A 72089-nucleotide genomic window follows, 5' to 3' on the forward strand; every position below is an offset into this window, starting at 1 on the left:
GTCCAAAGATCAGGGCTTGATCCATCACAGTTTTTAGCTCACTGCACCATCCCAGCTCAGAACCTGGCTACATGCAAACTAGTCTGTTCCTGTCCCAGTGCATGATGGGAACAGGGCAAACCAAACTACCAAGCCAATTCTTATACTGGGAAGGAAACAAGCTTCCGGGGACCGGTTTCTGGCATTTCAGCCGTTGTCGGCCCGGCTTGCTTGAATCCTGATGGTGCAGTGAGCAAGGGACTCATGTCTGAGTATACACTGCCACACCTATAGTGGCCAAAAACGATTCAGAAAAGGGGGTGGTGATGAACAGAGTGTCTGAATTAAGCAGACCACTCTTACCCAGTCCAAAGATCAGGGCTTGATCCATCACCGTTTTTTAGCTCACTGCACCATCCCAGCTCAGAACCTGGCTACATGCAAACTAGTCTGTTCCTGTCCAAGTGCATGATGGGAACAGGGCAAACCAAACTACCAAGCCAATTCTTATACTGGGAAGGAAACAAGCTTCCGGGGACCGGTTTCTGGCATTTCAGCCGTCGTCGGCCCGGCTTGCTTGAATCCTGATGGTGCAGTGAGCAAGGGACTCATGTCTGAGTATACCCTGCCACACCTATAGTGGCCAAAAACGATTCAGAAAAGGGGGTGGTGATGAATCATCAGGATTCAAGCAAGCCGGGCCGAAGACGGCTGTAATGCCAGAAACCGGTCCCCGGAAGCTTGTTTCCTTTCCAGTTAAAGAATTGGCTTGGTAGTTTGGTCTGCCCTGTTCCCATGATGCACTGGGCCAGGGACAGACTAATTTGCATTTAGCCAGGTTCTGAGCTGGGATGGTGCAGTGAGCTTAAAAACGGTGATGGATCAAGCCCTGATCTGTTGACTGGGTAGGAGTGTTCTGTTTAATTCAGATACTCTGTCCATCACCACCCCCCCCTTTTCTGAAGCACTAGTAAGAGCGGTGAGTGATCCAATAAAGTGCGGGGCAGTATCTTGCAGTCTCCAATGACACTCATCATGGTAGAGGTCGCTAACCAATAATCAATCCTGGTGTGGATATCATAGTAGGCTGAGTAGTGGGAGAAGCCACCCTGTGCCGGGTTTCTGTACCTCCACACATCTTCCGGGTCCAAGCTAACGAGCAGTGAGTTCAGCAGTTGGGCTGCTGCAGACGGCCTGCGTTGTGGACCCGCGGATCTGTCCAGCTCTGGATTCAGTACTAATTTGAAATCTCCTGCCCACAGGATTTGCGCAGCGCTACAATTAATAATAATATCTGCTAAGGACTGGAAGAATTCCGGGGAGTCAAGGTTCGGACCGTATAAATCAACTACCACAAACTCCATGCTTAGACCTTTGCAAAGTGCTATCGCAAAGCGGCCCTCCAAGTCCACCCGTAGGGAGGTTAGAGTAAGTTTTGATTTTGGGTTCACCCAGATTAGCACCCCTCTGGCGTGCGACGTGAATCCTGCAGTTACAGTGTTACCCTCCAATCCCCTACTGTGTAGGATTTTACTCGTAAGCGGCAGATGCGTCTCCTGGAGGAGGGCCACATCCACCCGATGACGCTGTAGGTAACCCAACACTTTTCTCAACTTGCCATAATCGTTGAGTCCTCTCACATTCCACGTGAGTGCGCGTAACGTAACGGGAGAATCACGATTCCCCAGATTAGGTGTACTCATTGTCACAGAAACGATAGTGCGTAAAAGTGCAGTGTCCGAATAAGCCTAGCATGGCTAGCGTGTGCAAACTTAGCAGGAGCCCTCCCCCCTCCCCAACAGACAACTCCAAGTAGCAAACATTCCCCCCCCCACAGAAGACCCTCCCCAACTTGGCCTTGCAGGATACACTCCCTCCTCTCCTTCCCCCCTCCCCCAACTCAAACATGGCAGTCTCCGTAGAGACTGAAACAGGTGATCTGCACGCGGGAGCCGAGGTTGTCAGGCCGCCAGCCAGTAGTGCGAACGTGCACTACACTGGGAGCATCCCCTGCCACCACCCGCAGAAGTCCATAGTAAGCATCAGTGAGGTTGTATCATTACATAATCAGCCATTATAAATCCTCAACACGGCAAAATAACCTGTGCGTTCACTGTGTCCTATTTCTACAGCTCAATTCTTAAAGACTCTCCCCCTAGACTTTCGACAGACTCCTGCTGCATTGTACTGCTCCAGCCACCAGGCATCTCTGTGTGGGTAACATGGCGGGCCCCAGTCCGGGTGGGCAACCCTGCACTGAATCTGACCCACCCCTGTGGTCCCGCTCCTATATCAAAAGTCCCACTTACAAACTCAACAGTCCTCGCTGCAGTCTGCAGGCGCGCCATCTCACCACCTCGTGTCTTCATCAGGAAGCAGTCAGTCACTCCAGTTCCTCCTGTTGTTCGCCGCCTTCTGCCCTCTCCCCCGGGAGATTCGCCTCCCTGCGATGTTCCTTGGACCAGTTCTTTAAGGTTTGTTGCAGCGCTCTGGGGTCGGTGAACAGATGTGAATGGCCTTGCCGGTTGACGCGTAGCTTCGCCGGATACAGCATGGCGTAGTCCAATCCAAGATCCCTCAGTTGTCGTTTGAGTGGTGCTAAGTGCTTGCGGGCCTCCTGAACTTTGGCGGTGAAGTCTGGATAGAGAGAGATCTGCGAGCCCTCATATTGCAGTGTTTTCCTTTCCCTAGCTTGTCTCAAAGCCGGGTCTCTGTCCCTGTAATTTAGCAGCTTGGCTATGATAGGGCGCGGATGGGCGCCCGGGCGCGGACGCGGGCCCAACGATCGGTGGGCACGCTCCACTACGAACATCGGGGAAAAAGTTTCGGAGGGTGGTCAACAATTTTTCAATGAAGAGCTCCATATTTCCCGTCGGAGTCGTTTCCGGAAGGCCCGTTATTCGGAGGTTGAAGCAACGGGAGCGAGCACCTAAATCTTCTGTTTTGTCCTGCAAGGTCTGCATTATCTTGTCCAACCTTTTATGGTTTGTGTCCAACTCCGTCTGCGCCTCTTCTGCTTCCGTTAGCCTCCTCTCTGACATGTCAAGGCGTTCTGCGTGCTTATCTATGCGCTCCGCCATTCTGTCCATTCTATAAGTGAGGGCATCCAGCTTCGATCCCAGCGACGCCATGCTATTTTGCAGGCCCTTCCCCATTGCTAAGAGCATGTTCTTGATATCAGTCACCCCGGGCATATCTTCATCTTCCTGTTCAGCGCTATTTTCACCCCCTGCATGAGTTGCCCCCTGAGACTTTGCACGCCTGTGCTCGAAGGTGAGCTTGCTTTGCGTCTTGTCGCCCTTGCCCATCGTGCGGCTCTGCGAGACGTGCTCAAGATGTTTCAGCCCAGCTGATGAGGCAAGCTTCCGTCCACTTCTAGTGGCCAGGTCTGCGTAGAACACGGCGCGCAACACCAGTAGGCCTTTCAAGCTGTCCCCAGTCGTGTTCGGTCAGGCTCACTATTCCATACTAGCAGAGGTCGCCATCTTCTATATCAATGGAATGGGCCATGTTACTCCACCAGATTCGACAAACACACACACGTACAACCCCAGACACCCCTCACAACGCTCTTACAACCCCGACTACGCAAACCTCACAATGGAGCGTACTGTCATGATTGCACTCGGAGTGTCCAAGATGGCAGCTGGCTAACGCGCCTGCGCGAGGAGGTCAGGCAGGCTTAAGAGCCTGACTTCCCTGCATCAACGCGCTTTGCGTTCTAGCCTTTGCCGAGGCTTGTTACTTCCATGTAGTGGCATTTCCTGTTCCTGTTTCCTGAACTCCTCCATTCTCCTTGATCCCCGTGTTTTCCGTGGTTCCTGTTTTCAGGGGGCTTTGTTCTCCGTGGCGCCCTTATCCCACAGGGCTTCCCGCATACGCAGCCACTGTAGCTTTAAGTCAGTGAGCTCTCTGCTTTATGGTATTCTTGTGCCCCTTGGGCCGGACTCCTCCCGTTTGATTCCGAGGGCCGGCCAGACCGTTTTAGCCAGGTTCCGCTCGTCGGCCGGACTTGTTCCGTCGACCGGCCGGACCTGGGCTTTGCGGTTCCGTTGGTCTCTGGAGTTCTCTCGGCCTTGGAGTTTCGCCCGTCCCCTCTTGATTCTTCACCCCTTATTTCCCTTACGTTTGGCCTGATTCCTGAGGAGCCTTGATGATCCTGTTTGCTGGGTGCACTTCTACCAAGCTGGGAGGTCTTTAAAGGACTGGTAAACAGCGCGTAGCACTGCTTTTTTTCATTATAATCCATGCCAATGTTAGTACATACTATAATCAGCTTTTTGTTTCTATATGACTCTTAGACAGTCTATGCTGAAGAAATACTGCATGGTTCCATGGTTCCATAAGGTCTTTTATGCACAATTCCTTCAGTCAGTCCTACATGGTGAGCCAAGGGTCTGGTGGGGGTAATGGAGCAATAGCGAGACAGAGTACACCAGAAGTTTTCATAGGATGTCTTTTCTTTTTCCTTATTGATTTTTAGGAAGCATTAATAATCTTCACGCATACCACTGATTGGGCATAGAAAGCATTAGTCATCTTCCCGCACACTACTGATTGGGAATTAGAAGATACTCTTAGGTAACTATACATCCAGCATATAGTTCTTGTGCACCCACCTCTCTACTGCCGTGTAACCTGTTCCTTCCCTTACAGTTCCTGCCAATCTGTACGCCAGCCAGTAGAGGGTATTTGCACACCAGCCAGTAGAGGGTATCGCTCCAAGGTTTTCTTCCCCAATCTTTTCCTTGTTTTGTTTCCCTTCTTCCCCCTCAAGCACCCCGTGATCTAGAGTTTGATAGTCACGGTGGTGTTGGTGGGAAGTAGTGGACCTATCTTCAGCTCCTGGACGCTCCTGCTGAAACAACGGTGAGATCCTTACACGTACATACTCCAGCCTCCCCTGGGTCCCCCAAGTCATCAAGTGCAATGTGAATACGCTAAGGTGTGCTATTGCCCCCCGCTGTGACCCGTGACACCCCTAATCAGATAGCCCATATATACATATATACATATCTGCAATACAGCACCACACTGACAGATAGTTGCTGACACGATCCACATATCCTCCACGAGATCCACTCCTAAGCCCCCCCCCCCCCCCCCCTCCACATTACATCCCCGGTGTATCACCCGAGTCCCCCCCCTCACAAACTCGCATTACAGCAAGGACAAGCGGACTAGTGATTCGAGTCACGTTTGGGGCCTGGGACGTCTACGTCACAGTCTCCGAGAGTGCAAGTTTTAGTGAACAGAGATGTGAGGATTGTCAGTTGGAACATAGCAGGTATATCCAGAAAATTAGATCTTCCCGACTGGAATACCTTCATAGAGGCCTTTGTGATATGTATTTTCCAAGAGACCTGGTGTTTGGAGCCCTGCCATAAGGTTGGTTACACCACGTATTTTGTCCCAGCAATCGCTCCCTTTACAGGGAGAGGGCGCCCTTCAGGTGGCCTCCTCATATGGGTTAGTATTTCTCTGGGCTGTCACATTAGGCTCAGAGAAACTAATTCCCCCGACATTTTAAGATTATCAATTAGGGGGCCCCAGAGAGGGCGAACTCTGGAGATATTTAACATTTATGCTAGAGGCTCCAAAGGTGGTTTACCTTCCCCAACCCTATCTGGGCTAGAGGACGAACTTGGCCAGTGTAGTAATGACATGTATGTCCTGGTCGCAGGGGACTTCAATTGTACTTTTGAGCCCCTTGTGGCAGAGGACATTTTGGGCACCTCTGACGAGGACGCCAGGAGGGGTATTCCTTCTTTGTCTATATCGCCCATAAAGAGGTGGTCACAACGGGCTATTCAGCTTAATACTCTAACCTTGGAATATGGTCTAAGGGCGGTGAATGTTCAAACTCTTTTGGACCCATGTGGAGCACACACGTTCAATAGGGTGGACCATTCGATCGAGGATAGATTACATATTACTCGACTTTAAGCTCTGAGGGTTCTTGTGTGATATGGAAGTCCTGTCCACTATGGACAGTGATCACAATCCACTTTCCTTGATTTTACATCCCATGTGGGAGCCTTTAATTGGCCCGCAGGAACACCTTGTATTACGAACTACTGGTGAAGTTCGTCCCTCAAACTGTATGAGGCGTCTTAAGTGGTGTAAGGCTGCCCTGGATGAGGGGAAGGTCCAGAGCATGGGGGCTCTCTTGGCTGTGGCCCTGTCCAGGCTGGACTCTGCCTCTTTGGACCCCCTAGAGGTGTCCTCACTTTTCTGTGACACTACTAATGCCCTGGGTAAGTTATTTATAACACACAGTCGGGGCCTCCCGCCAGGGAATTCCAAAGACTCAAGGGCAATCCGGGGTGGTATACTAAGAACTGCCGGCAGACGAAAAGGGCTCTTCTAGAAGCTGTTAAACTCAAGGGATCTGAGTTGATCCGTGCCGCCAGGAAGGAGTATAAGTGCGCCATTAGTGAAGCTAAGAAAGAGTGGGAGGAAAAGTTCTGGAGCGACCTGAAGGAAGCTAGCGTGGGGAGGGACTCCAGGGGCTTCTGGGATTTAGTAAGGGCTAGGAACAGGCCTGTCGATGCCCTTATTACATGCAACATCCCTGAGCAAACATGGATTGTCCATTTCTCGCTTCCTTATACTACCATCATGGATGTGAGCAGGGGACCGTACATCTTACCTTCATTGGGTCCCTCTGGGGTGAGTGAGGATCTCTTCTTTACATCCAAGGAAGTAGAGAATGTGATAAAATCCCTAGTTACAAATAAAGCAGTAGGTCTAGACGGGTTGCCGGGGGATTTGCTTCTACTTAATCCCAAAGACTGGGGGAGGCTCAGCTCATCTTTGCTGAATGCTACCTACCAAGGTGCGGCAATATCTGATTCTTGGAAGGGAGCTGAGGTCGTCCGGATCTTCAAAAAGGGGGATCGGGACGACCCAGCCAACTATCGTCCCATAAGCCTAATCGGCTCCACACAGAAGGTTGCAGGAAAGGTGGTTCTTGGGAGAGTGCTTCAGTGGGCTGACGACAATAAAATCCTTTCCGACTTCCAAGCTGGCTTTAGGTCAGGCACTGGAACTATTGAGCAGTCGTTTAGATTGCTGCTCTTGTACTGGAAGGTGGTTGTATTAGGCAAAGGCAATCTTTATCTCGCTTTTATAGACCTAAAGACTGCCTTTGACCTGGTGCCCTGGGATCGCCTGTGGGAGGTATTGTCCGACATGGGGATGCCTGCATATTTATTGTCTTTATTGGTGAAGCTCCATACAGGAAACTTTGCGCAGGTGAGGTGGGGCACGCAGGGTCAGACGGCTGCTCGAATGCCAGTGAACAGGGGTGTCCGCCAGGGATCCGTCCTTGCCCCCACCCTATTCTCACTGTATGTGAATGGAGTGGTGGAGCATCTCTTGAAAATTCCTTCTGACTGCACATCCCTGGCGGGCAGGAGAATACCAACTCTCCTGTTCGCTGACGACACTCTTCTGATCTTCAAATCACCTGTGGGCTTGCAGAGCCTCCTGGACAGTTTTCAGTCTTTCTGTACAAATAGAAGGGCTTAAAATCAACACCGATAAGACAAAATATTTGGTACTGAACCCCCCCTAAAAAGCTTGGTCGGCCGCCTATACTACACCAGGTGCCCCTGGAAAGGGTCAAGGAATTTGACTATTTAGGCATCCGTCTTACCGATACTATGCGGTGGAACTCTCATCTCCAGAAGATGCTGTTGAGCCACAAAAGGGTTGTGGGAGCACTCCTCAAAGAACAGCGCTCGTCCTCTTTTAAACCCATTGCCCCTGTGATTGATATTTATAAGGCGAGAGGAGTTAGCGCAGCCCTATATGGGGCGGAATTGTGGGGTACTCATAATGTCGATCAACTATCTAGTTCTGAGAACAAATTCTTGAAGGACTTGATGGCTCTCCCACAGAGTACCCCGACGTTACCCCTGTTATTAGACATGGGATGCCGTTCAAACAAGGATCAGGCACAGCTTCGGCCGTTACTACTCTGGGCTCGCTTGTGGCGCGTTCCCGAACTTGCCATTTACACAGAAGGGTTGGTGGAAGTACTGTCATTGCCCGGTTGGTCCAAAATCAGGTGGCTTAGGGACGTTAAATTCCTGCTTGGGGAGTTGGGTTCGGGGAAGCGTGGGTTACTAGATCAGCCCCTCCCAAATCTGTCCTTAAGAATATCTATTGGAGCTGGGTATCCAGTAAAAGTAGCTCCGACCCCAAAAAATGTAGAGCAACTACCGAGTTCCTTAGGTTCAAGGACGTGGCCACTGTGAACCCTACCTTGACGTAATTTTGAAGCCAACAGACAGGGCTCTTTATTTTAAATTTAGAGTAGGCATGCTTCCACTGGGTGAACTGACCCCACGTTGGAAAATCCCGGCACAAACGTCTCCCTTTTGTTCATTTTGTACGTCTAGAGTCGAGTCTGTTGCCCATTTCCTATTCGAATGCCCAGCTTACAAATCCCCGAGATCTAGGTGGCTTAAACCATTATGTAGGGAGTTGGGCACCAGACACCATATAGTCGCACTTCGAATTCTGACGTCTGACACCCGGCCCTTGTTTGTGTGTGCTCTGTCCAAATTTTGGGCCTGGACAATTAGACCCAATAGGCTTAAAGAAATTGTTTAATAGTGGTCTTTTTAATTAGACCTTCTTAAGTATTTATTGATGTTATGAGTACTATTTTACCTGATCTATGGATGTATTTTATATGCTGTGTTCTTTTTTAACTTGTTGTTTTATGTAATGCTTTTTAAGATAATTTTTATCGAAATAAAGCCTATTGACTGACTGACGGTGATAAGAGTACTTCTGCTTGATACAAGCGATGTGTCCGCTGGTCGACTATCCTTTCTCTTGTTGCTTGAATATACATGTCGTAATGTAATGTGAGCATATTTGAAAAATGTTAATAAAAATATATTTTTTTAAAAAAGGTTTTAGTATAACATTTCCCAAAGGGGGACCAGCTACAGCCTCCCCAAAAAGTGAGCTTAAACAAAGTTCGCCATTTTCAAGATTACACAAAGTAAGTAAAATAGTATTCGATCAATTGTGTGACCATAGCAGAATAAAAACAATTAAAAAGAAACATCACAGTTAATGAATATGATCAATTGCATCGTAAAATAGTTAAAAAGGGGAAAGTAGCAGCACGCCCATTTAAAACCTGTTAAAACACCGTCCCTATAATGTTTTTACAAGCAAAAGTACATTGATTGACATGGTAATGATCACAATTGATTTACCTTTTTGCAAATGCCTAAAGTGCCACAGTTCATTATCGCAATTTACCAACTCAGCAGTTTTTCATAGCCTTTGCTCTCCTCCACCACACATATAACAAGAATCTTGAGAGTGCAAAAACAAGCCCTCGGGTCGACTCTGAATTAAAAATTCTCATTGCATCTGCTGGGCTTCGACATGATAACAGACTACAAATTTGCATAGGCTGTGTAATAGAGAATAAGGTGGTTACTAGTCTCTATAGCAGAGTGACACAGGAAATGTCGAGAGGAGTGAGTTAAGACCCCATTTACTCTTAACTGAATTTAAAGGCAGAATGCTGTATCTAAATTGTAATAACAGCATTCTCGCCTGGGGTGGTTCTACCTCATCAAGGAACATTTCAAAGCTATGTGTAGGTTTTATTTTTAGAAAGGTAGCGGTCAGCGTGCCATAGGTATTACAGTATAAAGTGCACTGGTCTTGGTAATCCCAGAACCTCTTTTTCAGTGTGGACACCATCTCTTTCTTGATGCCTTCTGGGCAATCCCAGATAAAACCCAAACTAAGTTTATGGAACCAATCTATGATCCCTTCTAGCCATTTAAAACGCCCACTCATTTTGTGGGGGTAATTAGCTCTGTAAAACAGCTTCAAAGAGGGACTTGAGAATTGTTAACCCAGATCCTAATCCAAAAGGTTAAAACCTTCAAAATGGCAAAGTGGCCAATGGATCTAAAGCCAAGGCCCAATCTCAGGGGTTAAAGGGGTGTGTTCATGGATAAATTTAGGATTATCCTAATCAATCTATTTTCCGCAAGAACTATTGCGTTTTTATCTAGGAACCTGAATCAATATTGCTATTTTATGCCCTTGTACGGCTATAATCAAGAATATCCCTATAATGGCATAAGAATCAGATCCATATTTAAGTAAATAGCCCTTGCAGTCCAAGGCACGGCAAAAGCTACTTCCTTGGATTCCTAGAAACCACAACGAGTTCTTTCGACACACCAAACCTCCAGCAACCTGGGAAATCCCCGTTTGCTTTGTTTTGATTTGTAATAGAACTCCTGCGAGCACTGTAAGAATGGCCAGTTCTTAGTGACATCTTTATGGACGTCTTATGTCCAACCTTACGTCAAACCCAGCACCTTTCAGGTATAAATATACCAACGTTACCTTAAGCAAACACACTGTGGTGGTTTTGGAGCAGAGCAGCTATCTACTTGCCGAGAGCCCAGCTGATGCGAGAGCCCATGGACGCTGCCCCTCCTCTTTGACGTGCTGAGAAAGACGCTGTCTTTTTCTCCAGCCGAGAAAATCCAGCTTCGGCGTTTCCAGCCTACCCTTGCGGGTTGCTGGGATATCGAGTCCTGAAAGAGAGATACCAGACCTCCTGCATTCTATTCCCAAGGTACGGTGCTGACTAAACCCTTAAAGAGAATTCTTGAATCAGATTCTTGGCAAAACCAACTTAACTTAAACTGCTACTTACTTACTCCTTCCCACGTATTAGGCTTAGGTCAGGTACACCGGAGTAAGGGGTATTTTAGAAGCACCAGTTGAGTACATTAGTCAATGTATATATGTATGTATATGTTTTATCCATTTTAAAGTATCTTATGGCTAAGAAACCATATCAATGCTTTTACAGTATTATTTCATAATACTCCTTTTACTGTACGCACTTTACTTTATATAAAGTATTGCAATTGTGGCAATTCATTTCTCTTGCATGAGAAGGAAGACTGCTCAATAAATTATGCCTTTTATTGAAAACGCCTGTCTCTCTCTTCTCTGCATTCTGGTGAAACTAAGAACGCACAATTGACTGAGTGAAATAGCTGTCTATTGTTTTCACACGACTCTAGAGATATACTCTTATTCTGAGGGAGCAAAGTTGTCATGTTATATGGTTGTCGGAAGCTAATCCCTTCTTGTCTATCCAGGGAGGTTAAACTCCTCCTCGTTTATTCGAGAACGTTTCTAGTGACCTCTGAGCTAGCTGGCAAACCTTAAGTCTAATATAGTCAGTAGAGACCTAGTCGACCTCAGTCCTACGTCTATACTGCTGAATATATTATTCCAATGCGCAGAGCCTATTGGGAATATAGGAACTACACTACATGGCGCCCAACATTTGATAAGGCGATAAAACTAACGCAAGACGTTAGAGTAACTCATTCGTGCTTTTTCACACAGACCCTTTTTCCCGTAAATACTCCAAAAGACGTCTGGAGTGGGTAAAAGGTTCAAATCCGCTGGAACTTAGTAGGAAGAGATTCCTATGTAGAGTTTTGGTTTAGTCAACGTTGAAGGATACAGTGTTCCAAAATATTGTGCACCTAATCTTTGTTTCCTTGGAAACCTCCTCTGCAAACTTTCATTAAAACAATGTCGATTAATGGCGACAACAACGAAACCAGTGAAGCTGCAGTAGATGCGAATCAACAGGGTTCTTTTGTCAAAACATTGCACCTGAAAGCAGGTATTTAACCGCTTTCTCAATAATGGGGTCACAGAAAAATTTCGGTCGACTCCCACAGGGATTCAAGAATAGCCCAGGATTATTCTCAGCAAGGGTAACAGAGTTACTACAAATATATGATGATGAGGCATTATCTTATGTCGATCTCACAGATGATGACTTGGATACTCACTTGAAAAGAGTGAACACCATAATCCTTGGGTTTGCAGCTGAGGGTTACAAATTCAACTTTAAAAAGTCACGAATTGACCATTTAACAATCCTATTTTTAGGATATGAAATATCAAGTGAAGACAAAAGCCTAGCAGACAACTTCTTAGGGAAGTGTGCTGTACTCCAAGCACCAAAAACGCTGAAGAACTTACAATCAATACTAGGTTTCCTGAATTTCTGAAGAACTTACATTCTAAATTATGCAGAGAGGATTAAACCTCTATACGAATTAATAAAACCTGATTTTAAACCAATCAATTGGACTCAGAAACACACAGAAATTTTGAGATCACTGCAAACAGACATGTTAGCTAAAACAAAATTACAAACTCGCGACAACACACGCAACCTTGTAATCCGAGTCATCCCAGGAAGATGCAGATTCACGTACCTGACCTCTAATGAGGGAGAAACGGTACCAATAGCTTACAAATCACATTTGTACACAGAAGCTGAAAAAACATTCAGTCTTACTGAGAATATTGTAAATGCGGTTCAAACTATTGTAGCTAAAGAAAGAGCCCAAGGCAAAAGAATAACTGTTTTTACAGCAGAATCAGCCCTTGAGGCGTTATTAAGCCCAGTTAATCTAAAAACAGTGGCATTAGATCCAAAATGGATACAGTGGGAAAATTCTCTTGCGGCAGAAGACGTGAAATAATATTTTGACCCGAACATGAAAAAACTGAAAGATTTGAAATATGAAGAAGAATATCCTCTGCCAATCGAAATTCTGCCTCTACAACAGTACTCTTGTATAATCTATACGGACAGATTTACACAACATTACGATGTGGATAATAAATCCTACAATGCAGCATGCGCGATTGTTAAAGGTCACTGGCGCTGTGGTAAATTCAGACCAAAAATAACAAAAACTGAATCAGTAAGAAACTGTTCGGCTCAGCGAGCTGAAATTAGATCTTTAAAGATGGCGCTTGAAAATGCAGATCGTGAATTCCTGATACTAATAGTGTGCGATTCGCATTTCTGCGTCAAATCTTACAATAATGACTTGCAGAACTGGGTTCAAAACGATTACAAAGATGACACAGGTGCCACAATAAAGCATAAGAAGCTTTGGGAACAGGTAGTTCTTTTACAGAAAGAACTACAGAAGACTCACGTGATACATACACTGAGTCATCAACGTGATCGCGTTCACGTTGCTGGGAATTCATTGGCTAATACAGCCACAGCGGAAGCAACTCAACCAGCTTCGTAGCCACAAAAAACGTTCAGAAAAATACATAGACGGGGAAACCATGCTGGCGGTAAAAACATCTTCAAAAGGCGACTGTGCGGCACTACCTGTGAACTATCCACTCAATTATACATACATAATTGATGCAAACTCCGTTCCTTTTGCTCGAATCCCTGGAGTGGGGCATAGAGTAATTCCAAACACGAACAGGAGAGTCTTCTTAATTGCGGACGCACACATGGGATTGGGTCTAAGGCACTGAGAGATCAAAGAATCTCTGAAAGAATTACAATCAGAATACTGGTGGCCGGGGATGAGCCTGCAACATTACAAATTTGCAAAGAGCTGTCCAAACTGCAACCGAGATCGCAGTAGTGAACTGACCGGGGTATTGCCATGGCCATTTTTGTAGTTAGCATAAGGCTATCTATAAGGAAAATCCAGCATCCCATTTAATTTCTTTTTAAGACTAGATTCACTTAAAAATACAGACCCCAGCGCTCGGCTGACGCCAGAACTGTTATAAAACATTTGCGAGTCTTTATCGGCACATACGCAATTGGCATGCTACATTCTGACCAGGGTCCTGCTTTTAGCTCTCGAGCTTATAAGGAGGCCATGACCAGCATGGGCATTGCATTGCGGTACTCTTGTACCTTCCATCCTGAGGGAAATGGGATTGTGGAAAGAAAAAACCGGGACATAAAGCAATCTATAACGGCAAGGGTATTAGGCTCGGGTGATGGGTGGGTCCAACATTTAACAAGTGTCCAACGTAGTCTTAACAATCTGCCAAGAAATTCTCTAAAAGGCTTTAGCCCGTACGAACTATTGTTCGGAACTAGAATGTATATTCAGGATTTATATAGTCAGACTTCAGTGGTAGAAGATAAGAAAAAATGCTTTGACATCAAAGATCGTTTGGCTGTTTTACAGGACTTAAATGAAACAAGAAAAGGTTTTACAGGACTTAAATGAAACAAGAAAAGCCCTGAGCAACATAAAGTTAAAACAGCAGCCAACAGCCACTGAAGATAAACCACCTGTCCCAGCAAGGCCTGTCTGGATTCCAAAGATTGGGGATCTGGTCAGAGAGAAGATCGCGGTGAAGAAGGAATTTGGGCCTTCTTACAGAAAAGCAGTACCTGTCTTAGCTGTCAGCGGAACAAGATCAGTTGTACTACCGCCCCTTGCTGGTAAAAAGGAGAACCGAGTTGTATCCATCGACCTGGTAAAACCACAATCATGTGGCCAATAATAAGTAGTAGGCCCAGTGGACTCCCAAGAAATAGCAGAATACCAAAATTTGCTACATTCCTAGAGGTTCAAACTGAGAGACTGATCACATTTGATAAACCTGCAGTGAATAAACAAGCATTTGCAATGCAATAGGTCTCGCATTAGGAAAGTTTGAGCTATTGGTATTGTAAATGACATATTTTATTTATGTGTTGGTTTTGAAAATAGCGAATTTAATAGCTTTGTCATTTACAATGCCAAGTTTTAACTTTCGGAAATGTGGCAATAACATTTGTAATGCAATATGTGTTCTATTTACGTGACTTAGATGTATTGATATTACAAATAACAATGGCTTTTAATTTTTTTAAATAATTAATACTCAAATAAAAGTTATTGTAATTTATAATGGCAATAGCTTTAACTTTTGTAAATAACGTTTGTGAAGATTATGTTTAGTGTATTTTATTGTGACGAAAATCCAAGAACAGAAGTGAAATATTAACATCTTTTTGTGACATTTGTAATAAAGCTTGAAACATTGAGAGAACATATTTGAACCAGTTGAATGGTTGCACAGATTGATGCTGTGGTGGCGCCGAGTGATGCTGTGGCGTTCAGTAATGCTGTGGTGGCGCATAGTGATGTTGTGGTGCCCCGGATTGATTCTGTGGTGGTGCTGAGTGATGCTGTAGTGATGCGATAGATAGATAGAGTGCGATAGATAGAGTGAGGGCTATAGATAGAGCGAGGGCAATAGATAGAGCGAGGGCAATAGATAGAGCGAGGGCAATTGATAGAGCGAGGGCAATAGATAGAGCGAGGGCAATAGATAGAGCGAGGGCAATAGATAGATAGAGTGACGGCGACAGAGTGACGGCGATAGCTAGATAGAGTGAGGTGATAGATAGATGGTTGTGTGTTGTTGTGCGGTTCTGTGTGCGGTTGTAGTTGTGTGTGCGGTTGTATTTGTGTGTGCGGTTGTAGTTGTGTGTGTGGTGTTTGTGTGGGGTTGTGTGTGTGTTGTGTTTGGGGTTGTGTGTGTTGTGTTTGGGGTTGTGTGTGGTTGTGGGGTTGTGTGTGTGGTTGTGGGGTTGTGTGTGTGTTTGTGTGTGTGTGGTTGTGTGTGTGTGTGGTTGTGTGTGCTATGTTTGGGTTGTGTGTGGTTGTGTGTGTTGTGTTTTGGGTTGTGTGTGGGGTTGTGTGTGAGTGTGGTTGTGTGTGTGATGGGTGTGTGTGGGGTTGTATGTGTGTGGGGGAGTTGTGTGTGTGTGTGGGGTGTTGTGTGTGTGTGTGGGGTGTTGTGTGTGCGCTTTGGCTCAGCGAGACCTAAAAAAGTAGATACTACATGTAAATCGTTTTTTCCGTTTTTCAATCCGAGATAAAAAATCCAAACTCTAATTCGTGGGGTAATGCTTGCTGGGTGAAAATAGAGTACCCTTTCCTCCCTGAAACAAGCCAGCTGTCCATCCTACAAAGGATGGTAAACTGTGCAGCATTACATTGGGTACTAAACCCTGAAACTGTGGTTGAAATTGTGAAAAACTTCCAAAGGAAATCTAAAAAATCCATTTAAACAACATTACATTAATATGAACTTGCATTTAAAAGGCAGGTTTTAAAATACCATACTTAAAATCTAAATCGAAGACTGTGTGCAGACTTAATATAACCAGGCATAAATAAACAGGCCTACTCACGGCCACGCCTAGACCCAAGAGTGCCTGGTGTCCGCTTAGTTTACCGTCAGGACCAGGGCTGCTCTATATATGGCCCCTGGCCACATTACCGAACCTTACTCCTGTTCCTAATAGATTATGCAATCCCCTAAAAGGGTAAACGTGGTGAGATAATTTTTTTGAGTGTACACATTATCGTCACCACCGGTATATCTTTGGGTCATTCCAGGGCTTAATTTGAGCCGGTGCCTGCTTGGGGGGGAGTGGGGGTATGGGGGAGGGGGCACCAGCGCTCATTGTTGGGAACTGGGACTTATTTTTCCACATCATATTTTTATCGAGCGCAAGAGGAGGGGGGGGGGGAACACACAGATTATACAGACGCAAGAAAAGAAAGAAGGCAAAACCGTTACAAAGGGGGAAAGCGGTGACTGGAAAGAGCGATAAAGGAGCAGAGTGTGTCTGGTACTGGATTAAAGAGCTCTGAGGTGAAATGAAGACTACTTGGCCTTCGTATTCGGTGCCCTAATATTTAATTGCACTGGCCGCGTGTTTCTGAGTATAGCTTCAGCACTGGCTCTCGTTCTTGTACAAATTAAGGATTGTAACCGGGCTTCTCAGAATAGCTTTGGGCATCGGCACTCTTTCTTGTACAAATTAAGCACTGCTCAAGACTTCTGAGAATAGCATCGGGCACCGGCACTCTTTCTTGTAGAAATTAAGCACTGCTCAAGACTTCTGAGAATAGCATCGGGCACCGGCACTCTTTCTTGTACAAATTAAGCACTGCCCTGTGCTTCTGAACATAGCTTTGGGCACCAGTGCCTTTTCATTTACAAATTAGGCACAGCCCCGGGTTTATGAGAATAGCTTTGGGATACTAAAACTCTATTGCTGTTACTACGATCTCTTAGAGGACCTCCTTTTAATTTTTCAATCAAATTAACTTATCACGTCATTTTGTATGATATTTTGACTGATGTCTGTCCATCACTCTTACCGTAGGCAATAGATTTATACAGGCAATGCTCAGTTCAATCCATGTTTTACAGCTACGAAGCAGTAAAGTGGCAACTGTGAGTGAAGTGCACTCGTATACCTAAAGGACTCTGGTGACGACTACACAACCAACGAACTACAACGGGAAGTAAAAACAAGTTGTTCTTCTTTCTGGCTGCCTGTCCATCAATCCATAACCACACAGAGTTTTACTAGTATTTTGTAGAGGTATCATTAATTTACAAAATATCCTACTGTGCAGAGTTTGGAGACGTCCTTCGGAGCGGGCTGTCACTTATCAATGCCTGGCTCCGTTGCTGACTCTTGTTGTGATCTGCGACACATGTGTTACAGAAAAGACATCAAGCTAAACTGTGTACAGTATTTAAAGGGCTGTCAACACTTGCCGCAGATAACCCATAATCGTTGCTTGGCAGGCACAAAAAACAGCCTCCCCCAGTCCCTTCCCCAAAAGCAGAACTGACAAAAACTCTCGATGCCACAATTGGCTTTACACGCTATACATACATTTGAATGATTCAATTTTCTAAAGCTGCCAATGCGGAATCACGCACCTCAAACCTCTTAACATTCCTGACTAGTAAAAAATGAAAAAAAATATAACTCAATGCATATCAGATGCATTTTATGGTTAAAACTGTATAAATTCACACATATTAACAGACGTGATGAATAAAAACAATACTTGACCTCAAATATTCTTACACCAGTGAAGAAATTAAAACGATTTGATTTCCGGCATTCTAACTGTAATGAAGCCTTAAAACAGATCGCATTTTAGATATTAGTCTAAGGAATACATTAAAAATACACGAATTCCGAAAGTGTGCATTTAAAGTTATACTTTCACACACACCAAGTGCAAGGAAGAAGTCCTGGTTTTTATTGCATCTACTTCTAGTTAGTGACGGAACGTCTCATACATTGCGTCTAGAGTGCCTTTGTAGAGCAGAGCAAGGGCGAACCTTCCTAGCTGAAGGCGAGACACATCCCGCTGCGCGCAGCCTGGAGGGCCCCTGTGCCAGGCGCTGCCCAGCCTGCGTTCATAGACAGTGGGCCGAGCCACACACGAGGCCTCTTCTCAACTGTTCTCCCGACCAGTATAGTGCCTGGGGCCTCCCGAGTTAACCTGCTGAGCATCAGTCTGCCTCGCTCAACAAACTGTCCGGCACCAGGGGGCTGCAGCCGCTACTGCGACCAAGGCGGGTGAGTGACCGCACTGCCGTGCCTGCAGCCCTGCGCTACTCCGACTCTGCGCTGAAGCAAAGCTCCTCACCAGGTTGTGAGTTTAAGAGACGCAACACTGCTAAATAGACCTGTGTGCAGTACCCAACTTTCTAGCGCAGTGCGAGCTTAACTTCAATGCGCAGGGTGTGACGTCACTGCCCTTCCATAAACAGAGAAGAAAAAAAAACAGGTCTCAACTTTTTAAAGTAAGTAAAGTTTTGCTGTCACTCAAACAGCTAGATGGTAGTTTATGCGCAAGCAGCACCTTTTCTATGAAGAAAGTACCAAAAGACAAATAAACCTAGCCAGTAGGCCAAGTAACTGGCAAACGCTGAGCTATAAAAATATTCCACAACATAACTATATTTGGCCTTGCAGAAAAGCAAGTCAACCGCAGAGCCAAAGTACTCATTTGCATACTTCCGACACATTCCTGCTAAAATGGTGACTCTAGCTCTCCTTTAACAGCATCATTTGCATATTCCCCCTTCCGCTCAACACATAGATGCGGTCTGGTGTAATCTCCGCGAGCTGCATGTTCGTTCCCAGTGTCATAAGGAAAGTAAATTGGCATAAACACTACAAAACATGTTGATCGGTCCAGGTAAAGCCAGCAAGTCATGCCGCTATACCGACCGAGATGCACAAAGAATAAAGTGTGAAATCTTCACGGTTCAAGGTCATATTACAAAGATCACGGTTATTCTGTAAGCTATCTCTGGGAGTCCGCGCCATCACTTGGCATGGCTGTCAACGGCTATACAAACCCCTCTTCCTCCTCCCGATTACGTAATCGCTCAAGCCCCTCGGAGGGACTTCCCTTATGCACTGGTCATTTTAGTGATGTCGGATTTGCAGCGTCTAGGCCCATACTAAACCCACCACAGTACACTTCAGTAATTAGCCTTCAGGAGCAGGGAAAATGCAAACATTCCGAGCTCATGGAACGTCGTCGGTCTTTCGCAGCCCCCCCTGCCCAATTCAATGAGAAAACGGCCAAGTGGCTCCTAACCCCGCACCTTGCTCGTACGTGTCCAGTCCACACAGCACGTCTCCCAGAAGACCCTCCTCACCTAGACACCGGGCACATAGGCCCCGCCACACCTCCCCGTTCTCGTCGCAGTGCACCAGGCGGTAGCACAGTCGGCACACCAGGGAGCATGAGCGTAAATCCACAGACCAAGATAGGAGAAGGCCAGCTCCAAAGCTCGTGGAGGCTCCGGTGCTGCCTCCGCCATCACCGGCTGGGAGGAAGACCAGCACCCCCGGTAACCTGTCCCAGGGCTCTCTGAATACAGTCAACGCCTATGATTGGGCGGTGCCTCTATCCGCCTACTCCTATTAATGGCCAATGAGAGAACCTTTTCTCTCTTCCCAAACAGAAGACGGACTTCTAGTCACACAATTCTAGTCCTTCGTTGTGCGCGTCTACGTCTACTTGCTGAGAGTGCACGAAGTACGTCTCTCTGCATGCACATGCGCGTTGACACAGTCTGCTCTTCCTGCAACGCCTGGGGGAGACGAGAAGAGCTCGTCCTACTACGCAATATGTGCAGATGTACAGGTTGGTGGCGTGGCACATGTAATTTTAGTCAAAACAACCAAAATCATTTTGAACAGAGAAGTTTTCCCGCTTCATGTCCTAGGATAACAGGAGGATCAAAGGGAAGCTATCCTCGCGGACACGATCAATACCTTTGGCTTCACGCACAGAGTTTTGTTTTCTGGGATTAGTGAAACATTTGACGTTTCCGACGTTGTCTTTGTAGTGACGGAGCCTGTCTGTAGCCCGGTGAGTGGAGCGGGCGGGTTAGTTGTAAGGGGGGGGGGGGGGGGGGGGAGGGAGGAGGGGGGGAGGGGGGAGTGTGTGTGTGTGTGTGTGTGTGTCTGCGTGCGTGTGGCTGCGTGAGTGTGGCTGCGTGCGTGCATGAGTGATTGTGAGAGGCTGCCGCTGTGAATGTGGAGCAAAAGATGTGCACGGCTGGGGGGGCGGGGCATGCGCGGTCACGATGTGTAATCGGCGCTCGTAACCAGATCTAGGTCGCTTGACAAGGATCTTGGCAGCAATAGGTCTAGCGAGACCTAAAAAGGACTATGCAACAATGCCATGGAACTTGTGCCTCTTGAAACCCAAATTGAAACAGTTCGTCAAGAAACACCAGTCTACAACGATGTAGCCTCAGACTATGCTAATGAAAGAAAAATTGGAAAAGCAAAAGAAAATTCGGAAGCAATTCCAACAATTGACAGAACTGCATCAGGCTACTTCATCAATTTCGATAATTTTTCTGAAGATCCAAGCGAACCTGAAGAAACGCCAACAACAAAAACTTTCAAAGATAAAGTAACTGAAGTCTTTCACCAACTCAAAGAAACCTATCTTATTTCTCCATGGATTGAATTTTGGATTGTGTTAGGTGTACTTTTCCTCCTGCTTTGGCTCATCATGGTACTTTGTTTGGGAAAATTCATTGAGGGAAAATACAGTACAATGGACACAGCAAGTCAGAACATCAACTTGGTCCTAAAGCCACACAAGTCATCTCACATCGAGAAAAGAGAACTATCATCAGTGAATGTCACAGCCATTCCAATACCCGGTGGGGTAGCTTGGGACAAAACGGATTACGAAATCTATGGCCCGGTTGAACTCTTGCAATATCCACATCAGTTCACGGTTTCATTAAGTGACTTTGTAAAACCAAGCACATTCTCTGATGATTGGGACTTTGAAAGCATAAATAATATGATGTCAGATTTAGTAATGTCAGCAAAATTTACAGAACATGATTATTTACAGGGTTCATCGAACTATGAACAAATGTACTGCTATAACCACTTTGTACATCACTATTTGCATAAATCTGCTCAACCTAGAAATGTTTTTAAGTATAATCAATGGGAACATTGTGCAACTCCACCTAAAAGCAGTTCGAAAACATTTTATGAGAAATTCCCATACTTCTCAGGGTTCAACACTAGTGATGCAGAAACATTTTATTATTAACTGTTAGATAAGACAGGGATAAAAACTATGTTGACAAATACTAAATTGATTTATTCTGAAACATTTTATGAAAAAATGATTACATTTGGTTTTGATTTCTGGAAAAACAACATTGAAACAAAAACCATCTGGGGTACAAAAGAATGGCAGGTCCAAGGTTTAGAAGCATTATTTCGAGCCTGCATGTAGGCATGGGCGGAAAATCCGTTCCGCTCGCGGATTTTGCGGATTTTCGGGAAATCCGCAATCCGCGAGATTTGCGAATTTCCTGAAAAATCCGCAAATCCGCGAGCAGCGGATTTTGCTCGCACTGCTCGCACTGTTCGCGTGAGTTCGCGCCCCGCGAATAAGTGCGAAATTGCAGAAATACGATTTTAGCAAAACTGAAAGTAACTACTTACCAGGTTCAAAAGTTCAGGCTCATCATTAGTAGCCATTTCCTGTAGTGCTTCCTGAGGGGCCCCTCCAGAGTTCAGTTGCCAGTTGAAACTATTATGTGACCCTGCTCTGAACCTCAGAATAGTTACACATATGCCACAAAGGTCCTGAATTACAGCTAAGGGAGACAAGCAGGAGCCAGGCTGGAAGTTAAAATCCATTAATCAGCCCCTAATTCATTATTGTCAGTTGGGGCAGGGCAGGTGTTGTAACTAATTTTGTAACAATGAAAGCACTTAGCAAGTGCAAAAGATCACTAATCAGGGCGCACTAAGGAAGCAGGTGCCAGCTAAAAAAATATTCTGTGACACATTAATCAGCCCCAAATTAATTCAGGTCACTTGAGGCAGGGAAGGTGTGCTTTGCTTTGCCAAAAATAATGTACACTGGACAACCAGAGGGTGTGGTGATGAAACAGAGGGTGGCATGGGTGGGCCAGAGGGTGGCATGAGTAGTCAGAGAGTGGCAGTGGTGACAGAGAGTGGCAGTGATGAAGAAGAGTGTCCCAAACAGGTTGGACACGTAGAAACAACAAGTTCGCAAAACTTGCGACCCGACAGGTAAGTTCGCAAATTGCGAAATTGTAAAAACCCTCGCGAACTGGCAGAAACACGGGCGAACACAAAAAAAAAAAAAAATCTGCAAATTCGCGGGAATTCGCGGATTTTGCGGATTGCGAGTTTGCAAATCCGCAAATTCGCGGATTGCCAATCCGCAAAATCCGCTCATGCTTACCTGCATGATCCCAGAGCAAATAATGTTCTTGAATGACACCATTCAACAGACTACTTGTCTTGGCCTAGCTAAGATTAAAGACTTAAGCAAACTGTCTATTCCAAAGCCAATACCTGATAGTAATACCACTACAGATATTGAGATAGACATATCCCATATTTTACACCAAAACAGAACACATCCTGATTGGAAAAAGTGGCTGATCTGGCCAACAGACACAAATAACTGTCAAGATAGATTCCTGAACAAAAAACAGGGGTTCAAAATGACCAGACCAGACCCTAGATACTCCCAGAGACAACTTCCAGGGATAGTAACAACATACAGTGTAGGGAAACTATGCCTTGAATGGCTACAGACATCCACACTGGCTGAAATTAAGCAACACTTGACTTTACTTAAAGACGGTGCTGACTTGCGCGATTTCATAAAGGGACCACGCAAGCAGCGTCACAAACATTTCATAGCGGCCGGTACATACGCTGCGTACAACGAAGATTGGAAAGTAACTCAAATTAAGACAGCAGAGAAAATACGAGAAATTGATCGTATTAATTTGGAAAAATCACTTTCTGTTGTGGACAATGGGTTAATGACTCTGTCCTCCAGAATATATTCACTGGACAGTATTGTATCATCTGCTATCGATATAATAGATCTGGATTTACTAATGTTACAACACGGTCAGTCCCAATTACGTTCTATTGTACAGCTAGGCTGGACGTTGCAAAATCTGTGTTCAGGCTACGTGCCATGGCGTTTGTTAAACACAACGTCATTATTCTCTATCTTTAACCTTACTGATAAACAAATTAGTTTGGCACAAAAAGGAGCAGACTATACGATTCTGAGCATTGAAAAACTTGAGAGATTACCATTGACAATGTCAAAAAGACCTGTCATTGAATGGATAATACACGGAATAATCACAATTCCGATAACAACTTTCCAATTTAAAAACTGCCAAGAGTATATACCAGCAGGCCAGTATGAAAGGTTGGGTAAAGGGTACATTAAGTCATCATGGAAATTACCTTACACACACACATGTTATAGTGACAAGAAACAGAATGTATTTCTTAGTAGTAACAATTGTAAACGATCACTAAGCGGTATACTTCTGTGCCAAGGTATTCATTTGCATGGGGCCTGTGAGGTGACTTCAAATAACCTTTCATGCCACCAGCACGGCACACCTGCAACACAGATAGAGCCATTCTTTAGACAACTTTCTAACGGGAGTTACGTTCTAATAACGGACCACAGCTGTTGTGGTATGGTGCCAGGGAAAGCATATCTCGTAAGCGTTAGTTCCATGGTTACTTGCTGTATGCAAGTATTGTATCCAAACGGCCCTCCTGATACAGAGGCGACGATTTGGCATCAGGGCTCGACAAATGTACTCGCCCGCTCGCAAATGCGAGTGAATTTTGTGCAGGTCGAGTCAGTTTCAAGGCCTACTTGACCGGCCTGGCGAGTGCTATCTGGTAGGTGCAGTAGCATGTGGAAGGCTCTAGATGGCAGCATTGCGGTGCGGTGCGCGATGAAAGGCTTTAGGGGGCAGCATGTTCATGCACGCACGCACAATAGGTGGAGTGCAGGTGGTGCGATGCGCAGTGAAAGGCTTTAGGGGGCATCATGCACACACTGCCTATTGTTTGGGGGCCAGGGCCGTCAATCTTGTAGCGCGCGAAAGCGCTACCAATGACGGCCCTGGCCTGCTTAAAGTGCAGCAGTGACGTAGCACGCCACCACACGCGCTCGCCTCGGTGGAGTCGGGACTCAGGGACAAAGTGCACGGCGATTTGGCAGAGGTGAGTCAGTTTTGACCTTAAATTTCTTTTCATTACACGAGGTTCCGTCATGTCTCACCCTCACAGGTCAGCCCCCGAATCTACATTTTCCTTTTTCAATTTCAACAGCGTTTCAGGCTTAGCCGTGTAACACATGGTTTCTTTAAACTGCAGTGCTGGGAAAACTTTTCATCATGGTGCTGCTGCAGGGTGGGCTGAGTTGATTTACTAATGATTCAAATCGCAAATGTATTCACGAGGATCGCTGTGAGTTACTGGATGCTTGGTTAGTGCCCTTCCATTTCTAGTTCTGTGCAGCAGTTTCATCTTAGATCCGAGTTTGTCATTGCTCAATGGGTGTAATTTACGATATGTGTTTCCCGTCATATTCATTGCTTGATTTGGTAATCTGTATTTGTTATTAAAAGATGAAGACAGACACATACTGGTGACTCAAATCTTTTCTTCCTGCACAATTAAGGTGACCGACAACCTGTCCACCACTTCTTTTCCTCTTGCCCAATGAAGTGTGCCAGCTGCCTGCTGTTACTTTAGGACAGCCCGTAAATGTAGTTCAAAGTCCGTTTTTTTGTTTAAATATTTTAAGAGTGGCATTTGTCTCCTCGTTTCAGCACTTCCGGTTCGCATGACAGCCAATGCAAAAACTCTGAACATAAACCGGGAGTTGCACCGGGGCGGACTCAGTCTGTAGTGTGACCTAGGATTGCTTTAATGTCAGGACCTTGTCAAATTCTGGTTGGCTGAACAGAATTCATAAGTGCTTAATTTGGCTGGAGAGTCCGCAAGTGCCTGTGCTTTGCTTAAAACACTACCCAACCTACTCTGCTGCTGGTGAAAGGGAAAGGGAACACAGAGGTACCAATAGAAACTGGAAGACATTTGCTTTAAGGACACAGGGCTGTATTAATGTTCATTTCTTACTTCTTTAATAATGCTTGTTTCTCTAAAATGTAATGATGGGAGAATAGCATGAGTACTGACCTTCCAGAATAGCTTACTAAGCCGTTCAATGTGGACGGGGTGGGAAAGTGCGCCGTCTCTGTGCTGCCATAAAGACCCATAACTGGACTCACTGGCAGCCAGGTTTGATGTCATCAGGGGCGGATGGATGCAAATGAGAATGTCTTTGCCAAGGATGTGGCTCACTGAGGGTTAAGTCTGGTTATTTTCGCTGGCCCTGTCCTTGCTGTATTCCTGTCCGGTGTGTGTTTTTGTGTGTGTGCGTATGTATTCGCGCCCTTGTGCACACATTCTACCTGCTGCTGATGCAGGGTAGTCTTTGCCTTTCTACCTCCAAGGTTGGTAACAGTCATGGGTACCAGTGATTTGTGTGATGATCCAAGAAGTGATTTGTGTTTTGTGCGATGCAACTACTTAATACAGTAATTTATTAGCTTAGTACGCGCCACTGAATTTTTTCCTTCGGTCCTAATAAGATTCAATATATTTTATTGTGCACTGTGAGTTGAAAATGAATGTCCATGTTGTAATGAATCTGTAAAGCGTTATGTGCAAATTGGCATTATATGCGGCAATGCATTATGTGCAAATTTGTTTACAGGTCGGACTGTCTGTGCTGTGCCCATATAAACTCACTGTTTAAAAAAGGTTTGCTTGCCTTTTCCCGGATGAAGCGCAATGTGGAGAGGAGGTAAATGGGTGAAATTTGCCGGTAATTTGGGTGGCCAACGTTTTCCTGGGTTGTTGGCGCTGCAAATGTTTTGAAAAAAGTCCATTATGCGATCAATTGTGGGTCGAGTGCATTGCTGTTAGGTCGAGTAGAAAAGTCTACTCACTCGACCTGCAGGTCAAGTGAGAATTTTTAGATTTGTCGAGCCCTGGGCATTCTTTGAATATCTCTTCTATACGAATTGATACTTTAAGCAGAATGAAGTCTGTTCTTTTACAGACAATCGTGCCTTTAACGTCATCAAAAGAAACGTATGATCTTCAAGTTGCAAGGACAACAGCAGAGATACATACACTTTTATCAACTAATTGCCCCATGCATTTGGTAGAAATGCTAAGCCAAATTCTAAATATGTCAGATACCAGTGGCATCGCACATGTATTTAAGACAATTTTTTCGGGACTGTTAACACCATTTGAAACAGTTCTGGGCATCTTTCCCAATATTGTCCATTCTGTCTTTGGCGGTCTACAACTACTTTTGGGACTCGTAGCAGGAATTTTATTTTTGATCCTCCTGCTCCGATATGGCAAGCCAAATCGCAGACAAGACTCCAGCAACGATGGAAGAAACGATCCTAGCTATATGCTATTGGGACCACAAAACTAAAGTCCTTGGATTAGCCCGGCTAAGAGATCTGAATATGACCTGGTTTCTTTCATTCAGACCTATATGGCAAAACTGCATCTTACCTGTGCTTCGATGTATGCTATGCGGAGAAGAATGCGTGTTGGACACCTGTCTCACACTACAATCAGCAGTACCAATGGATATCGATACCTTGCTAAGTCCTGTAACGGCTCATGCATCGTGTTGTCCCCAGCGGTTACCAATCCTGATGACGGCATTCGTTGGGACTTCACCACTACGATTAGGTGGCAGTGAAGTACGAGATGAGAGCAACATCACCCAGGTACGACCTTCTGTGAGCATTGCTGATCCTGACATCGATGATAGCAATCATTCTCACAACTGCACTGTTGCAGCATTTTCAAACTTGGTCGAACTTTCACCTGAAGCTGTAGACTGCTTTTTTGCACATCTGTCTGAAATGATGTTCTCCCCTGAACAGAAAGAAGAACTTTTTAAGCAACGAGCACACAGTGTTCCCCTGAACTCTGAATTCGGCCTTCAGCTTTGATAAACAAAAGCTACTGAAAACATTTGGAACTATTTTCTACACTGAAAACTAAATTATTTTTTTCCAACTTCCAAAATATTTACCTTTTTTCTGGCACATGTACTCTGCTTAAAGTAGAACTATTCTTAAAGAACAGAGCTTCTATTTTTAGTAATTCTAGAGACAATATATTACCTCAGCCTCTAGCACATTTACAAGCAACTGTATTTATATGTGATGGAATAGTCTTGACCTTCTTTTCTGTATTAAGAGACATTTCATGTGTAATTTTCGCAAATCGTTCAGCTAAATATATATGCATCTTTTTTACTGAATGATTACACTGCTTGATAAGCGTACAGTATCAATAATCTTTCGTGTATTTCGCATACACCATTTCAAATGCAAAAATGTATTTTGGGGTGGGTTGGAATACACATGCACCTTTAAATGTTTACTATTGCTTAGTTTTAGTAATGATGGACATTAGATCGTGGAGTGGGTATTGTGTTTTTATCTAGGAACCTAAATCAATATTGCTATTTTATGCCCTTGTACGGCTATAATCAATAATATCCCTATAATGGCATAAGAATCAGATCCATATTTAAGTAAATAGCCCTTGAAGTCCAAGGCACGGCAGAAGCTACTTCCTTGGATTCCTAGAAAGCACAACGAGTTCTTTCGACACACCAAACCTCCAGCAACCTGGGAAATCCCCGTTTGCTTTGTTTTGATTTGTAATAGAACTCCTGCGAGCACTGTAAGAACGGCCAGTTCTTAGTGACATCTTTATTGACGTCTTATGTCCAACTTTACGTCAAACCCGGCACCTTTCAGGTATAAATATAGAAACGTTGCCTTAAGCAAACACACAGTGGTGGTTTTGGAGCAGTGCAGCTATCTACTTGCTGAGAGCCCAGCTGATGCGAGAGCCCATGGACGCTGCCCCTCTTCTTTGACGCGCTGAGAAAGACGCTGTCTTTTTCTCCAGCTGAGAAAATCCAGCTCCGGCGTTTCCAGCCTACCCTTGTGGGTTGCTGGGATATCGAGTCCTGAAAGAGAGATACCAGACCTCCTGCATTCTATTCCCAAGGTACGGTGCTGACTAAACCCTTAAAGGGAATTCTTGAATCAGATTCTTGGCAAAACCAACTTAACTTAAGCTGCTACTTACTTACTCCTTCCCACGTATTAGGCTTAGGTCAGGTACACCGGGGTAGGCGTATTTTAGAAGCACCAGTTGAGTACGTTAGTCAATGTATATATGTATGTATATGTTTTATCCATTTTAAAGTATCTTATGGCTAAGAAACCATATCAATGCTTTTACAATATTATTTCATAATACTCCTTTTACTGTACGCACTTTACTTTATATAAAGTATTGCAATTGTGGCAATTCATTTCTCTTGCATGAGAAGGAAGACTGCTCAATAAATTATACCTTTTATTGAAAACGCCCGTCTCTCTCTTCTCTGCACTCTGGTGAAACTAAGAACGCACAATTGACTGAGTGAAATAGCTGTCTATTGTTTTCACACAACTCTAGAGATATACTCTTATTCTGAGGGAGCAAAGTTGTCATGTTATATGGTTGTCGGAAGCTAATCCCTTCTTGTCTATCCAGGGAGGTTAAACTCCTCCTCGTTTATTCGAGAAAGTTTCTAGTGACTCTGAGCTAGCTGGCAAACCTTAAGTCTAATATAGTCAGTAGAGACCTAGTCGACCTCAGTCCTACGTCTACACTGCTGAATATATTATTCCAATGCGCAGAGCCTATTGGGAATATAGGAACTACACTACAGAACTAAACCTTTTAAGTTTTCTAAACCCCAAAGTTCTGCACCATAGAGCGCTGCACCCAGCCCTTTTGCTCTATGGAGTTCTATCAATTGGGATATTGGTCTGTATGGGGAAACTTTGACCCTCTTGTTTATAGCGCTATCTATATGTTGGAGTGTTAAAGTGCTCTTTTCTATTTGGTCCGACAAAGCTAAATTTACATTTATTCGAACCCCATGATAGTCAAGGGATTTTACCCGCTCCAGATTTTGGGAGTTGAGAAGCAACGTTCCCTTGTGATGTTTATACGGATTGAACACCATGTATGTGGTCTTACTACAGTTGATGACAAGCCCCCTCGAGTTACAGGCCCCCTAAAATCTATTGAGGAGGTTCTGGATTCCTATTGGCGTTTTTGCAATCAATAGGGTGTCGTCCGCAAATAGCAAGCAAGGGACAGTTCTACCTGCCATTTTAGAAGGGTCTCCATCCCAATTAAAGAGCTCATCTATGATTCCATTCACAAAAAGTGTGAATAGAGATGGAGCCAGGACACATCCCTGGTGGACACCTTTTTGGATATCTATGTTGCCCATGATTCCACCATTTGTATTCCATCTAACCTTTGCAAAGTTGTTTTCATGCAAGCGAACCAAGATGTTAAGCAAGTATGGTGGTAGACCCATATCTCTCAAGACGGACCACAATTGGGTTCTATTGATGGAGTCGAAAGCTGTTTTTAAGTCCACGAACACAACGTACAGGTGACTTCTATTGATGACCACTTCCTTCCCGATTATCATTAGGAATCTGAGGACCTGATCCGTTGTGCTCGTGGACTCCCTAAAGCCCGCCTGAAGGTCAGAAAGTACATGGTTGTTCTCCATCCAATGTTGTATTCTGACTAGTATAACCTTCCCAAAGACTTTTTGGGAAACATCAATGAGACTGCTGGGTCTGTAGTTTTCAGGGGAGCCCATTTCTCCTTTTTTAAAGATGGGGATGATTTCAGCGCCCTTCCAGGAGGGTGGGACCTCTCCCCCCTCCAAGATGTCGTTGAAAACTCTAGTTAATAATACCCCCCATATTTCAGGCTCTGCTCTATACAGGTCTCTGGGCAGTTTATACAAACCAGGGGCTGTATAGAGGTATTGTAATCTGTTTAAAGTGATTCTGCCACTTCGTCAATTAAAGCATGTTTTAAAAGTCGAGATATCTTTATGGATTAACTGTTGATCGTTTGGTATCTGGACTCAAAGGTTAAAAACCAGGAATAAGCGTGAAGTCGTGTCTGATCTTCACTCATATGAGACACAGGGTTCAACTGGCTATGAAGTAGTCCGATTGAAATGGGGGGGCACTTTTATTTATAACCGGAATAAATGTGGAGCGATCCAAATCGTTTTTCAAAGGGAATTATTCTTGAAGCAGTCGTCAATCCTGCATCTATTATCTGATTTCAAAGTATGCAGCTGTGTGATTCCATGCTGCATACTTTGAAATCAGATAATAGATGCAGGACGAAGTGGCAGAACCACTTTAAACAGATTACAATACCTCTATACAGATCATAATTGACAACAGTCCTGAGGATGGTTTCTGCAATTGATTCTTAAGAAACCGAAACGTCGACAATACATCTTATCCCCACTCTTGCTTTATTCAATGTACTTTGGGATAGGTGTTTTTTTAGGTTCTGTTGAGTCACGTAGTAATTGATTTATGTGTGTACCCACAGTCCTAAACCTTATTTGTTTATTTATCTGTATATGAAGTCACTTATCTCAATGAATTTTTGATAAAACTATTTTTTCGTATACACCTTGTGTCTTTGTTTATATGTTGTGTTTTGACAAAACGAAGTTTCTATATTTAATGTTGAGTTAAATAATATTGGATTAGCTCATTTCAAGGATTATTGACTGATCCTTTCATAAGTAATTTGAGTTCCTAAATACAGAGAAAATAAAGTCCCTTGAAGGCACCTTCACCCTTTCACTTGCACAGTAAAGCACAGCATACAGCAGCTTCTTATTTATTTACCCTTGCTCTGTCCCACACAAAAAATCCCGTCTGTTTACAACAATTGAAATAAAAAGTGCACTCGCCTACTGTGGCTGTGCTCACCTTTTCACCTTTGCTCATTTTGCTCGGATAATCCCCCGCGATATGGAATAGCTCCTTATTTCAGAAAGTGAATTCCTTTAATTATGCTTTTACACATGCAAATTAATAGACGGCTGTCCAAAACATAAGGCATAATAGGCAATTAAACAAGTGATGAGTGGTACAGTTACTGACTGGCCGTTATCAATGACAAGGTGCTTTGCAAGAGTGACATGAACACACACATACAAATATGAACAATATTTAGCAAGTATGTCCACAGTGTACCGCGTAGACCACAATAGGATATGTTATTTCCTTGTTCTAGTTGAGGAATTGAGGACTGATTACGACAGTACCGTCGTAATCACTTTCTGAAGAAAGGTGTTCTTTTCTCCGGGTATGTTGGTTTACCATATGATGAATGACATAATTTCTTGAATGTATTAAGTACGGTACGCCAATAATTTTTTTCCCAACAGAACCATTATTTTTCTTTAGCATACCTACTCAGGTTCAGAGGGTTGCCCCATTATCTTTAATGGCGATATGGAATAGAGCGATCTGTCTCGAAGGAGCGCTGTAACGATGGAGCAGCTCCTTACCTGCAGCCTCCAGCCGCTCCTTGCCTCCCCTGTGTAGGGGCCCCCACTGGGCGGGCAGACGCGCAGATGAGGAGGCTGGGTAGAGCCCCTCGGAGGGTATCGGAAGCATGGGAGCCTGCGTGTCAGTGGCGTGACGTCCTTCTCTTCTCGCTCGGCCATCTGTAGAGCACGACGGTGACGGACAGTGTCAATCAACTAAATGGATCCAGACTCCAGTGACTACGAGCTGCAATTTCGGCGTCTTCCTCGACGCTCACTGGAATCGGTGGTCAGCGTGCAAACCAACTTTCAGTGTTCAGCGTTCAATGTGACAAGCAAGCAGCTATGTTCTTCTCAATGCTCCTGCGGTGTTACCCCCTCCGCAGTGCAGGCAACAAGTGGGCACTGCAGCTCTTACTGCTTTGCCATGCACTGGGTGCTTTCCCGGAGCCAGTCTGCCCAGCACCAATCACCAGCACACCAACACCGATGCGCAGTCCCGGCACCGATTTCCGACCGGTGCTGGGTCGGTCGAAGCGGACTTCTCTCTGCGCCCTCTCAGCTCTCTTAGCAGAAAACAACCAAGGGCCTTGACTCACCTCAGTAAGGCTGAGTCCATATAACGTAAAAACTAAACAATTGCCAATAAAGTTTTTGATTGATGGGTGTTGTCACCTTGAAGTGTAGTTAGTTGTATATAGGATTTTGTCTCTGTTGTTGGATTTATTGTCTTTTTACACATGTATATAAAGTGCTTTTGATAAAAACATGGTCTAATTGGTTTTGAAATAAAAAACAATGACTGATGGATTAATCTCCAAGTGCATTTATATGTTTGAGTCATATATGCAGATGAAAAATGTATTCTCATGATCATTGCTCAGTATTGGCAATTGTTTCGTTTTTACCTCTCAGCTCTCTTGGCAGAAAAATGTGTGATGTAAATGTGTCTGTTAGGCCTCTTTCTGAGTTTGAATGAACATTCTTAAGTAGGAGACTATCTTTTGCCCCTACAGAGATTTTGATATTTCTGAGCTAAAGACCAATTAGTTCACCTTCACTGGGATGTTGAAACTGAAGAAATATTTTGCAACTATGCCTAAGACACCAGGGTATGGTGCAAAAGCCTTTGATTACCCTCAGGCAAAAATGGAATGGCATATTGAGCAGGGAGGTTTCAGATCAGGAATGGGCAAAGGTCTTTGCTTACCCATAGAGAGTCTCCCGGAATACCCATTTTAAAGTCATCCAATTTAACTACTTCCATCAGATTTATCTCATCTGAAGAGGAAGACTACAATATATGGGGGGGGAGGTTAATTGCTGCCCCGTGGTACGCTGGCGGGGTCGGATTTTTGTCATAAGACCTGGTCCTGTGCTCCTGGAGGATGTTTTGGACTACAGTAGTGCAAAGGCAGTAGGTGTGTATTAGTCCTACTTTCTGTAACTGTGCGTTTACCTGAGGGGGGCTCCACAGGGCACTGTTCTCTGACCTCTCCTGTTAGATGTACTGAATGATAGCCCACTTGGAACCCACTGTTTAAACTGTTGGCTATATTTTTGTTTTCAGTGTTTTTATCTTAGCATATGTATACTGCATCACTGGATACTGCACATTGTGGTTAAATATGTCCTACCTATGGGGAAGAACACAGCGGGAAGCAGTGGGTATGTGATTAATGATATAATTGTACAAACCTTGAAACCCTGCAGTTGACTTAATAAGGTGCAACTCCCTAGAGGAGGCATGATGAAAAGGACATAATGATATGAAAATGTGCAATACTGTGAAAAGGCCAATAAAATACTTTAAAAAATGCTTAAGACGTCTGTAGAAGTGTTTTTGACTCCCAACATATCTTCAACGGCTCTAAAGGATTTACAAGCAATACAAGTTCTGTCAAGTTTGGTTGATGACATTGCTTGAGATCTTGAGGACCCGATGAGGGAAACAGAAATAGAGGATGGTTCCATTAAAAACAGCTGTTTGGTCCCAGTTATGCAACCTATTCATGGGCTGGTATGAGAGGGAGTAGGCTTGGAATGAAAAAGGGCGTGCAATAATGTGGCACTATCGTTTAGATGAATTGCTGATATACTGATTATTTAGAACATCGCAGATGATGAACACTAAGATTATCATAGATATCTGAATATGAATTATATAAATGTGGAATTGATGCTAAAATACCGTAGAACCACAGTACAAGTTTTAGACTTGGAGCGAGTATCAGTGCCGGGGTAGACACTGGGATTACCCTAGGAGACGGCGTGCATACAATCTCCTTGTATGCAGAAGATATTCTACTCCATATCAGAGACCTCCACTCCATCCCCCAGAAATTAGATCTGGCACTATCCACATTCACTGACAGATCAGGCTTGCGGATTAATGCCTCAAAATCTATACTGCTCCCTTCACAGAGAACACCCCAGACCCGGGTTATTTACTCAGGGTCGGGCTGTGTTTATGATGTATCTGCACTTTCCGCTACTTGGGCATTCACATCTATTAGCGATACAAAAGGGGGTGATGGACGGAGCGTTTGAGCAAATCAAACACTCACCCCCAGTCAACTGATCTGGGTTTAATCCATCACCATTCTTTAGCTCACTCAGCCACCCCAGTTCAGACATGGCCATATGCAAATCAGTCTGACCCTGTGCCTTATGGGAACAGTCCAGCCCGAACTGCTAAGCCATGTCATTCACATCTATTGTTAGAAGAAGGACCTACTGCATGGCAATGTTACTAGAGCCGTGTCTGCCATCCGCTCCCAGATCCTCTTTTGGAGTACATTGCCGTTGTCCATGTCTGGCAGAATTGCTCTTGCTAAGATGGTGATACTGACCCGGCTCCTCTATTATTTTACAAACCTACCGCTTTACTTGTCTCCAACCTTTTTCTGCAAGCTGGAAAAAATTGTCAGAGATTTTATCTTGGGGGACTTTAGGCATATACTCTCTATCAAAAAGCTCTATCTGCCCGTCGGACAAGGCAAGCGGCTAGTCCGTTCCTAACCTTGAGCACTACTATCTGGCTGCCCAAGTACAGTGGATATCCAGAAGGTGGGCCTCCCGCAATCTCCCGGACACTGCTACTACGCTTCCCCCTTGTTCGCACCTAGCCCTCCTGCACTTATTTCACCCATGCACGTGACCCAAGTGCGAGGGCTCCCTGCTGCTCACTGTAGCCTATTAATGCTTTCGCAGATTTCTGTTCCTCACCCGGGCCACAAAACCCTATGCCCCTGCTATTCCCTTGCTGGGAACACCCAGAGGGCAGCAAATCACCTCAGAGGTAGTAGAACTGAGAAGCTAGAACACAGTTGGCATCCAAGATACCAAAGATCTGTTCAGAGACGGGTCCCTAATAACACACAGGGACCTGGTGGAGGAGGAGGGCCTTCCCTCGGGGAGCTTCCTTCTGCACCACTTGCTTATAACCTCACTATCTTCCAAGTGTGGCTGCCTAACCACAAAGCCCCCCTTACACCACACAATCCAATACCTACATGTTATGAGAAACAGGGGCCACCTGATTTGATGGTTCGCAGCGACACTCCGGCAACATACTGCAATTTCACTAGACCCCTTAAGGGCGTACTGGGAGGAAGAGCTGGGACTGGGTTCTCTGAAAAAGAATGGGAGGTTACCCTGGAGGGGCCCTCCCGCGTTCCTTATAGCAAAAGGTTTCGGTAGGTACAATTCTTCATACTACACTGGGCATACCTCACCCCAGCGAAAGTAAACAGATATTTTAATCGTGCAGATGCTTGCTGTGAGAAGTTGGCCTGGTATATGCTGTCCACTAATTAAAGTGGGCACCTTGCACCAGTCCAAACGACCCTTATGATCTAGGAGGTCAACGATAACCTTTAGGAAGCTATCCTTGTAGTAGCTGTGGAGAGTAGCCTTCAGGCTTCATCTTGAAGGAATGTTACGCGAGGGTACAACACAAAGCACACAATACTTTAGCAAAGAAACAGTTGTAAGTAGCTCAAGACAGTGGGCTCCAGTGGGAGCATTTGAGCGAACCCATATCTATACCTGCACATGTCAGCGATATCTCCCATTTTCTGTTCGTCAAAAAACAGAAATGGATTTTCAAACTTTCAAACTTAAATGCGATATTGAGGGTCTGAACGATGAAATTTCATGGATTCATCTCTGAGACAACTATCTCTTTCAAGAACCGGGTTTTGCTGTAAACACCCATGTGCAGATTCATCAATTTCAACAGACACCTAAAAATCCGGCATTCACTCATGTGAATCTAGTGTTCTAAACTCTGACCGGCCAAAAAAATCTGATGAAGGGGAACATTTTAAAACGTGTACATCCATTGTTTTTTCTAACCTTAGAATAACGCCCATTAGTAGGTGCATAATCCATCTTGAACACCTCAAGTTTTGTACCTGGTGTTCACTTTAAACAATGTTTCTGGGTCTCTTTTGTCAAAACCCCTATGCCTACAGTTACGCATGGCCATAAACATACAGTTCGGCATTCGGCTTCTGGTCCTCGCAAAAGGTCCAATCAACAACTAGTTTTTCTGCCATGCCTTTACCTATTAGGTCCGCTACGGTTTCCCTCACAACACATGTGGCTATAGCTACGCATGACCGCTTACAACCAATATTTCTAACTCCTAAATAATGCCTATTTGTAGATGCAAATTTCATCTGTGAAACGTAAAGCTTGTACGTTTTGTTTACTTTATAAATTGATATCGGGTTCACTCTGGTAAACCCGCATATCTGCAGTTATGCCCGGCCGTAAGCACATAGATCGGCATCCGGTTTCCGGTCCGTGCTAAATACCCAATCAACAACAAGCATAACTGCATGCCTCTTTCCTATCTGGTCTGGTACATGTCTAACCCCTACACACGTAGCTGTACGTACGACCGGAAACACTCAGATCGGCCTCCGCTTTCCGATCTGCACAGAAGGACCAATCAACAACGACTATACCTGGTATGTCTTGCTCTAACAGGTCCATTACTGTTCCACCTCCAACCAACACGGTGGAAGTATATGCCGATGTGTTTCCGTTTCGGACATTGAACCAATTACCATCGAACACGTCTGACGAAAGGCGGTTCCTCTCTGGTCCGCACTTGGCCTTCTTATTCTGTTCAAGTGAATATGTTCACCACCTTCCCCTCGGCTCAGAAGACAGAACCGAGGCAACGACGGACAGGTGGGTCACATAATCTAGGCTCTTCTTCTTAGAAGCTCCAGATTTCCTAGCTGGATACTTTTCAACTGAGCTCCACATCTCATGCAATTCCAGCCTTTTATTCCATCTTCGGTAGCTTCAAGGCATATTGACTATCTCCCTAGCATGCAGGACAGACTTTTTTGAACACATGTTCAAGATTCCTGTGTCCCTCTCTTCTCTAAGTATCAGGCTATATACAAGTGCATTCGTGAAGAGAGTTGCATAAAAATATCTGATCTGAATCAGAGCGCCCAATATTCAACTCACATAAACCAGAGGTGCTTTGATACTGATTCCATTCATGTGCTTTCCCTGCTATTTTGCCACCATTCATTGCCTATATTGAGCATCACTAAAAGCTTCTCATTACGCACTTTTTGCCGAATATCTACACATGTAAGAAAACCTCTTTTCATGTCTTCATTCCCATGTTTAGAGCGTGGCCTCTTTGACCTGAGCGAGTGCCAGGCGAGGTGAGGCCTTCTCCATAACATTTATGGGTGAGTTAAATTGATCATATTGTGGAATACTGATCTACACACTATTGATGTTATCTGAAAATGCTTCCAGCTGTTTCTATCTTGTGTGCATTTCTCTTTCTTCTTTTCCTCAGGAGAGTGTCTGTCACAATAACATGAGACTACCATAGAGTAAAAGTTTACCGGTCTACATCATTATCACCCATGGTACGTTTGATTCACTGTTGCAGTAGTGTATAGTATAGGTCCTGATGAAAGCCTGTTTAGGCTGAAACATGTTGACCAATTAAAATCCTTGACTGATAGTAATTCTTTCCATACTATCCTCACTCTGCTTTTAATCATGCCGTTATGATGGTCACTCTTAATAAAGTTTTTCTCTGTCATCATAACAGGTATTTTTAACACTATTATTCACACTTCGAGCACTGCAACCTTTTTCCCTCAGCCCACTAATACTACCTGCTGGCTGTCCATTTCACTGGAGGATCCTATACTAGCATCCTTTGAAAAGATATACAAAGAGGTGTCTGGTGGATACCAGTTTCTAACTTCAAACCCAGATGATGAGGTTCCGCCTACGGGTGGGCTGATGGGTACTTTTCCCTGTGTTCTCTCTCTCTCCTCTGGTCTATACACTACATTTGAGTGTCTAGTTTTTCCACAGTATTCACAGAGACCCTTAGCATCCCCTTTATTGTTGTTTGAAGAAATGATTATGCCAGTCTTCTCAAATCATATTCCTATTCATAAAAAATACACCTATGCCAGAAAATGGGCAGTAGCCCAAGCTCCTGCATTATATAAAAATCATGTGGGATGGAATGAGGATTCTCCTCGCCATAAGATCCAGCTAAAAAATCACCCAACTGCTCAGAGCACGCACGCAACCTGGGCTTCATCCTGGACTCCTCCCTCTCCATGACCAGGCAAGTCAACAACGTCTCCTCGGCATGCTTCAACATCCTACGCATGCTACGGAAGATCTTCTGGTGGATCCCCACCGAGACCAGGAAGACCGTCACCCAGGCCCTCGTCACCAGCCGACTGGACTACGGCAACGCCCTCTACGCCGGTATCACCGCCAAGCTCCAGAAGAGACTCCAGCGGATCCAGAACGCCTCAGCCAGACTCATCCCCGACATCCCACGAACCAGCCACATCTCCGGACATCTGAGAGACCTTCACTGGCTCCCCGTCAACAAAAGAATCACCTTCCGCCTCCTCACCCACGTACACAAAGCCCTACACGACCAAGGCCCGAGCTACCTCAACAGCCGAGTCAACTTCTACGCTCCCAAACGCCACCTCCGATCAGCCAACCACGCCCTCGCCGCCGTCCCCCGCATCCGAAGAGCGACTACAGGAGGAAAGTCCTTCTCCTACCTGGCCGCCAAGACCTGGAACTCCCTCCCGACCGACCTGCGCCTGACCCAAGACCACCTCTCCTTCAGGAAGAAGCTGAAGACCTGGCTGTTCGAGCAGTAGCGGCACCCCCCCCCCCCCCCCCCCCCCCCCCCAGCGCCTTGAGACCCTACGGGTATGTAGCGCGCTTTATAAGTGTCCCTGATTGATTGATTGATTGATTGATTGAGAGGCAGAATCCAGTTAAGCAAGAAGCTAAAAAACAGGTCAGGGAGATCTTATATCAACTTGAATACCAAGGTGTGATTGAAACATGTACCTCTTGCATGAACAATCCTTAGTTTCCTGTTTCCAAACCAGACAATACATATCGTCTAGTTTTGGATTACAGACATTTAAACTCTTGTTGCAAAACCTTTGCAGTACAAAATGCACACAGTGCAGCACTGATGAATAACATTGTGTGTAAAAAATATAAAAGTACATTACATATTTCAAACGGTTTCTTCTGTCAAAATATCGCACCTGAAAGCAGGTACTTGACCGCTTTCTCAATCATGGGGACACAGCGTCATTTCCGTCTTCTCCCCCAGGGATTCAAGAAGAGTCCAGAGTTATTTTCAGCCAGAGTAACAGAGTTACTACAAACGTATGATGATGAGGCATTATCGTATGTCGATGACATCTATCTAACAGATGTTGACTTGGCCAGGCAATTGAACAGAGTGAACACCATAATACTTGGTTTTGCACCTGAAGGGTACAAATTCAACTTTAAAAAATCAAGAATTGCCCACCTTAATGTCCTTTTTCTAGAATACGAGTTGTCAAGTGAAGGCAAAAGCCTGGCAGCCAACTTCTTAGAAAAGTGTGCGCTGCTACAACCTCCAAAAATGCTGGAAAACTTAGTCAATTCTAGGTTTCCTGAATTCTGGAAGAACTTACATTGTAAATTACGCAGAAAGGGTAAACCCTCTACAAATTAATCAAACCTGATTTCAAACAAACTAATTGGTCTCAAAAACACACAGAAATTTAGCGTTCAGTGCAAACACACATGTTAGCAACAAAACATTTACAAACATGCGTAAACGTACGCAATCTTGTGATCCGAATCATCCCAGGAAGATGCGGATTCACATACTTAACCTTTAATGAAGGTGAAAAGGTACCCATAGCTTATAAACCACACTTGTACACACAAGCTGAAATGAAATTCCCTTCAACGGAAAAAATTCTGACGGCGGTTCAAACTGCAGTAGCAAAAAAGAGAGCCCTCGCACAGAGGAAACGCATAATGGTTGTTACTCCTGTACCTGCACTAGAGGCAGTGACAAAAGCAAGCATTCCGAATGCAAAGGCTTTACATCCGAGATGGATACAATGGGTTAACTCTCTTGCTGCAACAGACGTTGAATACTTTTTTGACCCCTACTTGGAAACTCAAGAATTTCTCCAATACGAACAAGAATGTCCTCTGCCCGTTGAGATTCTGCCTCTAGAACAGTACGTATGTACAATTTATACAGACGGATCAGCACAGCCCGCAATTGGGGGTAAACAAGCTTATAGTGCTGCGTGTGCGATTGTTAAAGGTCACTGGCGCGATGGTAAATTCCGACCTATGGTCACAAAAACTCAATCTCTAGGAGACTGTACAGCTCAGCGAGCTGAACTACAGGCTTTCAAGATGGCGCTTGAAAATAACGATCGCGAATTCCCCACACTCATAGTGTGCGATTCGTATTACAACGAATACTTGCAAAACTGGGTTCAAAACCGTTTCAAAGATGCAAAAGGTGGCACAATCAAGCATAAATAGCTTTGGGAACAAGTAGTTCTATTACAGAAAGAACTACAAAAGACTCATGTGATTCATACACTGAGTCACCAGCGTGATGGCGTTCACGTTACAGGGAATTCATTGGCTGATGAGGCCACAAAGGTAGCTGTGCAAACGGCTTCAGTAGCTGCAATCACTCGTTCAAAAACAAAAATAGACAGCGAAATAATACGGGCTGTCGCCACTTCCAACAAAGATAGCGGTAAAACATTACCAAAAGGCTTTCCACTCAAGTACTCCTATATAACTGATGCAAATAATGTTCCATTTGCTCGAATCCCTGGAGTGGGGGGATAGAGTAATTCCAAACATGGAACATAGTTTAGGACTAATCTTAGCAGCACATGAAGGGCTTGCCTCTGCACATGCAGGTGTTTCCGCCACAGTGTCATTATTAAAACAGAGATACTGGTGGCCGCGCATGAGGAAACAGACCAGAAACTATGTTTTGGAATGTGAAATATGCCAAAAAATGAAGGTCTCAATGGTGAAACGTCCTGCGCAGACAAAGCACACAAAGGTAACAGTTATACAGGAGCGCACAGCGTGTGTAAGCAAGTCCAAATATAAGTCCAGTAGGTGCTCAAGGTGGGCAAGAGTCTGTTACCACGACTCTCATATATAGCCAACAGTGGCTAAAAACAATTCACAATTCCACCAAGCACTCAATTATTGCAATCAAAGTCCACAATAATAAAGTTGGAATCTTCCAAATCTTCTTCTCTTTATTCATTCATCAAATGCCACTGTAATTCACAAAAACCCAGCCAACACGTGTTTCGTCTTGTCAGTCTATGACAATTGGACTTCTTCAGGGCTGTAAACAATTACAATAACCTTTGTTTAGGTCTCAACTCCAATGATCATATACATCAAAAGCACAATCCACAAAAACAATATCAATTATTCTAAATTAAAACGGTCTTATAAGTCACCGAATAACAAGTGAAGTAAGGAAAGGTAAAGCAGAAGAAGTACCTAATACCAAGAGAAAACCTAAATCTCCCAAGTGTGACAGAACAAGATGCCAAGTCGGCAGTACCATAGTATGAATCCCGTAGTAAACCAAAATCATCCGTTTAAAAGAGGACTAAAAAACGTACCCTTGAGTCTTCAGTACTTTCTAAGGACAACAGTGTAAGTAGCTTCCAATCTATAAGAAAATATATATATATATATAAACACCCCTATCACAAGCCATTCTTTCAGGTCGAATGAATAGCAAAGAACAAACGACTTAAAGACTCACCAACTAGAGATTGAATATATCACGTAGCACGAGTCAAAAGTTTCTTCCTCATAAGCAAAAACGTATAACTTGGTCAGTTCAAAAGTATAAGGTTCAGCGAGTTGCTGTAAATAAAGTAATTGAGCCGTAAGTACCAGTAGTTAACTAAGGTAGTCGCTAAATCTTAACACTCCACACAATTATAATCACAACCACTATCTTACCTGTCAGTTTTGTCTCCCATAACCAGGTTAAGTATATTGGTGATAGTGGTCCATTAACTGTGAAATAATAAAATAACGAAGTCTCAGTATTCATGCACAACCCGAACCAAAAACCAAAAAAGCGTAACTAACTAAATGTATAAAAGAGTAAGTTCTCTGGCTCTCTCTACACAGTTCCGGGCGATGCTTACCGCTTGTCTGCACGGACCCGCCGTCTGTAAATTCCGCGTGCTACGCGGACGCCATCTTGTAATGGCTTTATATAGTAACAAATACCTCGCGCCATCTTGGAGTGATCAAGACCTCACACGTAATGAAACACACAAATAATAAACAATGGCCACTAAAGCAAACTACCTACTCCACAAATTAATAATCCAAAGCAACAAGATATGCGGAAAACACCAACCACACATCGGCGAATATTCTGCCTGCATGCCGATATCACCCAAGTCCTCTCTCTACATCAATGGCACACGCAAGTAAACAACAAGTTATGATAAGTCGTCTGCTACGTTTACTTACTGTTCCAGTAAATCGTATTCAAAGCTCAATATTGCAACTGATTCTAACTAAGTGTCCAGAGTGCCCAAAATTACGGACTCGTATAGGGGTCAAAATTATTACAAATATAAATAATTAGTATAGCTAAATAATAAGAACCAAAGATAGGGGACAAGATAGTACCAGTAGTTAACTAAGGTAGTCGCTAAATCTTAACACTCCACACAATTATAATCACAACCACTATCTTACTTGGTGGAATTGTGAATTGTCCTGCACAGACACCCCTTTTGATTTCAGATAAACCATTTGCGTGCGTTTACCTGGACCACTGTGGTCCCTTACAAAGGGATGGCAACTATAAATATATCATGGTCGCAGTAGATTCCTGCTCAAGATTCATTTGGATGTGGCCTCAGCGCTCGGCTGACGCTCGAACGGTTATAAAAGATTTGCAAGTCTTTCTCGGCACATACGCAATTGGCACGCTACATTCTGACCAGGGTCCTGCGTTTAGCTCTCGAGCTTACAAGGAGGCCATGGCCAATTTGGGCGTTGCATTGCGGTACTCAAGTCCATTCCATCCTGAGGTAAATTCTGTAGAGGAAAGAAAAAAACGGGACATAAAGCAATCTATAACAGCTAGGGTATTAGGCTTGGGTGACGGGTGGGACAAACATCTAATAATTGTCCAACGTACTTTAAATATTCTGCCAAGAAATTCTCTGGGTGGAATCACTTCATATGAAATCCTTTTTGGTACTAGAATGATTATCGAGGACCTTGATCATCATACTTCAGTGGTAGAACAAAAACCCTTTGATATCAAAGACCGTTTAGCTGTTTTGCAGGACTTAAATGAAACAAGAAGAAGTCTAACCAACACATTACAGAAGCCTACGACTACTGAAGAACCACCTGTCCCAGAAAGATCTGTCTGAATTCCAAAGATTGGGGATCTAGTCAGAAAAAAGATTGCGGATAAGAAGGAATTTGGGCCTTCTTACAGGAAACGAGTACCTGTCTTAGTAATCCACGGATCAAGAACAGTATTACTGCCGCCCCTTGCTGGAAGGAGAACAGGTTCGTATCCATCGCCCTGGTAAAACCACATTATGTGGCCGATAATAAGTAGAAGGCCTCGTGGACTCCAAAGATGGAGCAGAAGACCAAATCTTGCTACTATCAAAGAGGGTCAAACTGAGAGACTTATCACCTTTGAAGAATCTGCAGTAAGAAAAGAGGAACTATGCAACAAAGCAATGGAACTTGTGCCTCTTGCAACCCAAATGCGGTACAAAAGGGGGTGGTGATGGACGGAGCATCTGAATCAATCAAACACTCACACCCAGTCAAAAGATCTGGGTTTAATCCATCAACGTTCTTTAGCCCACTCTGCCACCCCAGTTCAGACATGGCTATATGCAAATCAGTCTGACCCTGTGCCTCATGGGAACAGTCCAGCCCGAACTGCCACGCCATGTCTTCCCTGGACCGGAAACAAGCTACCGAGGACCGGTTTCTGGCATTCCAGCCGTCTTCAGCCCGGCTTGCTTGAATCCAGTGGCAAAATGAGCAAGGGACTCACGTCTGAGCATACCCTGCCACACTTATGGCGGCCAAAAGCGGTACAAAAGGGGGTGGTGATGGACGGAGCATCTGAATCAATCAAACACTCACACCCAGTCAAAAGATCTGGGTTTAATCCATCACCGTTCTTTAGCCCACTCTGCCACCCCAGTTCAGACATGGCTATATGCAAATCAGTCTGACCCTGTGCCTCATGGGAACAGTCCAGCCCAAACTGCCAAGCCATGTCTTCCCTGGACCGGAAACAAGCTTCTGAGGACTGGTTTCTGGCATTCCAGCCGTCTTCAGCCCGGCTTGCTTAAATCCAGTGGCAAAGTGAGCAAGGGACTCACGTCTGAGCATACCCTGCCACACTTATGGCGGCCAAAAGCGGTAATAAACGGGGTGGTGATGGACGGAGCATCTGAATCAATCAAATACTCACACCCAGTCAAAAGATCTGCTTTTAATCGATCACCGTTCTTTAGCCCACTCTGCCACCCCAGTTCAGACATGGCTATATGCAAATCAGTCTGACCCTGTGCCTCATGGGAACAGTCCAGCCCGAACTGCCAAGCCATGTCTTCCCTGGACCGGAAACAAGCTTTTGAGGACCGGTTTCTGGCATTCCAGCCGTCTTCAGCCCGGCTTGCTTGAATCCAGTGGCAAAGTGAGCAAGGGACTCACGTCTGAGCATACCCTGCCACACTTATGGCGGCGAAAAGCGGTACAAAAGGGGGTGGTGATGGACGGAGCATATGAATCAATCAAACACTCACACCCAGTCAAAAGATCTGGGTTTAATCCATCACCGTTCTTTAGCCCACTCTGCCACCCCAGTTCAGACATGGCTACATGCAAATCAGTCTGACCCTGTGCCTCATTGGAACAGTCCAGCCCGAACTGCCAAGCCATGTCTTCCCTGGACCGGAAACAAGCTTCCGAGGACCGGTTTCTCGCATTCCAGCCGTCTTCAGCCCGGCTTGCTTGAATCCAGTGGCAAAGTGAGCAAGGGACTCACGTCTGAGCATACCTGGCCACACTTATGGCGGCCAAAAACGGTAATAAACGGGGTGGTGATGGACGGAGCATCGGAATCAATCAAACACTCACACCCAGTCAAAAGATCTGGGTTTAATCCATCACCGTTCTTTAGCCCACTCTGCCACCCCAGTTCAGACATGGCTATATGCAAATCAGTCTGACCCTGTGCCTCATGGGAACAGTCCAGCCCGAACTGCCAAGCCATGTCTTCCCTGGACCGGAAACAAGCTTCCGAGGACCGGTTTCTGGCATTCCAGCCGTCTTCAGCCCGGCTTGCTTGAATCCAGTGGCAAAGAGAGCAAGGGACTCACGTCTGAGCATACCCTGCCACACTATGGCGGCCAAAAGCGGTGCAAAAGGGGGTGGTGATGGACGGAGCATCTGAATCAATCAAACACTGACACCCAGTCAAAAGATCTGGGTTTAATCCATCACCGTTCTTTAGCCCACTCTGCCACCCCAGTTCAGACATGGCTATATGCAAATCAGTCTGACCCTGTGCCTCATGGGAACAGTCCAGCCCGAACTGCCAAGCCATGTCTTCCCTGGATCGGAAACAAGCTTCCGAGGACCGGTTTCTGGCATTCCAGCCGTCTGACAGTTCGTCAAGAAACTCCCGTCTACAATGATGTAGCATCTGACTATACTAACCTGACAAGGGACCAATCAGCTCCAACGATTTAAAAAAAACTGGATGCAATACCAACAATTGACAGAATTGCTGCTGGCTATTTCATCAACTTTGATACATTTTCTGAGGATCCCAGTGAGCCCGAAACAACGCCAGCAAATACAAATTTCAAGGAACAAGTAACAGAACTCTTTCATCAACTTGCAAATACATATCTGGTTTCGCCTTGTGGATTTTGGATTGTGTTAGGCGTACTTTTTCTCCTACTTTAGCTCATTCTTGTATTCAGTTTGGGAATGCTGATCAATGGGAAATATAGTAAAATGGACACAGCAAGTAAGAACATCAACTTGCTCCTGAAGCCATACAAATCACCTCATCATGAACAAAGAGACCTGTCATCAGTAAACATCACAGCCATTCCTATACCTGGTGGTATAGCATGGGACAGAACGGATTATGACATTAATGGTCCTGTAGAGATGCTGAAGATTCCACACCAATTTAAGGTTTCCTTGAGTGACTTTGTTTTACCCAGCACATTTTCTGATGATTGGGACTTTGAGACTGTTAATAATATGATGTCAGACTTAGAAATGTCAGCAAAATTTACAAAACATGAATACTTACAAAGTTCATCAGATTATGAACGAATGCATTGTTTCATCATTATGGTCATCATTATTTGCACAAATCTGCAAACCCTAGAAATGTTTTTACTTATAATCAATGGGAACATTGTCCAACGCCACCAAAGGGTAGCTCAAAGACATTTTTTGAAAAATGTCCATACTTTTCAGGTTTCAATACCACAAATCTAGAAACATTTTACTTTAGAATTGTTAATAAGACAGTAATGAAAAGTATGATGACTAATACTAAGCAAATTTATTCTGCGTTTTGTTATGCTCAATTGTCCACACTGGTTTTTGACTTTTGGAAAGACAACATCGAGACAAAAACTGTCTGGGTCACAAAAGACTAGCAGGTGCAAGGGTTAGAGGCCTTATTCAGAGCCTGCATCATCCCAGAACAAATAATGTTTTTAAATGATACTGTTCAACAGACATCTTGTCTTGGCCTGGCTAAGATAAAAGATTTAAACAAACCGTCCATACCTAAACCCACACCTGATAATAATGACACTACGGATGAGGAGGTAGAGGTAAACTATATTTAACAACAGAACTAATCCTGATTGAAGAAAATGGTTAATCTGGCCCACAGACACGAATAACTGTCAGGATAGATTCCTGAACAAGACACAAGGGTTTACAGTAACGAGGCCAGATCCAAGAAATGTCCAGAGACAACACCCAGGGATAATAACAACTTGCAGTGTAGGAAAACTGTGCCTTGAGTGGCTACAAAAATCCGCACTTCTAGATATAAAACAACACTTAACTTTACTTAAAGATGGTGTTGATGTAAGAGACTTCTTACAAGGACCTCGTAGAACACGTCATTAACGTTTCATAAATACGCCGGTATATATACTGCTTATAATGAAGCATGGAAAATCACGCAAATGGAAACTGCAGAAAGAATACGAGAAATTGATCGTATTAATTTAGAGAAAGCTCTCTCTGTAGTTGACAATGGGTTAACAACTCTGTCATCCAGAATTTATTCTTTGGACAGCATTGTATCCTCTGCTTTGACATAATGGAACAGGACTTGCTCATGTTACAACATGACCAGTCTCAATTGTGTTCTATAATGCTGCTAGACTGGACGTTACAAAATCTTCGTTCAGGCTATGCGCCTTGGCGTCTAATCAACACCACGTCATTGTTTTCTGTATTTAAGCTTACAGATAAACAAATCTCTTTGGCACGGAGGGGAGAAGACTATACGGTGCTAAGCATAGAAAAACAGGAAAGATTACCACTAACAGTTTCTGAGAAACCAGCCGTAGAATGGATAATACATGGCACCATTACGATGCCAGTGCTGATTTTCCAGTTTCAGTATTGCTTTAAACACATACCAGCAGGCCTGTATAAAAGGTTGGGTAAAGAATACATAAAGTCAACCTGGGATTTACCATACACACACAAATGCTGGAGTGGGGGAAAGGAGGTATTTATTAGTGGCACAAACTGTAGAAACGCACTAAGCGGTACACTTTTATGTAAGGGTATTCATTTACACGGAGCCTGCGACGGTTCTTCGACCAACTTATCCTGCCACCTCCGGCAGCAGTGATAGATCCAGTTTTTAGCCAGCTTTCCAATGGGAGCTACATAATGTTGAATGATCACAGCTGTTGTGGAATGATGCCAGGAATAGCCTATCTCATTAGTGTGTCAGCCAGGGTCACTTGTTGTATGCAAGTATTGTTTCCTAAAAGTAAGACAGACGGGGAGTCGCCGTTATGGCCTTCACTGAACATCTATTCTATTCGAATTGATACTTTAAGCAGAATGAAAGCCATTCTTTTACAAAAAACTGTGCCATTGACCTCGTCCAAAGAGACGTATGATCTGCAAGTTGCAAAGTCCTCTGCGGAGATACATGCCAGATTATCAACAAACTTGCCCATACATTTCGCACAAATATTAGGTCGTATCTTAAACATGTCTGACACCAGTGGTATTGTACATGTATTTAAGACAATTTTTTCGGGACTGTTAGCCCCCTTTGAAGCAGTCCCAGGCATTTTTCCTAACTTCGTGCACTTTGTGTTCAGAGGTTTGCCTCTCATCTTGGGACTCGTAGCAGGGATACTATTCTTGTTCCTTCTGCTCCTATATGGCAAGTCCGGTCACCATTGATACCCAACTTACCATGGAGAACACTTTTTTGATTGAGTTTGGAGTGGTTTGTTGATAGCCATTCTTGGACTTCATTGAGGGTATTGTTGAGTCTTTGAATGTTGTTAAAGGAGGAGGTTTCCAAGTAGATCTGAGTATCATCTGCATAGAGACGAAAGGGAATATTTGCTTTTTTCAGAATGGAGGTGATAGGCTCCATATATATGTTGAACAGTTGAGGGGAGAGAATCAAGCCTGGAGGAAAGCCTCCGTTAACGGGAACGAGATTGGAGGCAGAAGATTTGATTTTTACTCTTTGTGAGAGGTTTCGGAAGAAGGAGGAGAACCACTGAAGGACCACTTTCTCTGCGCCTGCCCATTCTTTGAGAGCTTTGATGAGAAGACTGTGGTCTACAGTGTCAAAAGCGGCAGACAAGTCTAGGAGGATGAGGAGACAGCAATGGCCAGCGTTGAGGGAGTTGAAGATGTCATCCATGATGTTGAGGATTGCAGTTTCTGTGCTGTATCCTTTCCTGAATTGGTGTTGGTCGAGCAAGTTTATGTTGTCAATATGTTTCTTCAGTTGACGAAGGACACATTTTCCGAGGACTTTGGCAAGGAAAGGGAGATTGGAGACGGGTCTGAAATTATTCAGGTCAGTTGTGTCTAGGCCTGGCTTTTTCAGAAGAGGAGTGACTTGGCCGACTTTAAGGCAGTCTGGAATGGTGTCAATTTTTAGAGAACTGTTTATGATTTTGCACCAAAGTGGAGCTAGGGAGAGTTTCTGCTCTTTGACCATTTGGGCGGGAATGGGATCTAGGATGTGCGAGGAAGGCTTGGAGGAGAAGGAGATAAGTTTGAGGATTTTCAATTCTGAGATGGGGTCAAAGGAGGACCAGGTTGTTGCTGGGCTTTTTTTTGTGGAGACTTCGCTTGTTGGAGAGAAGTCTTTTTCTGGGGGAAGAAGGTTAAGGTCCAGAGAGAGTTCAATCAAGTTGATTTTTTCGTTGAGGAAGTTGGCGAAGTTGGCGCATAAGGTTTTTGAGGGATGGACGAGGGATACTGTTGGCTTGGACGTTTGTTTTTTAATGATGTCAAAGAGTTCTCTTGGTCTGTTTTTGGCCTGATCAAGGGCGTTGCAGAAAAAGTTGGATTTTACTTTGTAATGTTGTTTGTAGTTTCTTCTGCTGCTCTGAGTTCCTCGTAACGGTTGGAGGAGGGGTCTTTTCTCCAGAGGCGTTCACAGGCTCGAAGTTGCCTTCTTTCCTCATTAATGTCCTTATTGAACTAGGATCTGGAGGGAAAGTTCCTGGATTTTTTCAGTTTCAAGGGGGCTAGTTCGTCAAGGATGGATGACATGGTAACGTTGTAGTGGGTTGGGAGTTCTTCAATGGAGAGGCCTACCGCGGAGATGGGAAGGCGGGACGATATTTTTTCTTCTAACTCCTCTGTGTTGATCTGCGATGAGTTTCTGGACCATGAGGGGAGGTGAGAGATGGAGGGCAGAGGTGAGGTCTGATGGGGTAGGTGGAATAGGATAAGGTGATGGTCTGACCAGTCGACGGGCAGGATGTGGTCTATGGTCTCTTAGCAGAAACCTGGATCACTGAAGACTCAGCCCCCGATATTCTCGCAGCAATCACTACGGGATACTACATTATACATGCCAACCGGCCCGCTGGGAAGACTGGCGGCGGAGTGGCGGCAATCATCCGCTCTGAATATATTTTCTCCGAGATCACGGTGGCATCTATTCCTAAAACGGAATGCTTAGCTCTAAAATTTTCCTCAGCTAAGTCGTCTTTTATTTGTGTTACTGTATATAGACCCCCTGAATATATGCCTCTCTTTCCCCAACTCTTCAGAGATTTCATCGCTCAACTTGCGATCAATCACTCTAACATCCTGGTGATTGGCGACTTCAATTATTGGCCATCTGATGCCCATGAAAGCCTACCTTCCGTGGAATTCACAGATCTCTTAAAAAGCATGAACTTCTCTCAACACGTTCACACCCCTACCCACCACAAAGGCCATATCCTTGACCAAGTCTGGACATCCAACCTTGACATCTCACCTCCTGCTGTCCTCCCCTGCTCCTGGTCTGATCATTATCTCATTTCCTTTCAATTACACCTGCACACTTTGTGTCCCCCTCCCCGTGCTAAGAATCTCATGGCTCGCAACTGGAAAAGAGCTAATCTGCCTGAATTCCATGACTTACTGGCCTTTACTGCACCCACGTCATCGACCTCGCTAGGGGATCAGGCTGACCATCTCGAGGAATGGCTACGTCAGGTTAGCAATAAAGTTGCCCCTTTTAAAAAGATCAAATCCAAGCGCCCTCACGACGCACAACGATGGTTCACGGACCAACTCAAAGCGGGCAAACTTGCCCTGCGGCAAGCTGAACGCCGTTGGCGTCGCAACTATGACCCACAGATCAAACTTGTTTACACTGATTCTCTAAAATCCTATAAACAATCGATTCTGACAGCTAAGACGGCCTATTTTTCTAAAAAAAAACTGGATTCAAACAACAAAACCAAGGACATCTTTTCAATTGTCAACGAGCTGTCCCTGCCTGATAGAGTCACCCCCCAATCCCAGCCTACCCAAACCCTGTGCGATTCGCTAAACTCTTACTTCATCGAAAAAATCACAACCATAAAAAACAATATCCCGACCCCTACGTCCCCTACTCCTCCTCCCCTTCCCCCCAGGAATACCAGCATCCTGACGGAGTTTCCTCCCATCTCCCTACAAGATTTTTCCTCTCTTCTCCTCAAAGTCAGCTCGGGGTCCCCCAATGACTGTTTCCCCCCGCAGATTCTGAGAGAAGCCTTTCTTGCGTGCCTAGGCCCCCCTCTGGCATTACTTAATAACTCCCTTGCTACTGGGGAGGTTCCTTGCTCCTTCAAGCAAGCTGCCGTCTTACCTATTTTAAAGAAACCCAACGCGGACCCCACAATACTAAGCAATTACAGACCCATTTCTCTCCTCCCCTACCTAGGAAAAATCCTGGAGACCCATGTCACCCGCTGCCTGAGCTCTTTTATTGAGAAATCCTCCTTTCTGGACCCTCAACAAGCAGGATTCAGACCCCTCCATTCCACTGAGGCGGTCATAGTAGCAGTCATGGACACCCTCAGGAAAGACGCTGACAAAAACACCTCTCAGGCCCTTGTCCTGCTAGACCTCTCGGCGGCATTCGACACGGTCGATCACACCATCCTGATCGACCGTGTCCACAATGCCGGCATACAGGGCGTGGCCCTTGACTGGCTCAGATCATTCCTTAACCAGCGATCACAATCTGTTCACCTGTCCACCTTCTCCGCAACCTACACATCCCTCACCTGTGGTGTCCCACAGGGCTCTGCACTATCCCCCCTTTTATTTAATTTGTATCTGCAACCCCTTTTAGCTTCCCTCCGAAACTCCCCGGTCACAATTTTCAACTACCCGGACGACCTCCAGTTAATTTTTCCTATTGACTCCCTCCCTTCCTACCGTCTTAACTTTCAGTCCATCATGCTGACCATCACAGAGTGGATGTATCACAGCCAATTAAAGCTGAACCCCACCAAAACTGAGCTCGTACTGGTGGGTGGTCCCACTCACCCATGGAATTCCACCTTCTGGCCAACATCTCTGGGGACGGCACCCACTCCTGTGAGCACTGTGAAAAGTCTGGGGGTGATCATCTCTGAAGATCTTTCAATGAGACCGCAAATTAACGCTGTCACCTCAGCCTGTTTCTTCCACCTCAGGCGAATTCGCAAGATCAGTAGGTTTCTCACCAGAGAAGCCCTGATTCAAGTCATCATTGCACTCATCACCTCTAGGCTCGACTATGCCAACATGCTGTACGTGGGAATTCCTGCATGCCACCTCCACCGATTGCAGCTGGTGCAGAATCAGGCTGCCCGCCTGATTTTCCGCCAGCCTAAACATCAGCACGTCACTCCCCTCCTTCGTAGTCTGCACTGGCTCCCGGTTTCCAAACGCTGCACCTTCAAGCTGGCATGCTCAGCCTTTAAGGCCCTTTCAGATGCAGCCCCCGCTTTCATCTCTTCGGTCTTGACTCGCCACATTCCCTCTAGAGCTCTTCGCTCAGCATCTCTCAACCTCCTTGTGGTCCCCAAATTCAAACGGAAAAAGCACGGTGGTTTGAGCTTCTCTGTTCTGGCCCCCTCCACTTGGAACTCCCTGCCACCCCCACTTTGTCTTTGCCCCAACTATGACAGCTTTCGCAGACTATAAAAAACCCTGCTCTTCCAATCCGCCTACGAATAACTCCCTTGCCCTGGATCACTGTACCTGTCAACGAGCGCCATGAAACCGTTGGTGAAAGTGCGCGGTATAAATAATTTTAATGTAATGTTTAATGTAATATGGTGATTGCGTCGTGATTGGCGATGATGGCGTCCAGGATAGCTCCTTTGTTGTGGGTTTCTTGAGAGCAGTCCTGGGTGAGGTTGTTGGAAATGAGAAGGTTATTTAAGCTTTGTACAGGAGCACTGTTCTTATCATTCCAGTGAAGGTTAAGGTCGCCTAGAATGATATTGTTGGATTCTTGGAGCGAGCAATATGCGATTAGGTCAGATAGGTGTTCTGTGAAAGTGACGGAGTAGCCTGGGGGGTGGTATAGGAGGTGGAAGTGCACTAGGTTATTGTTGGTGGTTTTGATGTTGGCGGAGAGGCATTCAAATGAGTTGTAAGTGAAGTTATCAGTTTCGGATACCAATAGGTTATTGTTGTGGATGATTGCCACACTTCCGCCTTTTTGGTCTATTCTATCTTTCTTGATGATAGAGAACCCCGGGGGGACAAGCATATCTATGATCGGAGGGGAGGAATCATTGAGCCAGGTCTCGGTGATGAAGGCAACGTCATGGGAGAGAAAGGCTTCGGCTAGTTCTGTTGCGTGTTTCGAGACAGACCTGGAGTTTATGAGCATGCAGTTAGAGCGGTGGGTCTCGTTTATTGGTTCCCTGGGGACGGTGATGAGAGAGGAGGGGGGTCTGGGGGTTTTTTGGACAGAGGGTTCAGTTCTGGTCCCGATGATTACCTGGATTGCGGAGTGCGGGTCGGCTGTTGGAGGGGAGAAATAGGAGGAGGCCAGCTTGATCGCTTCCCCGGGGGACATGGCTTCCTTAGCCCTCCTTGGTAGTGGGGCCTGGGGGAAGGGAGGGTGGGTTGTCTGATTAGGGGTGGGGGGTTCGGAGGCCAAAAGTGGGTGTAGGAGGGGGCGGGGGGCAGGGGGTGGTGTTGAGGGGGAGTGACGGGAAGTTGGTTAGGATGAGACTCATGCCCTGTAGTAAGGAGGAGAGTAGTCGTTCAATGCTGGTGAGGCGGCAATCAGTCTTTTTTTGACGGGGGATGGGGTGCCGTTGGGGGTGATCTCTTCGTCGCGGGAGAGCGTTGGCAGATTTAGGATGACTTCTATTGTCAGTGGAGGTAATGGGTTGATGGGGATGGGGAGAGATGGCCTATTGTTCTTGTTAGGGGGAGGGGGACAGGTGGGAGGCTTGCGGAGTGGGTTGTGGGTACTTAGCATAGGGTGTTGTGGGAGCCGTGCTGGGGGAGGGTCAGGGGGGAGTGGTAAAGCAGAGAGGGCCGTCTCACTGGCGAGAGGAGGAATTCCGGTGGTCAGAGGATGCGCTATGGACGATGGGGTAGCAGGAGATGGAGGGTGGTGTGAGTTCCTTGAGGGGGATTGGCTTTTCAGGTGGCGGGTGACCAGCGGGCGGGGGGAGGAGTGGGATTGCTGATAGTAAGTAGGGAGGGGAAGAGGAGGTTGAAAGCTTCCAGGTTGGCATTGTTGGCTTGGATCAGGACTGTGCCGTTAGAGTAGATGGTCACCGAGATGATCCCACAGAGTGGCAGGGGGGAGGGGGCGTAGAGGGAGAGTTTGCAACTATGGGTCGTCTTGGTGATTTGGCATCTGTCTCTCAGGTCTGATATCCAATAGGTGGGTCTGGTTGTGTGGAATGTGAGTTCCATTTTTAATTGGCTTAAGGCGGCGGAATGATAAAGGTCTGCAAAGAGGGATTCCGGGAATTGTCTGAGTAGTTTGTGTTTAAGGGGTTTTTTTAATTTCAGAGAGAGGATGGGCGGGAGGGAGATCAAGAAGGAGTTACGGCCGTGCGGTTTTATGTAGGGTGAGGAGAGAGGGTTAAGGGAGGGAGATGTGGAGGGAGGCATTCTAACTGGGTAGAGGGAGAGGGCTTAGTGAGGATGGTGTCTAATTTGAGGATTAGTTAGAGACCAGGGGAGCGAGGCGGTGGCCGCTGCGGGGAGGGGCTGGTTAGCGGAGGCCTGGGAAGTCACAGGAACTCGAGTCTCCGGATTTAGGTGCAGGCAGCTGGGAGAGAGGGCAGGGGCAAAGGTGCAGCCTCTAGCGCTGAGAGGCTCGACTGTGCTAGCTTTGGGGAGCTTTTCTAGGCGGACGGTGGCAGAGAAAATCTACAGATGTACAGTCTTGCGTTGTGATGTCCTGGTGCGGTCAGGTCGGAAGGGAGAGAGTAAAGGAGGGCTTCAGGACAGAAAGTGAGTGCCTAATGCGAACTGGCAGGGACCAATAGGCGGTCTCTGGGAGTGGTCCTGCGCAATTTGCCTTTGTTTGATTCAGGGGAGCTTCAAGGAAAGGTTGAGGCTGGCAGCCTTAGATGGAGACGTGATTGCTAACAGTCATTTTTGTATTTATTTGGGTTTTTTTTCGGGTCAGGCGGGGCGCAGCGTTCCTTGATTGTTTCCGGTTTGGAGCAGGAGCAGCTGGAGAAAGAAAGATCTGAGGCAGGAGGAGGGCTCGTGAGCAGGAGGGGGCGTGATATTGTCTCGTTATTTCAGAGCGAGAGAGAATGGCCTGCTTTGTGGAGTGGAATGCGAGTTGGATATTTGTCTAACACTTCCATCAGCACTGCCAACGGATGTTTGCTTAGTTCGGTAACCGCTCATGCATTGTGATTTCCCCAACGGCTACCAATCCTGATGACGGCATTCGTTGAGGTCTCACCAGCAAATCCAGCTGAGAGTGAGATGCGTGGACCGACAGGCACACAGGTACCATGTACTGCGAACATTGCTAATGCAACTGACGCGGACTGCGATGTTTCTCATCTGTGTACGATTGATCTACTTAATGAAGTGGTTCAACTTTCACCTACTGTGGTAGACAATTTCTTTGCCAGCTTAGAAGATTTGATGTTTTCTACTAACAATGAGAATGACTTTTGAAGTAAGCACACAGCGTTCTACGGGACTCTGTATTCGACCTTCATTGTTCCAAGCAAAGCTTCCAACTTCAGAACTCAATTTATTTTTGCGATTAAGACATTTTTTTCAAAATTAAACTTTTTTGGCACAAAGTAATCTGCTTAAAGTAGAACTATTCTTAGAGAACAAGAATTCTTTGACACACTTCCAAATGACAATATTTGATCTTGTCCACAACCTGAACTGTATTTATATATTCTGTCATGGAATGGTCTCGACTTTTTTTTCTGTAATTAAGAGCCATTTCATAAATGTTATTTCATGAATCATTTCAATAGCATTACAAATGTCATACTATTTGCCTTGAATGAAGACACTGATTTTAAAATGCGTACAGCACTAATGCTAATTTTCCTGTACAACCATTTTGAATGCATTTTATGTATTTTGGGAGGGATTTTTACACATCATGCTTTAGATATGTTTACAAATACTTAGTATTTAGTTATATTGAACATAATAAAGTGGAGTGGGTGTTGTATAGCATTTTAGGACCCTAGTGTAATTTTCCAGATTCATGCCCTTATATAGGTATAAATCACCTTGTCCTTATATAGGCATAGAAATCATGCCCATATTTAGATATAACCCATCCAGTCCAAATACAGGCATGGCTACTTCCACTAGTTCCAAAAAGCCACGACAATTTCTTGGAAAACTCGGCTTCAGCAGTTAGGGACTTCCCCTTGCTTGAATATTGATTTGTCCAAGAACTCTTGGAGTTTTCAAAGAACTGCGATTCTTTAATGTCATTATTATGTCCAACCTTACGTCAAACCAAGCACCTTCAAGGTATAAATATGCCTACACTTGCCCTAGCAAACACACAGTGGTTTGGAGCAGCTCGACTATCTACTTGCCCGACGAAGCTCGCTACAGCAAGTGCCGAAGGAAGCCGACCCTCCAGCTGACGCACTGAGAGAGACGCTGTCTTTTCTCTCGCCGAGAAATCCACCTCCAGTGTTTCCAAGCTCCCCTTGCGGGGTATTGGGAAATCGAGTCCTGAGACAGAGAGATACCAGACCTCCTTCATTCTAAAACCAAGGTACGGAGCTGATTAAACCCTAAGAGAAATCTTGGATAGATTCTTGGCAAAAGAATACTAAACGTATGCTATACCACACTTACTTCTTCCCTCATACTAGACTTAGGTTAGGTACATCGGGGTAGGCGTATTTTAGAAGCACCAGTTGAGTACTTTTAGTCTTTTTATTATTTATGTATGTATTTTATGGCTTAGAAACCATACCATGCTTTTACAGTATTATTTTATAACACTTTTCTCTCTGTACGCATTATACTTTACAACCAGTATTACGATTGTAGCAGTTCACTTTACTTGCAAGAGAAAGTAGACTGTTCAATAAATACTTTTATTGAAAACGCCTGTCTCTCTATTTCTCTGCAACTCTGTTGAAACAAAGCATGCACGATTGACTGAGTGAAATATCTATCTATTGTTTCCACGACTCTGAAGGTATGTTTTATCTTGGGGAAACAAAGTTGTCATGTTTATGCGGTTGTCAGAAACTAATCCCTTCTTGTTTATTCGAGAACGTTTCTAGTGACCTCTGAGCTAGCTAGCACTCACAATTAAGTCTAGTATATTCGATAGAGACCTAGTAGACATAAGTCCTACGTCAAATCTATAGGATATATTATTCTAATGCGCAGAGCCTATTGGGAATATAGGAACTACACTACAAAGGATAGAAGAGGAAAAAGGGTTTGTATTTATATAGTGCTTGTTACCCCTGGAAAGGGTAAGGCATGCGCTGAGTGCACACAGAGTGGGGTCCAGCCTACCCCAGTGCCTTATGTGGCCTGAAGCGTACAGACAGCGGGGGGGGGTCTTGTGCTGGCTGGCAGTGGAGCGGCTGCTCAAGATACCCACGCAGTGGGAAAAGAGAACAAGAAGCCCGGCGATGGAAATGGCTGCCGCAGGAAGTCAGAAAATCCAGCTCCCGCAAAATGCATTCCATTAGAGGCCACAAGGCTAGTCAAAATGCTCCTGGCGCCTGGGTCTAGCCTTCTGGAATAATACATGCCCAAGATGATAAAATTCAGCACTACGGGGCTGGAGAGATGCCAATCTCAGGATATCCCCTTTTTAATAACACATTTCCCCAGTTCCTCAATTAAAATGCTTAGCTCAGGCCTTTAGTGCCCCTTGAGGGGGCCTAGATTCATATTTATTTTCTTTGTGGTGCCCCAAGGAGGGTGTGGGACCCCACCAATTTTATGTGCAAGTGTTGTGGAGAGACTGTTGCATGATGTGCTGCGGATCCCAACATGTTTTTATCTATATTAATCCTAAGTCTCTTGGAGCCCTACAACAATGAGCCATGGAGAGATTTTACTTTGCTTTAATCACTCTAAGAGCTGGAGTAGTTGCTCTTGGGTCTGAAGCGTGGGTCATTAAACACAACTCATAACTCAAAGTGCAAACAGTCCAAACAATAAATCAATGTCCAGCCAAATACTTGCTTTTATAAGAACGTCATATTTTATTTTTAACTTTAAATATGCCAAGGAATTAGGCGTTCAAATGCAACTACACAATCTCCCTTGAGGTCGGGGCTTTAGTAGTTGTCAAGTAAATCCCTGTCCCACCCTCCTTCCTGTAATGTGCTCAGGGTATTCCCGTTTCACTAAAGGCTGCATCAGGGAATGCAAACTATGAGGCCACACTCGAGTTCCCCCTTTGGAGCCTTTAGGAACGAGTTCCCTGGGGCCCAAGTGGCCCAGTTCACACCATAACTGCTCTCGCAGCATAGAAGAGTTCAGTGATGCAGTGGGCACTTTCAAACATTCAGCCGTGAATCCTGCTTAGTTCAGTGAGGTCGGGCTGCTTGCGGCCCATGCTAATGCACCCGGCAGCACAGGCTCTCTCTCCTGAGCTGCGCTGCTGGAGGGCTTCCACGATGTCGGAGCAGCTCCCTGCTTGTGGAGACATGGTAATTTGACTTTGCTCAACAGGGGGAAAGAATCCTTTCTTCAGCTCCTGACTGGAGCCAGCAAGGGTGCTACACCATCTACACCGTCTCCAGTAGTCCTTAGCGGTAACTCTGGGGGCAGTTCCCTCACAGTGCATGTTCAACCAGCAGATAGTAGCCTCAGTCTCTTCTATGGGTGGCGGCTGAATCTTATGACAATGTTGGTAGCGGCAGCCCCTGCTGGCAGATGAGCTGCCCTGGTACAGGGATATCCGGGCGTATGCTCTACCAGCACACTCGCCCTGGCCCAGACAGTCACAAGTCTTGGCTCTCCTTGTAGCAATAATTTTACTGGTGGCCCCCCTCTGGCATATGGGGCCACCACAGTGCAGCGGTAAGGGTGTAACAAGGCATACAAGGCACTCATCACATAGCTCAGTATATAGGGGCCCTCTCCTGGCATATGGGGGTCACCAAAAACAATCTTCCACATGGGCGAAGGCCACAACGGTGTACAGCCAAATCCTCACGCATCACATAGGGAGTCCTCAAGATAGGGTCAGTCGTCTGTGCAGGCAGACAGAAATGTCAGGATTCCTGTGTGGAGTTCAAAGGGTTCACACAGTTCTGCTACAAAGCTCAGTATACACCATGTTCTACAGAGTAGAGTCATCTTCTTTGAAAAGCTCTTACGCCAAGCACACAGAGTCCCTGCAGCCCATGACTCTCCTTTAGGCAGGAGAATACTCAGTGCCCGATTCACAAAGGTAAACTTACACTTTTGTAGAAGTTTACGATTGTTTTCTATTCATAAAGGGATTTACGAGTAGTATCTTTATTAGTACGGAGTCTCCCCACATAAAAAGATAGAATATCTTTTTACGAGCGGAGATTTCACACCCGTAAATGTACTATTCGTAAATCCTTTTGTGAATAGGAAACAATTGTAAACGTATACAAAAGTGTAAGTTTACCCTTCATCAGTTTGATGGTTCCAGGGGCACCAGATGCTGCATTCCATTTTGCTGTCCCAGGACAGCAGGCTGCCCAGAGTTGAAGAAACCACACAGTGCACAACTGAACCTACATGAAGCATGTGCCCCGAACATTCCACTTAATAGGAAAAGCCCACCTCTGCTCTGTAACTTGTCAGCCTTGCTCCCTTTTGGGTCACGTCCAGCGAACACTTCACACATCGCAGGAATCAAGGTCAGTAGCCGCGTCAACAGTAAGTGGAGACACCTCTCTCAAATCCTGCGTTGGTTCAGCCCAAAACAGTTTTCTTCATGAAACTCCACAGACAGCTGCTCTGCTCACTTCTACGTGCCTAAAAAGGCCAAAATGACCCTCACGGTTCGAAGCAGAATCTCCCAATGTTTCTTTCATGCTTTACAAGGGGACCAAACTTCACTTGGGTAAAAAATTATTTGGCAAGCTGTTGATCAACATCTGTTGCAGTGTTGGGTGGCTATGCAAATTGGGTTAAAAGTAAAGTGAGTGGGGGGCGTGGCTAGCAGCCTAAGATTGTGGCAGCTTAGAGGGCGAGCTCCGCGGTTGAAGCGGCCTCCGGACATATCCGACCAGCAATCCGTTACAGAATTTCGCCCTGCGGGCAGGGACTGAGGCCCGGGGCCGGGCGGCACGCCCGACAGCAACCAGATCGAAAATCCGATTGCGGGAAGTGAAGTTACCCGTATCGCCCGCTCTGGCCTTGGAGAGAAACTGGAGCCGGGGACCCGCCTGGCGTGAAAGGGCCGACAGGAAGTGCTGCGGACTGGGCGTGGATGAGCTCGAAGCGGTCGCTCGCAACGAAGCACCAGGGACGAGAGGGGCTCGCAGCCCAGCGCGACCGCCGGCGCCTCTGTGGCCTGCGAGTGAGAGACTGGCCGACACCGACTGCTGCCCGGTGAGTGCAGGGAACCATCCAGGCCTCTGCACGGAGGCGGCCGGACCCGTGTTGGGCCCGGGCCCGGGACCGCCATCTTGACTCCCGATCACCGGAGGAACCGGGGCTCAACTCCGCGGGGGTGCTGAGTCTGCCATACCGGGATCTGAAACAGCCATCGCTCGGGCTACGGAGGGCGGGCGCGAGGGGCTCCGGCTTCTCGAGGAGAGACACGGGGGCGGCCATTAACGCGCCGGAGCGCGACCACACCGTGGAGGCAGCCGCACAACCTGCGTGTCTGCTCCGATCAGCCTGGGCACCCACACCCCATCTCAACTTGACTGCTGGGACGCGGCGCAGCTGGACCCCCGACGCTGCAGGGGAGGATCCTGATCCGCTGTGGGGCACCGCGGTGTCCCCTCTGCTCTACAGATCGGTGGGCGCTCCCCTGGGGACGGCTGAAACATACCCGGCTGGGGCCTGGAGGCATCGGGGACTACACCAGATATACGGGGGCCAAAAGTGGGTCAGTTCAGGCGCTCTCCAAAGACATTGGTCACACGCGCCACCCTGTCCACGGGATATTACCACTCCTTCAGTGACGCGGGTCTACGGGCCCGGCGGACCACGCGGCGACACAGCCTCACCCGCTGGTCTCACCGGCGGACCAAGGGACGAGGACGAAGACAATAGCTCCTTCGGCCCAACCACCTCCAGAGACTGCTGACGCAACGGAGGGCCTCCACCGGGGCTCTTTCTGGAGGGACTTAACTCCCTGAAAACTCTGCTCACAGCAACCACTTTAGTGCAATTACAGCTGCCATGGCGGGCAAAGGACCGAAGGGAGGCAACGCGCAGTCACGACTCGAGAAATACGCATATGACAAAACGTCCGCTTCCCCACCAGACGCTAAAGCGCAGGCAAGCAAGACGACCGACCAGGCGGGAGGTAAAAAAGCAACCCTTGAGGACGTTATGCGAGCCCTGACGCAAGTACAGGCTACGGTGGGATCGATCTCGACAGAAATAACACTGATAAGAGCCGACTTCCACAAGATGTCGGAAAAAGTTTCCTCGATGGAGGTGGTGACCAAATCTTTAGTGGAGGATGTCTCGGAGCTCCAGATTAGTGTTGAACGAATCTCGAACGAAAACAAAGACCTACGTGCAAAGCTGGACGAGCAGGAGGGGCGCTCGAGGCGGAACAACATCCGCATTATAGGGGTTCCGGAGTCGGAGGACACGAGAGCGATGGACCTCTATGTGGAAAAACTGATCGAACAAGAACTCCGCCTTTTTCTCAGTGGAAAGAGCACATCGAGTCCCGGGGGGACGTCCGAAGCAAGGCGTAGCACCGCGGCCGATCATTGCACGACTCTTCAATTTTAGAGACAGAGATGCGATCTTGCAAGCGGCAAGAAATTCACCCCCAGTTAGAATTCAAAATTCCACCTTGGCGTTCTTTCCAGACTACACGGCAGAGGTCGCACGTAGGAGGAGGACATTCTTTGAAGTGAAGAAAGAACTGAGGGCGAGAGAACTTCCGTATGCCATGCTCTTCCCAGCCAGGTTGAGAGTAGTGGCAGACAACAAAACGTGGTTCTTCGACACTCCAGAGGCTGCACACGACTGGCTGAAAGGGTGGAGACAAACGGGCCTGCCTCGCCGCTCCACACGACCAAACAAGTACCGCACTAATGGATCCCGTTCAGGCTTCCAAGCATCCGGAGGAGACGTGGATCCACACTCCCCGCTGAGCGAGGCCCACGAAACTGAGAATAACGACGAACAATGACTTCCCGGTCTTACTGGACTAGAATAAATGTAACGTTGGCCGGGCGGGCCGTCAAGGACACCGGGCGGAGGTCCTCCGTGGACATGGAGGGAGGCCGCCGACTCCGGAGAGTCCCTCACCCCAACGAGCAAGTACTGTGTTTGGGGTTCGGGTCAGGCACTCTGCTAAGTTGGGGGGGCGGGCAGTTCTGGGTCCGTCTAGCAGGGGGGCAGGGAGGGGGGAGTTGGGAGTGGGGGGTGTTTGTTTTTTTTTAATTGTTTTACAGGTGTAGATTGGAACCACAAGGCACACACACTAAATATGGCGAGCTCATGTCGAGGTATTAGATCGCACTTTCTATGGTACATAGATTTTCTCAACTACAGAAGCAATGGCACACAATACACGGAATGACATGGGGAGGGGGGAACCTGGGACGGGGCAAATGGCACCTCTGCAACTTATGTCCTGGAACGTGAGAGGTCTGGGGGACAAGGTCAAACGAGGTTTGGTGCTACACAGTATAAAGAGGCTCAACCCGGCCCTGGTCCTACTGCAGGAGACACATCTCACAGGCACAGCCACACATGCTTTAGACAGGAAAGGTTATCGTATGATCGCCCATTCGGAATTCACGAGGGGGTCCCGTGGGACAGGAATACTAATGCACCGATCCTCCAGATTTATACTCCAATCCACGAAGGTAGACACGCAGGGGCGCTTTGCAGCGGCACTCGGACAATGGGAAGGGAGACAGCTGAATGTAGTCTCGGTGTACGTTCCGCCGGCGCTGCACACGATAGTTCTCCCAGAACTGGGAAAATTTCTGTTGGAACTCCCAGAAGGAGACCTCATTGTAGGGGGGGATTTTAATGCAGTAGCTCACAATACACTAGATAGGTTCCCGACACAAACACAGGCTCCAGGGCCCTCCCGGCTGAATGAGTTCCTAGAAGCACAAGGCCTGATAGACCTTTGGAGGCGCCTACACCCGACTGACCGTCACTACACTTACCACTCAGCGGTCCATGACAGTCTGTCACGGATCGACTATTTCCTTACACCGGGGCACGGGCTGCTCACTGTCGATGACGTACAAATCAAACCGAGGGGTGTCTCGGACCATTCCCCATTGACGCTGACTCTTTCCAACCCGGAACGGTCCCGAAAGCGCATATACCCGATATTCCTGGGCTACCTTAGGGTCCCACAGGTGACCAAAGCCCTTAAATCAGCGACAAGGTGTTACCTCACGGAAAACAATGGCTCGTCTCATCCCCATCGATCCTGTGGGAAGCCTATAAAACGGTTCTCCGAGGCCAAGCCATTTCCACTATAACGAGTTATAAGCGCACACAGAAAATGGAACTACTAGACCTAGAGGACAGACTCGCCAAGGCAAATGAGGTTCATATGACTGACCCGACCGGAGACACGCTCCACGCACTACGGCTGTGTCAGCAACGTCATACTGATCTTCTACGCCGTAGAGTGGTCGAAAACATAGCGGCCACTACGAATAGGATATACGATGTGGGGGATAAGGCGAGTAAGCTCCTAGCCTGGCTAGAGAAAAAACGGGAGGGGCAGAGGACTATCTTACAATTGAAAGACTCTGCGGGAGCAATGCACACCCGCCCCGCCCGGATAGTCGAACTCCTGGCTGATCACTTCCAGGCGGTATATACCTCTGAAATAGAGGTTACGCGGGAAATGGCGGAGACAGCGCTCGTGGGAGTGCCCACCCGCACCCTGTTGCAGGACAATGTTGAAGACCTAGAATCAGACTTGACGGCTGAGGAGGTACAATCAGCTATTGCGGCACTACACCCAGGAAAAGCCATGGGCCCCAACGGAATCCCGATTGAATGGTACAAAACCATGTCGGAAACGCTCACAACACCGCTACTCGACATGTACATAGACAGCTTAGAACGAGGACACCTGCCATCTGATCAGTGCATGGCTACCATTGTGGCGATCCCGAAACCAGGCAAGCTCCCTGAGGACTGCGGCTCCTATCGGCCGATTTCCCTACTCAATGCCGAAAGCAAAATCCTGGCGAAATTATTAGCCAACAGGCTGTTGCCTCACCTTAGTCACCTCATTCATCCGGACCAATCGGGATTTATGCCGCACAGAAGTACGGCACTGAATCTCAGGCGCCTGCATGGTGTTATGGCGAGGGCTCCATTGTTGACAACCGATGCAGCAATCCTCTCATTGGATGCCAAAATGGCGTTCGACTTGGTAGAGTGGCGGTACCTCTTTGCAGTCCTACACCATATGGGCTTCGGCCCAAAATTCATAGCGTGGATCAGGCTACTGTATAAGAATCCTATGGCGCGAGTGTCAGCAAACGGACACATCTCGAGAGTCATTTCATTAGCAAGGGGCACAAGACAAGGCTGCCCGCTCCCACCGCTACTGTTCGCCCTGGTATTGGAGCCATTGGCAACTATCATTAGGACCACGCCGCTGCTGCGGGGCATTACCTGGGGTACTGGCTGGGAGGACAGAGTGTCCTTATATGCTGATGATATGCTAATATACCTAGCGAACCCGGCGGAGGGGATTCCAGTACTACTGGCATTGTGTGAGCGGCAGGGAATTGCCTCAGGTTACAAGATTAACTGGATGAAATCGGTGCTCTACATGCTGCATGGGACCCCGCCAAGTCTGGAGGTGGACTGCCCCTTGATGGTAGAGGCCGTTTCCTTTAAATACTTAGGGATTCAGATCACGCGAGATCACGTGACCTTTCAGGATATGAATCTAAGGCCACTGCTCGACAGATTGAAAGCGGACGTGCGCCACTGGAAGACACTCCCGCTGACGTTATTGGGCAGAGCGGCGCTTTTCAAAATGATGGCGCTGCCCCGGTTCCTCTATGTTTTGGAAAATACGCCGGCACTGGTCCCGCCTTCCTTTTTCAAACAGATAACGGGGCAACTGTCAGGCCTGTTGTGGGGAGACAGACCGGCGAGGGTAGCGCAGGTGAAACTGATTAGAGATTGGTACAGTGGGGAGATTGCGCTCCCAAACCTGGAATTGTACTATTGGGCGGCGCACCTCAAGGTGATTAACCAATGGTTGCATGCACCGCAGGAGGACCCGGCGTACTTAGCGGACAGACGGCAGCTTGGCACTAATACACTTCTGGCCCCGCTTTATAACAAAGGCCTGACGGCAAAATTGATCGGCCCGACTAAGCACACTGTGACATTGTGACATAGAGCTCAATCCCGTCTGAAGTGGGGGGGGTGATTACACAGCTCACACCCTTGTGGGATTCTAGGTCACTGGGAAACCTGAGACGTAGTAAAGGATTTGACCACTGGGACACTATAGGGATTTCCACGGTGGGTGATCTGTGGACAAGGGATGGGGTGGTTCCGTTTGACACTCTGAGAGAACAGTATGAGCTGAGCGCCACTGAGACATATCGATACCTACAGATTAGACATGCATTACTGGGTGCACTGACACCGGGTACTATGGTCCCGGAATCGGCCCCTTTAGAGGACCGCCTACTCACTGATTACATTGAAGCTAGCGCTACATCCCTCACATATCGCAAATTAGTGAATAACCTGCCTGACCCATTACAGAAATTGAGAGAGAAGTGGGAGGATGATGTTGGTGACCTGGACGAGGCAGACTGGAATGCCGCAATGGCTTCCCCTAGAGAAGCGGGAATTTCAGCAAGATTCCGATTGATAAAGTTCAAGATACTACACCGAGTGTACTACACACGCACCACCCTACACAAATTCCAAAGGGCAGATCACCCGTATTGTTTACGAAATTGTGGGGAGGAGGGAACGTTGTTCCATACCCTGTGGTCCTGTCCGAACATAATAGACTACTGGAAGCGAGTGGCACGCACGGTCGCCCAGACGCTACAGCTCCCGTTCACTCCCGACCCTAGAATTTGTCTGTTAAATGTGTGGGGCCCGACCGACCTGACACCACATGGGCGGCAATGGGTGGTTATAGGGATGATGCTAGCGAAGCGAGATATAGCGCAAAAGTGGGGGGCGCCAGAGACGCCGACTTTGACACAGTGGTGCAGAAATATGGATATGCTCATGATGGTGGAGCGGGCGGTATATCAGCAGAGGGCTAATCCACGTAAATGGAACAGAATATGGCTGCCATGGAACGCATACAGGGGGGAGCCTTGTGAACCACTACCGGAAGAAGAAGATGTAGATATTTCAGAGGAGGAGGATGATGTAGAGTAAAAGTGGAATTGCGGGAGGGGCAGGGTGGCATGGGGGCGGGCTGCTTAGGTCCTCCCACGCCCTTCTGGCGTAGAAGATGGTAAGATTACCTGTGGGTGGTGAAATCTGGCCCGCTGGCCTGACACAACTAGAAAGATGATATATACTTAACGTGCTTCTGTAAGACCAAGCTATACACCTGAATGTTGTTTGTTGTTTAATCAAAAAAAAAGAAAATGTTGCGATTCTGATTGGATGTGGCGGAATGTTGACGCCACACCTCGTAATGCTTGAACTGATGATTATATTAACCTGATGCAACAATAAAAACAAATAAAAAAAAAAAAAAAGTAAAGTGAGTGGGGTCTGTAAATCCCAGTCGAAACTGCATAGGTTGATGGTAATGTGAAGGGGAGGAGCGCTTGCTGGTTTGATACTCCCCATTACTACAATCTGCAAATGGGCCTGTGATTGGCGTTCCTGACCTTTCGCTCTTCTCGGAGTGAACCATTATTGGTCAGCAGTAATCCTGCATGGATCTTCCTCTACTGGGTGTGTGATGACTCGATAGGATAACAGCTCCACCCATGGTTATGTTTATGGTCTACGCTCGCTTTGTTGGCAGGATATGGTTTGTTTTTAAGCTGATCGCACTGATTTTGTGTGGTTTGTGTGAAGGAACGAGTATCTGTAACAGCAAGGCTGTCGGAAACGTTTGGAAGCAGCGGCCTGCTGGATTTGCTATTTTCTCATTGGCTAAGATTCTCGTCATGCAATGGGTTTGCAGTGGGATATGCCCGAAAGGCAAAGGAAGGTGATGCCCCAGGGTTGGGTGGCTCACGTAAGGGCCTCTACAAGTGGAATAAAATACAATTAAGCACTAGGGAGTCAGTTACAATAACAACTGGAATATCTAGGGATAGCATAGTTTCTAAATGAGACATGATTCTTGCATATTTGAGGCAGTAAAATACCCAATTAGAGTTCGTACCGGAAAGGTGCCTAAATGTCGAACAAGGAAGTTGAGGGGATAACTTTTTTCCGTCTTTCTACTCGAATAAACACAGGGCGTAGTTATTTGGATAGCCCATGAGGTAGCTTTTAAGTGTGAACAGGTGATCAGAGACCAAAATGGAAGGTTTGTTATGGCTGTTGCTAGATCCCTGACAGAACAAGAAATATGTCCCCAAGATACGGAGAGTTTAATTGAGGTTTAAATGACAGCAATGATAGAAGCCCCAAAGCCCCACAGAGAAACTAGGCTCACTAAAATGTTGACTGCAACTGTCTTTAAACTGTAAATGGTTAACATGGTTACACTCTTACAGCACTGGTGCCAACGCTGGATTAGGACCTCTATGATAATGGAACGTACAGACCATTGTCCATGATAAATATGAAAATACTTACCAAAGCATTAGCAACCTGTTTGTTAAAAGGGTTTGAATTATTGATTCATCTCTGTTCATCCTCCCATAGAAATCCAACGATGAATCTCAGAAGATTAGCACAGGTTTAACATGTTTGCTTTCAAACCAGGTGTGCCATGCAATAAACTCATTGGATGTAGAAAATGTAAGTCATACTATTATATAGACTATCCTGCTCCAAGTTCTTAAATGATTCAATTTTCATCTTCACCTGAGTAGGCTTCTTTAAACATTACCAAGAGCAAAAGTGAAGGCAGGCACTGAGATCTCAGAGCAGTGGAATATGGAGCATGGCACACAACAAAAAGCCAGTTGTGAATACTTTTTAGATTTCGCCTGCAAAGCCCTTGTGCTGTGCTTGTGAAATATCTTGAATTAAACTTCTCTTAAAAGGGGGCTCTTATCAGTTCCCATGGCTAAATTACTGTGTTCATTTGCTTATGTGCGGAACTTTTGTTAACTTCATCTGGCTGCACGCTTTTACAGTACTTCTACTAAAGCTGTTTACACTGGTTATGCCCCATTCACTGTCAAGATAAGATCTCTTTCCACGGAAAAGGCAGTCAGCTTCTAACAGTATGCTGGAAAGCTTGCATGTTATTACTTAGTTGTGTAAAGCAGATGTTTTAGCCTTAGAATATTTGTGACATTTCCTTTTCATGCCTCAGTACCTATCTTTGCACTTTATATGTATTATCAGATTGATTTTTCTCAACTTAATCTATTTGGTCATTATGGTCAAATTCTAAACGTTGTAATAAACATTGCATGTTAGAAATAAAGTTAATATACAAGAGTTATTCTATATTTTACTACTAAATAAGCAGCCACAAGTGCAGTTACCTTACAGACAACAGGGACATGTTTTGAATGGTGCAGAAGGAGCAGTACCACTGGGCCCAAAAGTTATCAGAACTCATCTAAACACCTAATATTGCTATATTTTACAACTAAACAGGTAGCGACAAAAATGCATTTATCTAGCAAGCATTAGGGTTATGATTTCAATTGGGCAGCAGGCGTAGTGGTTCCGGAACCAAAAGCTCTATGCACCCCACTAAACACTGATGATTGCTATATTTTACAAGCAAACAGGCAGTCACAAGTTCAGTTATCCTGCAGGCAACAAGGTCATTATTTGAATAGTGCAGTAGGTGCAGTGGCACCGGGACCAAAAGCTCCAGTTACCCCACTCAACACCTAATGTTGCTATCTTTTATTCCTAAACATGTAACCACAAGAGCGGTCACCTTGCAGACAACAGGGTCAGGATTTGAATGGTGCTGCAGGTACAGTAGCACCAGGCCCAAAAGTTGTCAGAACTCCTCTAAACACATAATACTACTATATTTGACTACTAAACAGGCAGTCACAATTGCAGTTAAAAGGGACTTGATTTGAATAGTGCAGCATGTGCAGAGGCTCTGGGGCCAAAATTTCTAGGGGCCTCACAAAACCCAGATTATTGCGAAATGTTACTACTAAACAAGACAGTAACACGTGCATTTATTTAACAGGCAATAGGGTCATGATTTCAATGGTGCAGCAGGGCTAGTGAAACCAGGACCAAAAGCTCTAGGTACCACACTAAACATCTAATCTTGCTATATTTTACTACTAAACAGGCACTCACAATTGCAGTTACCTAGTGACACCTGGCCCAAAAGGTGTCAGAACTCCTCTAACCACCTAATATTGCTATATTTAACAATATACAGGCAGACACAATTGCAGGTATCTTGCAGTTAAAAGGGGCTTGATTTGAATAGTGCAAGAGGTGCAGTGGCACCGGGGCCAAAAGCTCTAGGGCCCCTAGTAAACGCACAATATTGCTAAATGTTATTATTAAACAGGCTATCACAAGTGCAGTTATCTAGCAGGCACTAGGGCCATGATTTAAATGGTGTGGCAGGTGCAGTGATACCTGGGCCAAACTTTTTCAGAACTCCTATAAACACCAAATATTGCTATATTATACTACTAAATAAGGAGGCACACGTGCAGTTACCTTGCAGGCACTAGGGTAATGATTTCAATGGTGCAGTGACACCAGTGCCGAAAACTTTAAGAACCCCTTTAAACACCATATATTGTGCTATTTTACCACTAAACAGGCGTCACAAGTGCAGTTACCTTGCACGCAACAGGGTCATGATTTGAATGGTACAGCGGGTGCAGTGACACCGGGGCCAAACGTTGTCATAACTCCTCTGAACACCAACTATTGCTTTATTTTACTACTAAACAGGAAGTCACAAATGCAGTTATCTTGCAGGCACTATGGGCATGATTTAAATGGTGCAACAGGTCCAGTGGAATCAGGCCCAAAAGTTGTCAGAACTCCTCTAAACACATAATATTGCTATTACATCACTTCATTCTATTATTTCCCGCTTTCATTTTCTGAAATGTTGTTATTACTTACCCGCACTATACCACTAGTAACAGCACAATGTACTGCCTTTTTGTATATAAACAAGTCATAACACTTTAACAGACTTTCGGTAACTTATATTGTACAACTACTCAACAAGCTACAACTAACAACAAAAAACAGCTTATAATTAATTACATAGGAGAAACCTATACATTTACCAATGTTTGTTTATTTTTGTTAAGCAATCTACAAGAGTGTTTATGATTTGCAGCTGTCTCCCTATTGTGCTGCTCTCCCTCCTCCGCATACCGTTTTGTGCTATCTCTCGCTTGCCAGTGTGAGTCACCCCTACCAGCTCCTGTGGCACTCTCACCCGGTCACTCTTACTGCCACCTCCATTGCGCTTCCCCTGTTAGTTTGCTTTCCTTCCCACCCACATCCTTGGTGTTACTTCCTCCTGACCCTCTCGGTTGAGTCCCCTATTATAGTTCTCCATGGCTTCGTCCATCAACCCTGCCATTGCTTTTGATTTCCAATGTTTTGCTGCCGAACCCCCACCCCTGTACGCTCCACATTTATGTCTTTCACCTGTGTTTCTCACTTTGCTCTTGAACCACTGAGATAAGGATATTTGGATCTGTTTTACCAGGGAGCAACTGACCTAACTGATTTTTGGATCAAGAAAGAAAACAGATAGCTATTTGCTTTTTCCCTTTGTCCAATAATACCCAGTCAAATGCTTAATTAATCGGTTGTAGATGCAACAAGCTAGATTAAAAAAATCCGAACACCAAGAAAACATTTGACACTGCACGTATAATACAACTTTGTGATTGACTCGGTTTCCTAGAAAAGGTCATAACTGTTAAGATTTATTTAATTGACAAGTGTCCTTTATGTACATAAACTCATCAATAACTTACATCTCCAGTACAATTATGCGGTAGCCCTCAGATGCTTACGTTTTTATTCAATGAATGAACCGTAATTTGTATAGCGCAACTTAGCCCGAAGGCATCAAGGCGCTTCAAGATGATACAGTTGTTTGGGATGTGAGGCACGAACCGGCTAGGGGTAAGCTTCTGTGAAGAGCCAGGTCTTTAGGGCTTTACGGAAGAGCACGGGGGATGCCTGACCCTTGAGCTCAGCTGGAAGCACGTTCCACAGTTTAGGAGCAAGGGAGAAAAAGGCCCTCCCTCCCCTTCTGGCCTTAGCGATTCAAGGGACAGACAGGAGGTTCTTGTTGGCATAGCGAAGAACCCTGCCCGGAGCGTAAAAGGACACAAGGGACCTAATGTCTTCGGCTCCTGACCATGCAGAGCACAATAAGTAAGGCATAGGACCTTAAAGTTTATTCTAGCTTGCATGGGAAGCCAATGCAAGTTTTTTCTAATTGAGGAGCCCGATGACCGTCTGGGGGCATCCACAACGAACGTGGCTGCCACATTTTGCACCATTTGTAGGCGTTGAACTAGTCTTTTATTTATGCCTAGATATAGTGCGTTGCAGTAGTCCAGCCTCGAGGAGATGAGCGCCACCGTAACTTGTTTCTGGGCTTCAGGGGTAAGGTAGTGCGTGATCTTTCTCAAGATTCTTAACACACCACAGCAGGTGGAAACCGTCCTGCTGACTTGCTTGTCAAAGGAAAGAGTGGTGTCAAGAATCACACCACACATACAGTAGGTAATGTTTATTAGAGTTCAGACAACACCTGTCGCCCTATGGGGCAAGTGAGCCTAGGGCTTTTTAATAAAAACCACT

The sequence above is a fragment of the Lissotriton vulgaris genome, chromosome 2_1, assembly GCF_964263255.1.
Source record: "Lissotriton vulgaris chromosome 2_1, aLisVul1.2, whole genome shotgun sequence".
NCBI lineage: Eukaryota > Metazoa > Chordata > Amphibia > Caudata > Salamandridae > Lissotriton > Lissotriton vulgaris.